This window comes from Lytechinus pictus, chromosome 3, assembly GCF_037042905.1.
Source record: "Lytechinus pictus isolate F3 Inbred chromosome 3, Lp3.0, whole genome shotgun sequence".
NCBI lineage: Eukaryota > Metazoa > Echinodermata > Echinoidea > Temnopleuroida > Toxopneustidae > Lytechinus > Lytechinus pictus.
In genome coordinates, this window is record NC_087247.1 from 16627530 (window position 1) to 16699618 (window position 72089).

Consider the following 72089-nt stretch of genomic DNA (forward strand, 5'->3'; position numbering starts at 1 on the left):
CTATGCACATCGTGGATCCAATGTTCTCGCCAGGTTCATTCTGACGGCGGCGCGAAGCGACGCAAGCCGCGTAGCGGCCTCGGCGTGGTAGCTATCGAAAATATCAATATCGACGAGCTTAGATTGCTGCTAAATGCAACACATTTTATTTAATGATTCTCCGGCCACACAGCTGTAACGGTTGCGCGAATTGCAATTGAAGCAGAAAATTAAGGCATTACTGATAACTTCAAAAAGGTCAAACTCAAGTCAAGTCAAACAAAGGAAAGGATTCAAAGTCAATCTCATTTCATACTTACAGTTTATAGATTTATTCACATCGATGATATTGATAAAATTATTCCATACTTTCCAATGTCTAGATCGCTACATCCTTAGAAAACTTATGCGATTGATTTTGTGAATGCGTGGAATGCATGTTGCTTCTTATGTCAATGACTGACTACGTCTACGGACCACATGCGCAGCTCCTTGCGCCGCGCCATGCCCATATCAAAATCCAAAGATTGTTCCGACTTTATCAAAGCCTCGGAAGTTACAAGGATTTAAATAATTTACATCGGTTTTCATGAGACGGGGTCCCCAACTTATATAATTTGCATGTTTTTTGTTGTTTTTTTCAGATACTCACTGAAACTATAACTCTCATTTATAAGACTTTTGTTGATGTTTATACTAATAATATCCAATCAAGATTTGTTTCTCACTATCAGTTATTGCTACATGGTATGTTCATTACAATACTTCGAGCCACTCCACACTTAGCGTGCTTTCAAGTTAGCGTGATGTGCCAACCCTGGTATTTTGCTGACTGAACGATACAGATACAGATTTGTAATGTTCTTAAATACTCACCAATGAAATAATGAAATATGCTCACCACGAGCGTGAAAAATATTTTCGTCATTCATTATGAATAATTTAATATTACGATTTTGTTCTTATTATAAAATTAATTGCGATTTAAAATATGTTTTGAAACTGAAAGTATAGCTTAATTTACAGGAAAGCAGATTTCTATTTTTACATAATACACTATGTAAAATTACAGCGTGTGTGAAAGAGAGAGGAAGGGGGGGGTCGTGGACAGTAAAAAGGGGATTTTGAGATCGTGTGTGTGGGGGATTGGTGAAGAAGTCAACATTCGAAGCGAATACATATTCATAGATGTGTCTATACTACTGATTATGATGACGGCTGAATAATCTTTCTTTACATGTATTTTTGGCGATTTTAAATTTCAAAAATGTTTTTTTGCACCATGAGTGGGAAGAGGTACAGTACGTGATTCAATAAATTGCAACACAATATAACCATAGGTGCAGTTTTGAAGTTACAGAAAATCACGAACAGATTATTAAAAATAAAAAAAAGAGTCAGAAAGATCTTCTTAATTTTATACCCCCCACCCAGTGTAAACAACATGAAGAATATTTGAGGTCACGAAATCAGCTGATTCGCACTCAAACAACAGGTTAACAGGTCATGCACGTGGCACACATTCCAAGGCCGGGAATTCGGGGAAACCCGTTTTCAAGCACAATGATTGGCTCAGCTCAACCCAGAAAGTGAATATTAATTCGATCACGTGCCATCGGCTTTGGGGCGTCTCGTTCACATTCCAACTCATTTCATAAATATCATCCACTCGCAGTAATTAGGCTGACATTGTTGTTAAGATAACTCTTTATAAAGCATAATTCCGATATAAAACATAAAAAGACATAAGTGAAATTGAACAATTCATCCAATTATACTGCAACTCATGTGGGCGTGAACAAACGAAATGCATAAATGCATATCCTCTAAAACGTTCACACATATCAACTTCCAATAATTCGTACTTCAAATGAATATCTGTGAATGAATTGTCAATTCCACTTTATCAGTTTAACGAAGTATTGTTATTATGTTGAATATACATGTACTTCTATCGAAACCTATCGAATCACGTACCCCTCCCGACCCAAGGTGGATTTCCCAATCGCCATAAAGATTATTCAGCCACAATCAGAGTAGACACATCCATATTAAAAAAATGAATATTAATGTCATTCGCTCCAAACATTGACTTCTTTTCGCCAATCCCCTCCCCGGCAAAGTCACAAACATCCCATCATTTTCATTTACATTGCCCATGACCACCCCCCCCCCCATTATTTTCTCTTGATCTTTTACACAAATTAATTTCAAATAATATTTTATTTCAAATCGTAATTGTTAAGCACATGTACAACAAATTCATGAAGTATTCACGATGTGATGACAAAACATTTCTCAGGACCATGACGGATGCGTTCATTATTTAATTGGCAGGCAAAAAAAAAACACTAAAGAACAGTACAAATTAAAACACCGTACGTATAACTCACATTAAAAACTGAGTCGTAATATAAAAATTATGAACAATATTAATTAAAATTATTATTTGTGAAAATTATAATAGATTCAATGAATATATATATGAAAATAAAAAACAACATTCAAATTAAATTTATTTTGGACCCCATCTAATTTTGGAAGACTCGATCAAGGATTTTGATGCCATGTGCGATTTGTATTCTGTACTGTAGCTGATGTGTGGTATCTGGCGAGTAAGACAGAAGTTGGTAAACACACCATCGCAAAATTAATCAACACTTTCAAAAGATTGATGTAGAGATCAAGACTTTGGAAATTATTGGGAAGAAATCATGGACGAAATAATCGACAAGTTTATTTTGTAAAATAAGATATACATGTACCTATTAATTGATTATATATTTGCTCCTCTGTGAACAGGCTTTTCTTTCTTCTCCATTCTTTCTATTCTTCTTTCTAAAGCGCATAGAGACATGATTTTATCATCATTATATGCGCTATATAAGCAATGTTTTATTATTATTATTATTATTATTATTATTATTTTAGGATCTGAAAAGCAAATTGTTTATATATATTATTCAGTTTTTGGTGTAGATCTAGGCCTGTTTTACAGTTGTCGGGCAAGTTCACGGTTGGCGGCTTTGCCATGAAAATTTTCAGGGTAGTCGGCGCCCGCCCACCGTGACGCGTGGTAGTGAGAACGATGCGTGGATCTACAATGGGACTTTTGTGGAATGATTTCAACTCATTTTCTATAGATGTATTTGAATTTTAGATTAGATTTATAAATAATTTTCGATATTTGCTGAATGTTACTTCCATTTTTATGACTCTTTAAAGGGTACTGTTTTGCAATAGTAAAATTTGTTACTTGGCAAGTGATGTCTAGATTGATGTGAACTTTTTTTTATTTTTCTGAATCTAGAATGTGGTAGTATTTCAGGAAACTAAACATAAAAAATGAATTTTTAGAAGTGGAAAGGAAGGCACAGAAAAATGGAGCCCTTAAAAATTTTCACCAGAATTGATTTTGGTGCCCCTGAAAGATTTTTTTCTTGACAGATCTACACTTTGATAATGAAGTGCTGGAGTAGGTTGCACTACAAATGCCTGCTTGTCATTTTTAGGTAATTTGCCTTGGTGCCCTTTGACCAGAATAAAAGTGGCCTTCATGCCCTTAAGAATGGCCTAGATGCCCCTTGAAATTTTGGGGCATCCAAGGCAACTTTGCCATAAGCTGAAAATGTCCTTTTAAAAATGGCCTTGCCCCTCTCAATTCTTAACTTAAGCCCTGGTCAATGATATTGTATTTTATGATATGAATGATGTCTTTGTGAATAATTATTATGTTGTTGTTTTCAAAGTTAGCACAGCTGCTATATTGAAGTTGTTGTTTCATCATGACTTTATTCAAGTTCAAAGACAATGATATAATATATATACATAAAGAGACCAGGTCCATCGTTTCCATTCCAAACAAATGGCAGGTCAATACATAATGCAGGCAAGACTGCCAGAGGCACTCCACTTGTTTACCTTAATGGTAATCTAATTTCATAATTCTTTTTAATTTTGTATCTTCACAGTTGCGATTCATCATGTCGGAGAGGACGAAAGTGACGAAGGCAGAACTTGAAAGAAAGAGGCTACGCCTTCAACAGATCAGAGAGGACAAGAAACGCAGAGAAGATGATAAAAAGAAAGAGGTTATGACAAGGATTATTGATTTTGTTCAGTTGAATATTTGGGAGTCATGCATGTAGCTAAGTCAGTAGATCATTAGTCTGTTATTCTGCTAACAAAGTTATAAAAGTTGATGCACCAATTAGGCCTGAGAGTAAACATTGATTGATCGACTGGTTCGAATGGCTTGCCGCCGATCACTAGTCAATTAGCAAAATTTATACTATTCGAATGTAGGTGCTGCATATTATCAAATAACGAATCACCTAGATCGCAACTCTCTTCCAATTAATCAGTCAGCCTACGGACAGTATCACAGTACTGAAACCACATTGTTCAGAATTAAGAGTGATATTCTCATGGTAATGGTAAGAAGTCACCTCATTTCTTATATTAGACCTCAGGAGCGCATTCGATTCTATTATTGATCATACTAACTTATTGTATACACTAAACATACACTTTGGCATTAAGGATGTTGTACTTGATTGGATAGAATCATATTTAACTGGCAGATGTCAACAGATCAAAATTGATGAAACTTTCTGGAATTTTCTCTCGGCCCTCTACCGTTCACTCTATGCACATTACAAATATCCATAGTAGATTTCTTAAAATATCTTGCCATTGCTATGCAGATGACACACAGTTTTATCTGTCTTTCACACCAGACTTACATTACTTGCTCAGCAGCAGAGCATCTCTCTTCTGGAAGAATGTGTTTGTTATATATGTGAATGAATGCTGCATAACAAACTGCTAAATATAAACAGTAAAACAGAATTGCTAGTTATCGGTACATCTAAACAAATGAATAAGCTGCATTTTGACGGATATCAGTTGGCAGACTTTCAGTCATAGAACCAAATTCTAATATAAGAAATGTTGGAGTATTTTTTTTAATACGAAAACACATATTACTAATGTGTGTAAATCGTCATTTCATACAACCTTAGACGTATATACTTTGATGATGAAAGCATGAAAACAATTTTCCATGCAAGTACATGTAGTTTTAGTAAGCTAGATTATTTTAACAGTGTGCTGTATGGACTCCCCTTGTCTCAAATTGGGAGTCTTCAGTGACTACAGAACACATATATTGCACGACTGATTTGTAATCAACCTAGATTTTAAGGATCACCCCTGTCTTAAAAGATCTGCACTGGCTTCCAGTTCGCCAACGAATATCATTTAAGATTTTGTTATTGGTATGGGCACTAAGTAGCCAAGCCCTTAGCTATATTTCTGAGCTTTTACAAAGAAAAGTTCACAGACACACGCGCAGTTCTCTCGATTATTTGCTCCTTCACATCCCTACTCGTACTACAAAGATAACTTTAGGAGATCATGCTTTCACCCTGCGCAGCCCCAAAATTATGGAATGGCCTGACGTATGTAATTAGATCCTCTCCGAGAGTAGAAATGTTCAAGCTTAGATTAAAAACCTATCTTTTCCATCAATGTCTATATATTCTCCTTTCTGTCTTCTAGATTTATTTTTTCAGGCATTTCAGTAGCTCTTAATTACAGCGTATAAAAATATATGCACATAGTTTCTGCGCTATACAAATCAGTATATTATTTTTATGTATACAGTGTATAAAAAAATTATTTGTACATCTTCAAAATTGATATCTTGAAGCAAATTGTTAAAAAAAAACTACTGAAATTAGTTCATGAAAAGTGACCGCATTGTAGAAAAAAAATGTTTCTATATATTCTATTGCACTGCAAGAGCTCCCCAGATGCTATACATACTACTGGAATAAATAGATTTTAAATTTTAGTTCCAATTTATGTAAAGTTGTTGAATTCCTAATGTCGAGGGGAAGTTTGATCCATAGTTGTGTGGCTGATATAAGAAATGACCTATCTCCTAGTGTTGCTTTAGTCTTGTGGGGGTACTTGCAGTGTGAGTGTATCTTGTGAGCTACAAAGATGATGGTAATGAGATCGAGATTATAACTTCAAGAGATCTGAGATATAACTTGGGCCTGACCTTTAAGACCCTTAAAGACAATCATTAGAATCTTATGTGATTCTTTGCCAGATAGGTAACCATTGTAATTCTCTTAATAATGGGGTGACCGGAGAGAATTTGGGAATACGAGAGATTAAACTTGCTCATGTGTTTTGCACTCTCTGCAATTCGCTTATTTGAGAATCGGGTAATCCATAGAGAACACTATTACAATAATCCAATTTGCTTGTGATGCAAGCATGAAGTATAGTTTTCATGCTGTCCTGGTCAACGAATTTACCAATACGTCCCAAGTTGTAGATCATGAAATTAGCAGATCTGCAAATATTGTTGATGTGTGATTCCATGCTTAAGTGGGTATAAAAGAATACGTCAAGGTTTCTGGCATTATTGGATGAGTTATGACCGAATCACCAACAATTAAGCTGTAGCTCCCAAATTTGGAAACCTGACATGGGGTACTAATGACCAGCAATTCAGTTTTCTTATGATTGAACATTAACTTATTTGGAGCATTTAGGTTCTGATATATGCCACACATTCTTCTAATAAGTTATTATTTCTTGGGTAAATTTAGGGAGAAGGATAAATACAGTGTGTGTCTTCTGCGTAGCAGTGGGATTGATATTTAAAAACTTGTGATACCGATATTAAAGACCAAGTGCTTGTGCTTGTGTACATAAGTAAACAATAAGGGGCCAAGACGTGACCCTTGCAGTACACCGTAATGCACTTTGAATACATCTGACACAGAATTATCTCGATTGACTGCTGTCTGAAAGATCAGATTTGATCCATTAAAGTGCATTAATTGCAAAATGATTTTGAAATGTTTCAACTAAACGTGAGTGGAGATATCGTGTCAAAAGCACTGCTCGTATCAACTGGAAGCAGCAATAATAAACTTACGCTTTTAGAAAAAAAACTATTTTCTCCTTCTCCGAATCATTGTTTTATGTTGTACAAATAATTGTTTGGTACACCACATACATGTTATGCTATCTGTCAGTGCATAACTTACATGTATCTAATAAGGAATCCTTGAAGTCCCAAATTATAATTGAGAAAAAGTGCACCCAAACCAAATGATGTAAATGCTCTTAAACTTTTTTAAATGCTTGGTAATTGTTCCCCATGATGTAGGGATAGACATAAGTAATACCAACATGCTTACGGACAATCTCTTTTTCAGTGAATAATGAAGAATCCTACATGCCCATGTTCCACATTCATGTTGTTAACTGTAAACTGATATGTTTCTTCAATGTAGGCTGAGAATGCTGCTAAAGCTGCTGCTGCTTCTCCAGCCGTGCCTGGCTCTGTGTTGGATAAAAAAAGACAAGAAGCCGATGATATCCTCAGAGGTCTTGATCTTCCTGAATCAGGTATCGTAGTGTGATTTTTTGTTTGTTGTTGCTGCTGAATTCTTGGGAGTGTTTCATGAAAGGACTTTTTATCTGACATTTCCTGGCAGTTGTCCTGGTAACAACACTTCTCAGCCAATCAAAATCAGTTGTCATATGTGACAACTGGTCAGACAAACATGTTGATGAAACGCTCGCCTGGTGCGTAGAGAATAGATTGCGCTGACTAATCTGTAGCCCTGACACTCCATGACTGATTTCAAGTGCAGTGTCAGTGCTGATGTTGGTGCATAGAGAATAGATTGCGCTGCCTAATCTAGCCCTGACACTCAATGACTGATTTCGAGTGCAGTGTCAGTGCCGATGTTGGTGCTTAGAGAATACATGTAGATTGTGCTGCCTAATCTAGCCCTGACACTCAATGACTGATTTCAAGTGCAGTGTCAGTGCTGATGTTGGTGCTTAGAGAATAGATTGCGCTGCCTAATCTAGCCCTGACACTCAATGACTGATTTCAAATGCAGTGTCATTGCTGATGTTGGTGCTTAGAGAATAGATTAGGCTGCCTAATCTAGCCCTGACACTCAATGACTGATTTCAAGTGCAGTGTCAGTGCTGATGTTGGTGCTTAGAGAATAGATTGCGCTGCCTAATCTAGCCCTGACACTCCATGACTGATTTCAAGTGCAGTGTCAGTGCTGATGTTGGTGCTTAGAGAATAGATTGCGCTGCCTAATCTACATGTAGTCTTAATCTCATGGCTGATTTCAGTTTTTATTTTTACATCATCACATGTTAAAAGGGGTATAATGTAAGAAATCATGGGGAAATGGAATGAAATGGAATTTGTAAAACGCTTAAGTACTTCCACACTATGATCTGTTCATCATGCAAGCCCATTGGTCTAGATAAAAACATGAATTTCAATGAATCCAGAATCATCATTTACATTGATTTCGATTTGCCAAAGTTGTCAGCAATCCTATACAGTTAACAGGGGAGCGTTTCATGAAAGGACTTGTCGGACGCTTTATCTGACGAGTCCATTTTATCCGACAGTTACCGTAGTAACAGTGGCTCTCAGCCAATCTGAATCAAGGAAAGATGTCAGATCTGACAACTTGTTGGACAAATATGTTGATGAAATGCTCCCCATGTCTCACATATGTTAGACTCTATCATATTTTTTGAAAAGTAAAAATTTGTTGGTCATTTTACCTATGGACCTCCCTCCTCCCTGACATACTCGCCAGCGTTGAAAATACCAGTCTCCATTGGTGCCTGATATAGTAGCCAGCAGTCAGCACAGCAGTCTTTATTTCCTTGCGGCATCGATTTCTTACATGTAACTGAGTGGAGTTTTTAGAATCAGGGGCGCGGCACTTCTGAAAATTGCCTATCGAGTTTCAAATTCAGATAATACAAGGGTGCTATTTCTCAAAATGCAGCGTGGCACCAGGTCTTGCTGTAACTTTATGTACATAAAAATTTTCTTTGTAAGTTCAATGCAGAACAACACCACAGATTTCTTCATTTAAAATGCATTTTTCAGCATCCCGCTTCTTAAATCTGAACTAAGCTGCTCCATGCTCTAGAAATAAAGTGCAGATTCCGCAATTTTAAGGGCAAAATTCAGATTTTCTGCAGAAATTTTGGAGTTGAAATCAAGACTTTCCTGTGGTAAGTGGTAGTGCCTTATGTATTGACTATGGTGGCTGCTTGTGAAATAAGTTTGATATGTTTGGTCAAGATACTCGTTAGCTATTAGGGTAAAATACATTTAATATTCAAAGAAATCATTTTCAAGTGAGTTTTTATCAAATAGAAAATTGAACATTATGAAAATGCTTTCTGTAAGTAACAATTCTTTTCTAATTTAACGAACTTCAATTTCCAGAAAAAGTGGCAATGACAATTAATCAGAGCTGAAATGGATTGAAATGTTCTACACTTCACTTGGTTTCATGTAATTGCTTTGTTTGGCTCTTACTAGGCCTAAATTGCTATGTCATGAAAAGTAGCTACACGTTATCTGAATTCAGATAGAATTGGAAAACTGCGCCAGATCAAAGGGAAATGAAATATGGTAAAAAGTTGTCAAAAGCTGTAGATTTCATCAATTCAAGCTTGCAGGAGATTATATTTATGATATCTCTATGTGATAGAAGTGAAAAAAATAACATGCGAAATCTGAAAAGTGGGAAAAAATCACCCAGTTTTTCTGTGTACAACTCTGTGGAATTTCGATGCTTCTAACACAACAGTACATACAGTCTCAAGGCCGGTGAAAGCATATACAAGAAAGTCTATTTTCTAAGCCCAATAACTGAAGTTGCATGTATTCTTAAGCAAAATACTCAGTTGGTATTAAAGCGATGAAAATGTATAAAGCCTGCATTTCTGTGTTAGGTAGTTTGTAAGCTTTTGTTTATTATATGATTTGTCAATTTCACTAGTGGGTCTGATCTGGGTCCTTAACTGCTCTGGCTGTGAGAAATGTCAAGTATTCCAAACTTTTCATGTGAACTATAAAACAGAGACAAATATCGAGGTTGGACATAAAGGGGGGGGGGATTCCCTGGTATTGAAATTTGTGTAACATTCAAAGGGTCTTGCCGCCCTTTCACTTGGAAAAAAAAATTGTAATTTGAATGATTATTCCAGTGAAAAATTTCTGTAACAAATCTGAGAAGTACAGTTAATGCTGCACTTTATTCAAAATCCATGTCATTTTCATCAAATTTTGCAAGAGGAAGGTGTACTTAGGTGGTGTAAACATTAAAGAGTTGGGGTTCATGTGCTTGTTTTCAAACTATCAGCACTTTTGTTAATCATACTTTGCAGCACTTCGGAGTAAAGTATCCGGAAATTGTAGTGGTATTTGGAAAGAAATTGGCCTGTGGATTATTTTCTGCTTATTAGTTTTTGTCTCCCACTAGAGGTGAAGGCGAGACCTACATGTAGGGATCCAAATGTCGTCCGTCCGTCCGTCACAAACATTATGACACATAACTCCGCAACCGTAAGTCACTTTTCAACCAAACTTGGATGGTAGATGTACTTAGGGGACCTGCATGTTATGCTGCAGTCAGAGGTCACATGGTAAGGTCAAAGGTCATTTACAGGTCAACGTTAAAGTTTACATGCAAGACTCTCCTATGACCCATAACTCTGCAACCGTAAATCACTTTTCAAAAAAACTTGGATGGAAGATGTACTTAGGGAACCTGCATGTTATGCTGCAGTCAGAGGTCACATGGTAAGGTCAAAGGTCATTTACAGGTCAACGTTAAAGTTTACATGCAAGACTCTCCTATGACACATAACTCTGCAACCGTAAATCACTTTTCAATAAAACTTGGATGGAAGATGTACTTAGGGAACCTGCATGTTATGCTGAAGTCAAAAGTCACATGGTAAGGTCAAAGGTCATTTTTTGGTCAACATTGAAGTAAGTCAATTTCAAATCAAACTTGGGTTGTAGCTGTAGGCCTACTAAGGAGACCTGCATGTTGTTGTGTTCGGAGGTCACATGGTAAGGTCAATGTCAACATTAAAGTTTACACGCAAGACTCTTACGACAAATGTTATTCCATCCCAGTTATTTAACAATGAACTTCTGATACAATTCTGTTGCGTGCCCTTGCAAGTGGGCGAGACACGACATCGCTTATGCCTTGTTTTAAAATACTACATTGGATCTGCAGTAAGAATGCAGATCATTTGAAAAATCAGCTGATACCTATAGCTGTTTAATCACCTGTTCATCCATTGTCACATCAAAGCGCAGGGGTAAAATATGTGCAGAACTACAGATCATGATGCGCACAAACATAACTGAAGAACGTCCTTAAGCGTGACTTTATTAAAGGAGAATGAAACCCTTGAAACCAGCTGAATCCATATCAAAGAGAAAAATCAAAGAAACATATTGTTGAAAGTTTGAGGAAGATTGAATGAATAATAAGAAAGTTATGAGCATTTGAATATTGAAATCACTAATGCCATGTAGATCCTCCCGTTGGCAATGCGACCAAGATCTGCGATGTCACACACGTACAACTCCCTCATTACTTTAGTACTTATTTCACTTATATTCTCACTTTTATAGAGTCTATCACAAAGTGAGGTGTTCTCTTTATGAGAGGACAAGTACAGAGGTTTCACAACATTATATCATTGATGAATCGTTTGTCATATGATTAGAATGAGCAAAAAGAGATGTTTTGGGGTATATTTTCAGTGTCCAAAAGGGGAGAGTTGTTCATCTGTGACATCATAGATCTTGGTCGCATTGCCAATGGGAGGATCTCCATAGCATTAGTGATTACGACATTCAAATGCTCATAACTCTTCTATTGCTAGTCCTATTTTACTCAAACTTTTGTTGATCTTATTCTTTGATTTTTCTGCTTTTACAAAAGCTAACTTGCTCCAAGAGTTTCATTCTCCTTTAAGGACTTTTTAATATGAAACAACCCCCTGGTAACTTATCAGCCAGAATATAACATTTTTGTCTTTCCTTTTGTTTTCCAGCCCCTTTAGCTGCAATTTCTCCTCCAGAATTGAAAGCTAAGGATACAAGTGGAGATGCCAAGCCAAAACAGAGGTACAGCTAGAAAGAAATCTTTATATAAGATTATATGCCAATGTGTTTTAGTGTCACATCGTAAAATTTATTACTGATGCATGTGAATCACAAAAATAATATAAGATTTAAGCCTGAATTGAATCAATTTTAACATTGGTGTTTGATTATTGACATCAAGCACCGGTGCATATTTTGCAAAATTGGTGCATCGCGAAAAATATGAGTGATGTTTCGTTTGGCCCACAAAAATTGACACTATTTGTCTAAATAATGTCCATTTATATAGCGCAGTTACTATGTGCATATACTCAACTGCGCTTTGATACTTGGTATCATATTATTACCCCGGTTGTAGCTGAGCCGCCATATTAATACGCGCTAAAGCGTTCAAGGAATAAATCCCACTGGGTACCCATTCACCTCACCTCGAAGGAAATTACGCCATGGCTGGGATTCGAACCCACGACCCTCTGTGTCAAAGTCCGAAGACTAATCCACTGGGCCACAACGCTCCACTACCTGTACCTGAACTGTATTTCCCAAACTTCCTAGAAACCTTTTGTTTATTTGATTAGATGCGTATTCACCATTAATTTGGATTTTATTTTGATTGTAGTTCGAGTCTTGATCGTCTGCCCAGGCTGAGATAATTTATGCACTAGCAGCAATTTAATTAATTGTATCCCCCGAACAGAGTTCGGAGGATACTATGGATTTGGCCTCGTCGCGCCGCGTCCGCCGCAGAGATTTCCTTGTGAGCGCTCTATCAGCTGCATTTCTTTTCCGATCATCTTCAAATTCGGTATGAAGGTGGAGTATGGTATAGCAAAGCCGCCTATCGATTTTGGAGTGGGCGGAGACATTGTTGCCATGGTAACAAGAGTTTTTGTCTCGCCCACCAGAGGTGAAGGCTAGACTGAGGATCCAAACGTCGTCTTGTCCGTCCGTCACAAACCTTATGACATATAACTCCACAACCGTTAGTCACTTTTCAACCAAACTTGGATAGTAGATGGACTTTGGGGATCTGCATGTTATGTTGCAGTCGGAGGTCACATGGTAAGGTCAAAGGTCATTTTCAGGTCAACGTTAAAGTTTACATGCAAGACTCTCTTATGACACCTAACTCCGCAACCATAAGTCACTTTTCAACCAAACTTGGATGGTAGATGGACTTGGGGGACCTGCATGTTATGCTGCAGTTGGAGGTCACATGGTAAGGTCAAAGGTCATTTTCAGGTCAACGTTAAAGTTTACATGCAAGACTCTCTTATGACACCTAACTCCGCAACCGTAAGTCACTTTTCAATCAAAATTGGATGGAAGATGGACTTAAGGGACCTGCATGTTAAGGCCACCGCACACCTTACGACCCGACCAGTCGCCGACTGGCTTGCGACTGGGTGAGGGGAGATGTGACGTCACAGCTCTTGTCAGCTTCGAGTCGCAGACCGGTCAGAGACAAGTCGCAAGGAAAATCGGAAGGATTTGACATGTCGAATCCTTATGACTTGATCGCAAGCTCAATCCAGCTTCCAGCCAATCACACAGCAGAGTTGCACGATGCGTATTATGATAAACAACGCGCATACGCAGTAGTAAGCGCACTTTCTCAGTTGCAATGCCCAAAAGCGCATGCGTGAGTCGCAGATCGGATCGCAAGGTGTGCGGTGTCGAGACTTATGACTGCCTTGCGATTCATCTCCCCTCTCTCAGTCGCAAGCCAGTCGCCGACCAGTCGGGTCGTAAGGTGTGCGGTGGCCTTTATGCTGCAGTCGGAAGTCCCATGGTAAGGTCAAAGGTCATTTACAGGTCAACAATAAATTTTACATGCAAGACTCTTATGACACCTAACTCCGCAACCGTATGTCACTTTTCAACCAAACGTGGATGGAAGATGGACTTAAGGGACCTGCATGTTATGCTGCAGTCGAAGGTCACATGGTAAGGTCAAAGGTCATTTACAGGTCAACAATAAATAAATTTTACATGCAAGACTCTCTTATGACACCTAACTCCGCAACCGTAAGTCACTTTTCAACCAAACGTGGATGGAAGATGGACTTAAGGGACCTGCATGTTGTGCTGCAGTCGGAGGTCACATGGTAAGGTCAAAGGTCATTTACAGGTCAACAATAAATTTTACATGCAAGACTCTCTTATGACACCTAACTCCGCAACCGTAAGTCACTTTTCAACCAAACGTGGATGGAAGATGGACTTAAGGGACCTGCATGTTATGCTGCAGTCGAAGGTCACATGGTAAGGTCAAAGGTCATTTACAGGTCAACAATAAATAAATTTTACATGCAAGACTCTCTTATGACACCTAACTCCGCAACCGTAAGTCACTTTTCAACCAAACGTGGATGGAAGATGGACTTAAGGGACCTGCATGTTGTGCTGCAGTCGGAGGTCACATGGTAAGGTCAAAGGTCATTTACAGGTCAACAATAAATTTTACATGCAAGACTCTCTTACATGTATGACACCTAACTCCGCAACCGTAAGTCACTTTTCAACCAAACTTGTATGGTAGATATTCTTGGGGGACTTGCCTGTTATACTGCAGTCAGAGGTCACATGGTAAGGTCAAAGGTCATTTTCAGGTCAACGTTAAAGTTTACATGCAAGACTCTCTTATGACACCTAACTCTACAACCGTAAGTCACTTTTCAACCAAACTTGAATGGTAGATGGACTTGGGGGACCTGCATGTTATGCTGCAGTCAGAGGTCAAAATAAATGTTCTACGATCAATCGCTAACCTTTGTGTTAGGGACCCAGGGGCCCGTAACACAAAGCTTAGCGATGATCGTACATTTTATTACGATTGATTCCATTGACTACAATGCACAATCAATCGTGAAAATCAAGCTTACAATCAATTGCTAACCTTCGTGTTACGCGGCCCTGGTCTTTTTTATTCAAATGCAAGTGAATTATGATATTTCATTTACATCAGCATAAAATATTGTTATTCTTCTAAGGCTAATATGTGATGAACATTTAAGATATCATTGAGCAATACTAGTATGAAATTTTAATGTGCAAATCATGTTGCGCAGAGATATTAGACAGGATTGGATAACGATGGGGTGACTGTGCTTATGCACCGATTGGCTCATTAGCATTTCTTTCATATTTTTTATTCAGTTTCTCTAAATGAGTGTGTATAAAGATTCACACAAGTCTCTGCACAAATCGTCTCTGATATGCATCAATAATTATTGTTTGTAATCTGCCATGCGTGACACTTTGCTAATTTGTGGTCTCGAATTAAAGAAGAGATTTCACTCTTACCATAAGTGTACAAAAATTTATTCAAATTCATAATTGTGAATTCTTTCTCTGAATACGGGTTTCCTTCTTTGTGGAACACACTGTATGTCATCAAATTTGATTGCTCAAAGTCAATGATTGTTTCATTTTGACACAGTGTTAGTCCGGCTCACAAAACTACCAAGCTCACCGTATCTAAGATTACCCAAGCTGGATTCCCACCAAAGGAAATGGTATCATACTCCAAAGAAACACAAACTCCAACTGAAACTCCAGAGGATGAGGGTGAGTTGATTATCTGTCAGATTTTATTAAAGGTGAAGTGAACTGACCAACACTACGTGTGGTCTCTCTGTGATATGTAGTCTTAAAGTATCTCTTTTGAGATAGCTATTTATAATTCAGAGAGTGAATTAGCCAATAATTGTATTATCCTCCATGAATTAAATCCTGTATGCTGATTGGTTTGATTGGTTTGTATCAGAAGAGTGAGATACAAAAGAAAACATGGGTAATCAACAGCACAAAGAAAACATTCTTTCGCAAACTTTGTTGTGAACAATGGGTAGATGTGTATTAAAGCAAATGTCCTAATAATGCATACAATTTCTTTTTTTCTAAATTTCAAACACATTACAATGAATCTTTTTTTACTTACTAAGAAAAGTGAGAAAAATGAAATAAAGAAACCATGAGTAACATCTGACTTGCTAAAAAAATCAAACTGAAAAATAAACTGTCTAAAAAGTTTTGTTGCTACCCTGTAAAAGAAAATGAAAAGAAATATAAGGCAATTCGAAACAATATTTCATCAGAACTTAGAAAAGCAAAGAAGGTGTATTTTTATCAAAAATTTAATGATTGTAGAACTAATCTTAAGCAAACATGGCAATTGATTAAAGATGTAATTCGTAAACAAAAGTCTATTTTACCACAACATTTTAAACATGAAGGAAACACTTTAAGTGATGCTGAGGTAATATCTAACACTTTTAATAAATATTTCAATAACATTGGACCAAAATTGGCATCTTCAATCAAAAATAGTAATTACAGTGATAACTATTTTTCTTTTTTGAGTCCTCCACTTAAAGACTGTTTATTCTTGAAGCCTACTAATGAGGATGAAATTATCAATCTTGTGGATGGGATGACATTAGTCCAGATGTTGTTAAGTATGTTAGATATGCAAAAGCAAAACCCCTAACTCATATAGTTAATCTTTCATTTAACACAGGGATAGTACCTTTACAACTAAAAATATCAAAAATCATTCCAATATTTAAAAAGGGGGATAAAGAAATAATTGGTAATTATCGCCCTATATCACTCCTTTCTTGCTTTTCAAAGATTGTTGAGAAAATATTTTACAATAGGTTATATGATTTTTTAGCAAAACATTATGTATTACATAATGATCAGTTTGGATTTAGAAGACATATTTCTACAGATTCTGCTTTGATATCTGTTCATGATAAAATTGTTAATGCTTTTTATTCAAACCAGTTTATTTTTGGTGTTTTTATGGACCTAAGTAAGGCCTTCGATACTAACAAATTTTCTATACATATTGAGAAAATGGCTAATTATGGTGTAAGAGGGATAGCATTGAAATGGATCAAAAGTTATTTTTTAATAGATATCAGTTTACAGAATATAATGGATGTTATAGGGGCATCGACGGCCTGGCCGTCGATTAATTTAAGCCCTGGTGTTGAATTGGCATCATAACTTGAAAGTTTATGGATCTACACACGTAGTTCATGAAGCATAGACATAACGGTAATCAAGTATGTTTTCACATGTCTTAGGTCATGTGATCATGGTCAATGGACATCGTATTTTATTATCACATAAGAGTGTTTTCTTTTTGACGAAGAGTGACAGTCCAATGTCTTGTACCAAGTTTATTTCTGCATTTTGCTTTTTTTGCTGACCCTTAGATATAATTTTTAACTCTATATCTTTCATTTTGTACATACTTGGATTTGAGAATGTGAGTACATACATGTACCTCCATGCCTGCCCCTAACATGTAGTAGACCATTGTCAAAGCAGAGTACACAAAAGGTACATTTTTTTGTGGCATTACATCTCAGTGCTAGCAGCTGGGACCTGCTATATTTCAGTGATGTGTTTCTGGTCAACCAATTCACATTTATTCACTGTATCCTTCTGATGTACCATGATAATCCTCAGCATATCATAGGAACTCATAGAATGCATGCATGCAATTATTCAGGTGAAATTTAGACCATATTTGGTGAATTCTTGCCAATTGGTTTTCATTTTTTAAGCACTGTGCGCTGCGCTGCCTTCACCTGTGCGCGATGTCGACCCCAAAGTTAAAAATTTGGCCTGTTTGCTGCAACTAATAGATGGCGCACCATATTGTAAATCCACCAAATTGTAAGATTAAAAATCGGCAATCAGAATTTCTCCTTTGGCCTACCTGTTTCTTCTGTTTCTTCTTAGATTAATGGATAGCGGCAAAATCCTAACCAGTTCTGAACACATTTTTTATCAGAATTAGCCAGATTCATTTGCAGAGTTGCAGCAGAATTGTTCTAGTTGGGTCAATATATTTTTTGAGAACTCACTGTATGAAAATGGGGTTCTGACACAAAATAACAAGGAGTTATGATACCAGCGAACTCAATTCCTGCGTGCACTATGAGGTGGGCCCTATAACACATGACATTAGAATTGATTGTATTGCTAATCGTACACAATAACCGGTGCAATTAGCTATGGGACTCAGCCGAGCAATCAATCACTAGCCGTTCTGTTACATTACCTCCGGGTCCAAGTGTTTACATGCGTTCGAACTTTACTTACCGAGCTGAATGAAAGTACAACTTAGGCATAGAAATTTTCCTTTTCCTCTTTATCGTCTGTATTTTACTCAACTGACATACGATTACCGTGATCAGTGATGAAATGAAGCTTACAAAAAGCTACATTTCACTGGTCAATTAGCTAATACTGCGCTGCAAAACCAAATTCTCCTCAAAATGTCTGATACCAGATTACAAGCATTTGCAGATCAGTTCGTTATCAATTGCGCAATATTGGCTTCATAAGAATATATCTCACTCGCTCAGCAACAGAGAAACTGGTACATTCACTGTCAGTGGTTTCAGGAAACCCTCTAGTTAACTTTGAGCATTTTCGAGGTCAACTCAAAACAAAATCAGCTGATAATTGCACCTCTCCACTTCGCCTGATCCAAGTTAATCAAGAATCTTAAATCTTTGGAAATGGTATTAGGGCTGGCTGCTCAACAGGTGCCGCAGTAGCGGGGGGGGGGGGGGGCTGGGGGGCTTCAGCCCCCCCACTTTTTCCAAAACCGTGTACAAAAACGTAAAAATGACCTGACCATATGATTGTGATTTTTTTGCATGGTCAGCCCCCCCCCCCCTCTTTGAAAACTGTTCCATGGCCCCTTCTCATTTTGTGATGGAGAAGTACAGTAGAGAATCGAGCATTACTGATACATTGGAGACACTGGGCTGGAACTCCTAAGAGGATAGAAGGAAAAAATTGAAGCCTCATTAGCTTCTTTAAGATGATACATTGAGAACTCCTAAATCTACAAAAACACGCCTCAAAGAAAGAAATATGATTGAGATGCCGTCACGATGAAGAGCTCAAGGTAAACTCTACCTTGATATCAACAACCATTTAGCGAACTCCTTTCCCAAAACAATCACCCATTGGAACAATCTCACAAAAGAAAGTGTCTTTTCAAAAAGCACTGAAACCTTCAAAATCAAACTACAAAGGCCCTCCCGAGACCCTAATCCCCCAAATTATAAGCAGGGTGCGACATAAGCGCTTGCCCGATTGCCCGAGGCAAGTAAAAGTTAGAGTCGGGCAAGTGTTTTGAAGCAAAGACAAAAACTGCTTGCCCGAATCGGGCAAGCAAAATTCTCCTTAGGAAATTATATTTTAGAAAGATTCCCCATATTTAACCATCAAAATAAAGAAAAGAAAAAGAGACAAAAAAAGCAATATCATTAATTTCTTCTTTCGAATTGCAAAATTTGCGCCATATTCTGCAATAAACACACAGCTCAGAGACGTACACACACACACACACAGAATCAATGGCAGTCTAGCATACCTAGCTAGCTAGCGCATAGTCCACGCAGCCGGTGCATACGAGTACGGTGCTGCACGAACGAAGTTTGCTCAGGAAGAAATCTCCCACAGAACTGTCAAAATTCACATTTCTTACCAATGAAAATTCTTGTAGTGTCCATATTTCCTAAAAATTGGGGGTAGCTCTGTCCTTTGTAAGCAGTAAAAGGATAAATTTTCACTTCTGTTATGCTTAAAAAAGATCGGGTTTCGAATGATCGTCTGTATCGCACACACTGAAATACATTGTTTGACAGTCCCACATATGCATTTGTGTGTATGTTGATAAACGTGGTTTCTTTCGTAACCATTTTTTTTAGCCAAGGAAATTGATAAATTTTCTTCTTTATTTATGACTGGATAGTTTGAGCTTTCTTCCTCTATTTTCTTTCTTTCTGCCTATCTTTCCTTCTTTTGAATCTCTCTGTATTTCTTTAAATTTCCTTCCTTCTTTTGTTCATTTTTTCTGTTACTATAGCTGTCTTTGTTTTTGTCATTCTTTTCTTTCTTCCTTCCATCCAACCTTTGTTTACCTATTTCTATAATCCTTCCTTCATTTTCCCATTCCTTTCATTCTTTCTTATTGTCTTCCTTCCGTCCATCCATTCTTTACCTTTTCTTCCTGTCTTTTTTCTTCCTCACTTTCTTCATCCCTTTCATTCTTTCTTTTCTTTCTTTTTCTTTCCTTCATTCCTTCCTTTTTTGGGTCTTTCATTCTTTCTTTCTCCTTTCTTTCCTTCTTTCTTTCTTTCTTTCTGTTTTCTTTATTTTTGTCTTTTGTTCTTTTGATCTTTCTTTTTTCCATCCATCCTTTCTTTTCTTCCTTATTTTTTCTTTCTGCCTTCCTTCATCTCTTTCCTTCATTCCTTCCTTCATTTCTTTCTGTCTTTCGTTGTATCTATCTTTTCTTTTTTTCTTTTTTTTTCCTTCCTTCCATCTATCCTTATACCTTTTCTTTCTTCCTTTCTTCCTTTCCTTTCTCTCATTTTCTTTCTTTCTCTTTTCCTTCCTTCCATCAATCCTTTTCTTTTTCTCTTTTCTTCCTTTCTTTCTTTTTACCTTTTTTCTTTCTTTTTCTTTTTTTATTCGTTCCTTTCTTCCTTCCTTTCTCTTCCCCTCAGTTTTTTTTCTATTTTTTTTCTTTCCTTCCTTCTTTCTTTCCTTCTTTCTTTCTGATTTTCTTTTCTTTGTCTTTTGTTCTTTTGATCTTTTTTTTTTTCCATCTATCCTTTCTTTTCTTCCTTATTTTTTCTTTCTGCCTTCCTTCATCTCTTTCCTTCATTCCTTTCTTCATTTCTTTCTGTCTTTCGTTGTATTTCTCTTTTCTTTTTTTCTTTTTTCCTTCCTTCCATCTATCCTTATACCTTTTCTTTCTTCCTTTCCTTTTCTTTCTTTCCCTTTTCCTTCCTTTTTGTTTACCCTTTTTCTTTCTTTTTTTCCTTTTATTAATTCCTTTCTTTCCTTCCTTTCTCTTCCTCTCATTTTTTTTAATTTTTTTTCTTTTTTTTTCTTTCCATCCTCCTTTCCCTTCTTTCTTCCTTTCTTTCTTTCTTTCCATCTTACTCTTCCCCGCAGCCATTCTCTCTCTTTCTTTATTTATTTCTTCATCCTTTCTGTCTTTCTTCTTACTTTTTTTCTTTCATTCTCTCACCCTTTCTTATTTTTTTTCTCTGGTTATTTTCAGTGATTTCCCCTTTTTTAGTGTGTGTCCTAGTCCCCTCCAAAATATATGGAAAATATATGAGATTAGGAAATTAATTAAAGAGCATATTTACCATATATTTTGTCATGATGTTCAAGATAAAAATCATTAAAAAAAAGAAATACAACTACAAGGTACATCAGTAGTCATGTTGAAAAATGTATTTTTAAAGCCGTCAGTGGTATGGTATGTAAAACTATAAGGCTATAACTTGTTTTGAAGCAATAAAACTTTGTTTTGAAGGATTTTTTCGGGCAAGTGAAATCTATATTCGGGCAAGTATTTTCCAACTATTTGAAAATTTACTTGCCCGACTGGGTAAGTGCTTCAAAAAAGTTATGTAGCACCCTGATAAGTAATACCACCACTCTTGTCAGCCCTGAGTAACACTTCCTGGTGAAGGTCTTCAGGGTAAGAGACTACAAGATACAAAGTATTGTGTACTAGCTATAAAAGTAACATTTTATTTGATAAAACTGTAAAAGCATTTTTGTGTTTTTTTTTGTAGATGATGAGCCTAAAACTGAGTCAGTGGAAGCAGAGCAATCCGTTCAGGAAGCACCAAAACCTGAAGAGAAAGTTGAGGAAGAAAAACCAGAAGGTATTTACATTTATATTATATTGGATGGCTCAGAATGGAATACCAGAAATCGCAGATGAGTGGAATATTGGCCCTAATGAGTCAAATATTTTTGGTATTCCATGAAATAAAGCCATCCAATATAATTATTATCGTCTATCCCCCCCAAAAAAAAAAAAGAGGGAGAAATGTGATTTAACAATTTATATCACTTATTATAAGCATCATCATTTCATAAGATAAAATTTGGTCATTGACATGCAACTTAGATGTAGTATGACGTAATTGAGTGTCATTGTGCTCTATGCTGCGCATCGATTGCTTTCATTGTTCTACGTGTTGTATATTTCAAGCATTTGCACATGTGCACTAGCCTGAATACAGTGTCGTATTCAATGGCAAATTTTGTACAGTGGCCTATGGGATATTCGTCGGATTCCGGTCTAGGGATACACTCTGGTATTGAACAGGCAATTGATGCAGACCAAAATACGCGTTTGTAATGTATTGCTAAAACACTCTCTGTCTTCTTCAAAGGCCCACACACACTTTACGATGCCTCTGTGACCTGATTTGGGGATAAAACCTAGTAAAATTTGGCAAATATTTAGAAATGGTACATCTTGCTGTGTAAATTTATTAGTCATTGTGCAAATACTTATGTTCAAATCTGTGACTATGCTACCATTCTTATTAGAATGAAAGCAAATTGAATATTCAGTCATAGTGACATAGCAATCACATGATTTGCTACGATTCGAAACCAATTCGCCCTGTACTGCAAAATAAAGGCTCCCAATCATCCAAAAATTCTTATACAGTGTGTTTCAAATAAAGGGTTATCCATTATAGACGGGCCGCCTCCCATGCTCATTTGTTTTTGCTGTTCATATTTAACATATGATTAAAGACAAACTCTCGGCCTTTTCAATGATGCCTTTTTTTGTAGGCATAAATGTAAAGCATAATTGAATAAATTACAAATGAAAGTGTCAGGTACAAAATCTGTTTTTTCAAGTTTTGTCAAATGATGAAAGACAGAGTGGATGCTTTCAAAGGAGCCGTGCATCATTTTACGCAATCCTATTTAATGCTCTGGGACAGCAGGGACAGCATTCACTCAATCTTTCATTTTCTTAAAGCTTGGAAAAATTGACTCGGTACCTGCCATCTTAATTTGCAATTTACTCAATTATGCTTCACATTCATGATTCAAGAAAGGTATCATTGGAAAGGTTGAGAGTTCATCTTTAAAGGAGAATGAAACCCTTGAAACCAGCTGAATCCATATCAAAGAGAAAAATCAAAGAAACATATTGTTGAAAGTTTGAGGAAGATTGAATGAATAATAAGAAAGTTATGAGCATTTGAATATTGAGATCACTAATGCCATGTAGATCTTCCTATTGGCAATGTGACCAAGATCTGTGATGTCACACACGTACAACTCCCTCATTACTTTAGTACTTATTTCACTTATAATCTCACTTTTATAGAGTCTATCACAAGGTGAGGTGTTCTCTTTAAGAGAGGACAAGTACAGAGGTTTCATAACATTATATCATTGATGAATCGTTTGTCATATGATTAGAATGAGCAAAAAGAGATGTTTTGGGGTATATTTTCAGTGTCCAAAAGGGGAGAGTTGTTCATCTGTGACATCATAGATCTTGGTCGCATTGCCAATGGGAGGATCTCCATAGCATTAGTGATCTCGACATTCAAATGCTCATAACTCTTCTATTGCTGGTCCTATTTTACTCAAACTTTTGTTGATCTTATTCTTTGATTTTTCTGCTTTCACAAAAGCTAACTTGCTCCAAGAGTTTCATTCTCCTTTAACCATATGTTACATATGAACAGCAAAAACAAATGAACATAGCACATGGCCCCTCTAAAAATGGATTAACTTTTATTTGAAACACTCAATGGCGGACCGTGACCCGGAGGAGACAAAGCATTGGAGGGGCACAGCATTGTTCACAAACAATACAGTGCCCCTCCAATCATTGTCTCCTCCGGGTCACAGTCCGCCACTGAACACACTGTATTGCTATTCTTACAGTTCATTTGAACCTCAAGTAATAAGATGCTTTTCATTCACATTTTCTGAAATTAAGCAAAATGTGATTTGTTCCAATCTTGGCTGGCTGCTTTACCAGTTTTCAGTTTCTTTATGGCTGCTTTTTTCACTCAGCATTACTTCTGGTTCCAATACCTCTGGTGGATGATCATCAGGAAAGTGCCAAAGGTGATTCGAGCTATAGAGTTGAATGCCATACTCTGTCCACCTTTCTTTGATCTTTTCGATTTCAGAGAGCATGTCACTGTTCTCATCCTTGATACCAAGGCTTGGTTGGGGAGGTCTTATGCTACTCATTTGCTTTATCAGCTGGTAGGTGTGTTTGGTGTTTCCAGACTTGAAAAATAGCTCTGCTTCATCACTCAAATTCGCCAACTATTTCGCTTGGCTTTATTGCATGCTTTCTAAACAGATTTGCATAGATTTCTTTATTCCTTGCCTTGGAAGTCATTTATCTTGGCATGACATCTTTGTTCAAGCAAGTCTTTGCATTCTGGGTCTTCTATCCATGGCTTTGATATTTTTTTTTTGCTGAAGTGAGTGCATCTGCCCAAACTAGCCATGTAGTATCCTTGCCTTCTAGGTGATCTCTGACGCTGGATCTTTCAGCTGCATCAGATTTAGTTTGGGCTTCTTTGCAAGCTGTTTTATCTTGTTCCAGCTGCTACCTTTAAGTTTCATCCAAACTAATTGGTGGTCAAAACCACAGTCAGCACTTTCTAATGTGCGGCTATCTTTGCATTTTTTCTGTCACAAAGCCTGATGGCAATGAAATCAATTTTGTTTTTCCATCGACCTCCAGGGAGCACCAGGTGTAAAGCTGGTTCTTTCTATGTTGAAAGCGTTCATAGCGATTAGCTTATTGTCACCAATCCAGTTTAGGGGTGTATCCCCACGATAATTGCGTTCTCCAACACCAAACTGTTTGCAATTTACCCCAATTTGAGCCTTAAAGTCATTCATTACTACCCATTCAAAAGTTCAAAATCTCTGTTCTCCTAATTTTCTGTGAACAATAAGCTCATTATGACACTACATGTACATCTTTAACCTTCACACATGGTACCGGGGAAGGTGAAAGGGAGTAGAATTTCATGAAATAACATTTCTCTATTTTTTATTCCATATTACATTCTCTACAAGATATTTCATGATGAGGTTTTGATACAGTTCTGTTGTATGGCAAATATTTATTTTCACAAGTGGGCAATGCCTTGTCTTGTCTGGGGTGGTTGCAAGATTGTAAGTGTACGACAGAAGGAAAGTTAATGGATTTCCAGACCAGGGGGATGTTTCACAAAGATTTAAGTATGACTTAGAGCCGCACTTAAATACCGAGTTGCGTACGGTATGAAAGGCTTGACTGCATTGGTCAGATCATGTCACGAGGACGCGCACTAATGCATATCTATCAATAAGATCGCGCGTTGCATGTCATGTACGCGTCGGCATTTAAGTGCGACTTAAGTCATACTTAAATCTTTGTGAAACACCCCCCAGGAGAAGAAACCTGGATAAAGCAAATGAAATATTTTTCTGCATTTTATTGATATCATTGACATTTACACAGTGAGTGACATGTGATTTTATTTTTCTCAGTTCCTAAGGAATATACTGAAGAAGAGAAGGCCCAGCTGGAAAGTACAGAAGCTTATCAAGTTTTTGTTGATCACTCTGTGCGCCTGATGGAAAGAGCTCTGTCAGAGAATGTTGATATATTCACAGATTATGAAGGCAAGGGAGACGGTGATGGTGAAGGGTAGGTTAATCGTAGATTTGTTTGCTGCCCATTGTCCTTGCTGTATTAACTATTATTAAGTTAAAGGGGGAAGTTAACCCTGACAAAAAGTTTATTGTAAAAATAACTTTAAAATGATTTTAAAAAATAGAATTATAAATTTATTAGATTTTTAAAAATTTGTGATGTGATATGCAAGTTGCTTCCCTATATAAAGTGCAAAAAGTCCATGAAATGAAAATTTAAAAAATTGAAATTACATGTAGTTTTCATTGTCTCGCCTGCATAGCAGAGCGAGGCTATAGGCGCCGCTTTTCCGACGGCGGCGTCGTTAACATTGAAATCTTAACCAAGGTAAAGTTTTTGAAATGTCATCTTAACTTAGAAAGTAAATGGACCTTGTTCATGAAACTTGAATACCCTGTGCGCGTTTCAGGAACATGGCCAAGATCAAATGCATTGAAGGGTTAATGACCTCTGGCAGTGTTGGGAGTATTTGTTGAATTGGCATCATAACTTAAAAAAATTATGGATCTAGCTCATGAAACTTTGAAATAAGGGTAATCAAGTATGAATGATTGTTTTGCATATGTCTTAGGTATGTACATGATCACAATCAAAGGTCATTTTGGGTGAAATGGACATAATATTTTATTATCATATTAGTGTTTTCTTCTGTGAATAATAATAATAATTATTATTATTCAGCTGTTTTATCAAAGGTAGCACTGCTGCTATATCAAATTGCGTAATGCAGGTGAGACTGCCTGAGGTGTTCCACTTGTTGTCTACCTGCATAGCAGAGTGAGACTATAGGCGCCGCTTTTCCGACGGCAGCGTCAACACCAAATCTTAACCGAAGGTTATGACAGCAAAACTTAGAAAGTATATGGACCTAGTTCATGAAACTTGGGGGAATCAACATCAAAATCTTAACCAAAGGTTAAGTTTTTGAAATGTCATCATAACTTGGAAAATATATGGACCTAGTTCAAGAAACTTGGACATAAGGTTAATCAAGTATTACTGAACATCCTGCCTGAGTTTTGAGTCACATGACCAAGGTCAAAGGTCATTTAGGGTCAATGAACTTTGGCCAAATTGGGGGTATTTGTTGAATTACCATCATAACTTTAAAAGTTTATGGATCTGATTCTTGAAACTTGGACATAAGAGTAATCAAGTATCACTACACATCCTTTGCGAGTTTCAGGTCACATGATCAAGGTGATAGGTCATTTAAGGTCAATGAACTTTTGCCAAGTTGGGGGTATTTGTTGAATTACTGTCATAAATTTGATAGTTTATTGGTCTAGTTCATACAACCTGGACATAAGAGTAATTAAGTATCACTGAACATCATGTGCGAATTTCAGGTCACATGACCAAGGTCAAAGGTCAATGAACTTTGGCCATGTTGGGGGTATCTGTTGAATTACCATCATAACTTTGAATGTTTATGGATCTGATTCATGAAACTTAAACATAAGAATAATCAAGTATCACTGAATATCCTGTGCAAGTTTCAGGTCACATGACTAAGGTCAAAGGTCATTTAAGGTCAATGAACTTTGGCCGTGTTGGGGGTATTTGTTGAATTACCATCCTAACTCTGAAAATTTATGGATCTAGTTCATAAAACTTGGGATATAAGAGTAATCATGTATCACTGAACATCCCCTGTGAGTTTTAGGTCACAAGACCAAGGTAAAAGGTCAGTTAAGGTCAATAAACTGAGGCCATGTTAGGGTAATTGTTGAATTGCCATCATAACTTTGAAAGTTTATGGATAGAGTGAATGAAATGTGGACATGGGTGTAGTTGACAAGTCTTAAGTCACCGTTCAAATGTCACTTATGGTCAATGAACGTGGTATTATGTCATTGTATGAATGGTGTTTTTGTGAATGATTATTTTATGGTAGTTTTCAAAGTTAGCACTGCTGCTATATTAAATCGCGTAATGCAGGCGAGACTGCCAGAGGCGTTTCACTTGTTTTAATAATGAATCGCATGATGCAGGTGAGACTGCCTGAGACATTCCACTTGTTTTTTAAAGCTGATTATAATTTTCAGGTTCTGATTACCATATTTTTGTCACATGATTTGCACTTGTTTGATTAAACAGTGACAAAGATGCAGGAGCTAAGTTGTCTTTGAATCGTTCCTTCTCTGATGAACGTTGGTCACGTCATAGGGTTGTCACATGTCTGGATTGGTCCAATCAGGTGAGATGCATTTTCACTCGCTCACATAATAAACAATTGACAAATATCCATGGTCAGTTTGAGCACTTCGCATGCACCACTTGTGTTCATTATCATGAAGAGACCTACTTTTTCACTTGCAGATCAACAGCTCTTTCTTAGATAGAGTGTGTTTAAGAGAGAATAGCTAAATTGTATACATATTTGACTGAATAATGAATCCCAAGTGAAGGGAAGAATAAGAATGAATCAGTCGGACTAGCAGTGAGATCCATAGAAAAGTGTAGTGTTTAATAGTCTATAATCACTTATAGTTGGAGAGAAATATGGTCGACATGACAGCAATATTATTAATCAATCTCGAAGGAATAACATGCATCATGATTTACATCACAATAAGGGCACAATGATTATGAAATGCCTAAATTTTGTATGCTGTCCAGCTTGAAAATATGATACAGTCACATTGACTGATCTATAAGGAGCTGATATAAAATTAATCTTATCAGATATTGATTCTTGAATTTAACTGCTATTCATTATCATTGTCCTTTTTTTTTCCTTTCAATAGTATCCGGAGCTGCTGGTAGCTTCTTATAATAACAATGAAGAATCTCCACATGAGCCAGATGGTGTAGCTTTGATATGGAATATGAAATACAAGAAACAAACACCAGAATACATCTTTCATTGTCAGGTATTTCTCTTTAATGAATTGAAATTATGCGTGACTATTATTCATGTAATGTGAACATAGATATAATTTGAGTTCATCAGTTTCAACTTTCTCCACTACAGTATTTAGCAATGATTCAGAAAGCTTGTCATGTGGATGGATGGACAGATGGATAGATAGACGGATAGAGGAATGGATGAACAAACGAATGAGTGATTTAATCGATTTAATAATTATTAATTATTAAATTATATTAATAATTATCCACCTAAAATGCATAATTACTATATTTACATAAATGATCTTCCTTTCTTTTCTAGTCTGCAGTTATGTCAGCTGGCTTTGCTAATTTTCATCCTAACATGGTGATCGGAGGTACATACTCTGGTCAGATTGTATTATGGGACAATAGAAGCTCAAAGAGAACTCCAGTACAAAGAACTCCATTATCAGCAGCTGCACACACAGTAAGTAGGAGTTGCCAGTGTGATGGTGCTGTGGCCTAGTGGTCTAAAGTGCATGACTAGATCTGGGGTTCAGTCTCTGGCCACGACACTCATGCCCTTGAACATGGCATTTGATATACTACTTCTGCTACTACTCCTATCCTCATTCGTGCCCTGTGGCACATAAGGCCTCCATGCTTTCTTTAGCATAACCTCTGGCCTCATTAGTGTTTCTCCCCATGTTGTGTTTAGTCTACCGGTACCCCTTTTACGTTTTCCCTCTGGTTTCCGTATTAGAGCAGTGTAACAATGATGGTTATCTTGCTGTCTTAGGACATTTGATATACAGTTCTCTTATATACATTAAAATTAATGGAAATGCCACGGGCATTATTGCTACCATTGTTTGCTATGGGTCAATTAGAAATAAGAAAGAAAAATTAAAGTTAAACACTGTTTATTTGAATCCTGTGGATTATCACTGTGTAAGGGTTCAATATTGAAAATTGAATCAGGAAGTCTTGCATAAATGAGTGGTTATTGTGAATATTTTTTTTTGTCACAAGGTCAAAGTTCACAGCAGTCACTCTTTGAAGTTAAAGAAGTTTAATAGGTGTGTTACATATTCTTATATGTTGCCATCGTAATGGTATATTATAGGAAAAAGACACATTTTGCGTATGAGTCGAAACTTGTGTTGCCATGGTAACGATATATTATGGGGAAAATATGGTAAAAATCTTGCAGTTCAAACTACTTCCTCAGTTTTTGACCAATTCTCATGAAATTTGGCACACACATTGGTCTTGAGTAGAAATGTGCAAGACATATATTTTGTGTGTGTCAGAAATTATGTTACCATGGTAGCGAAATTTGTTTTTAAATCTTACGGTTTGAATTCTCTAATTTTCAACCAATTCTCATGAAATTCGACGCACACATTGGTTTTGAGGTAAAGATGTTCTGGACATATTTTCCATATGTCGGAAAATTATATGTCAAAAAATATGCAAAAATCTTGCGGTTTTAATTACTTCATTAGTTTTTAGCCAATTCTTATTATATTTACCTCACACATTGGTTATTGGGTAAAAAATAGGCCAGAAATATTTTTTGCATTGTGTTGGAAACCGTTGCCATGGTAATGGCAAACGGCAGGGGTATTAATCACCTTCAGTGATGGTTCTAGTTAAAGTGAGTTAAAGGCAAAATCAAACACTTAAAGCATACGTGCCAACCAGCTGGTGCCAACTATTCTGATTTTGGCGGAATTATACTGATTTTTTTTTATCTGACGCTGTATGATGCGACTAATACATAAACAGCTGAATCACATGGCTACCGTAATGCTGTATAATGGGAATAACACCTAAACCCCTGAAGCACACAGCTACCATAAAGCTAATGCTGGGTAGATGCACTGGTGTGTGTGCAAAAAACGTAAATGCACTGACTGCACTGCTGTACCTATCACCAATGTAATTTTCTATGTGGTGTACTCTCCATGCTTTCATGGGCAAATTTTGGATCAAATTGCCTTGGAAATCATGTTTATTGGTTTCTTGTAAAATATGATTGATCATGGAGTGTTGTGTGGAATTACTTGACAGTTGTGATTTTTTTTCTCTGTGCACCGTGATTTTGTAATTGAAAGCAGTTGGGATTGGCGCTGGAATTGCATTGGATTTTCCGAAATCGAGAAGGCAAGTTTAACTTAGATTTGTTACAGCACTGAACTGAAGTGCGCCTGCTCCAGATCTATACAATTTAAAAAAAATTGAACTAGGTACTTGATTTCTTGAATATTTGTTAAATTTTTGAGGAAGAAAGGAGATTATCAGCCTTCAATCTCAAGTTGAGCCCAAATCTGCTTACTTCATTTGCCTAAACTCTCGGCGCCCAAGTTACTGCACCTTGGCCTCGCCTTCTCACCGGCGCTCTGTAACGCAAGTGCCGTGTCAAGTGTGGGCACGGCACATGCAGCCAGTAGTTTCGGTTCTGTGTTTGTCATGGCTGAATATCTGCTTTTCTTACCAACTATACAAAAATTAGGTAATTCAATTCAAGATTTATTTCTATGTATTCCTGTTAAATAACAAACGGTATATACATGTACATAAATATAAACTGAATTCAATTTTAAGTTCATGGTCATTTTGCAGGGACGGACATGTTAGATTTTTGTAGATTAGGCCTAGATACTAAAAACTAAATTACACACAGTTTGAGTACATATAAGATGAAATTACCAAATGGAATGAATGGAAATTTCCATATGGAATGTTATGAATCCTTGACAAGGAAAGAGTGAAAATTGAATTTTTAACAAGAAAATTAAAAATTCCCTCTATCAATCTTGTATTGTTGTTCAGTATTCTCAGTTTCCCTAGAACGCGACCCCCCCCCCCCCGCAACGTGTGAGTGAAAACAACTCCCTTGCTACACGAGTAACAAACCATTTTGCACATGTCGCCGTAATGTGAAGACGAAGTATACTGTTATCTCTCATCGCTCTGTCGTGGAAAATAACTGAAAATGCCAAAAAGTTGTTGTTCTGTGTCAGAACCAGTTGAGCAAACTCATTTGCTTTATTTCCTTTTTTCTGTTACAATATTACAAGGTCAAGGTTACACAATATTATCAAACATGTAGTCTAGACTGCCTATTCATAATCTATTATTTAAATCATTGAGATATTAATTTTGATTACCATAAAAATGATTTGCAGCAATAGACTAATAAGATTAATTTGCAAATTATAAAAATACATAGACATAACAAATTTACAGTGGCTGTGAGAAGTGACCAACGAGGTCACCAGGCATAGCAGCCCCAGCCCGCGGCGCCGGTAGTGCAGGGTTTCGCTTGATCGAGAGCCGCTGCCAGGCGTGCAGCACTAGCTGCAACATCACGACAATGCCCCCTGCTTGCTATGCCACGAACAGGTTCAGCGCGAAGTTATTGCTACACGTTAGAAATTTATTACTCACCATACAGCGTGCGCGTGCAATACAATCGTAACCTGCAAAGCTGAGTGCTGAATGAATATGTCTACTGCCCTCCTTTGATGAAGGCACATACATGTACATTTTTCAATAATCTTCTTTTTTTGGAAAATATTAGGACAACTGCGGAAAATCCTAAAAAATAAAAAAAAGTTGAAATTTTCTGCCAAAAGCGGAAAGGTTTGGAGGTCTGATGTTTAGATGGGAATGTTATAAATGTGGCATACATGTACATGTACATGTATGTTCTTTAAATTATACTTGTCAAGTTGGTAATAACTCAACTCTGACTGGCAACCATCTCAACATTTCCCTTGCTTCAAGTTTGATGCTGGAGCTCAAACATGAAACCCCAATACTACCATCATACTTGATATCAGAAAATGATCCCTGTGACCTTTGACCTTGTGACCCCAAACCTATTTAGATCATTGTCACCCGAGTACACCTGAGCAAGCCGAGGTTATTGTTGGTCCCTTTAAACAGTTTGTTAACCATCGTGAAAACAAGATATTTTCAGATGTATAATCACCTCTGATCTTTGACCTCTGAATTGCCTTTGAACTTTAACCATGTGGTCCCAATTATGTTATTTTTACAGCATCCTGTGTACTGTGTTAATGTGGTTGGAACTCAGAATGCTCACAATCTAATCAGCATCTCAACCGATGGGAAGATGTGCTCCTGGAGCTTGGATATGCTCTCCCAACCTCAGGTAAATCCACACAATCAATAGCTTTTCTGAGGAAAGAAAGGTTTGAAGATTGCATGTAGTTTTGTTTATCCCCCAAGATTTGGATATTACCATTTCAATTCATTACTAGATTAAGTGAATGTGTATGACCTAGATTAGTTCAGATGTGGAGGATTTGAAATGAAAATGTGTTTAGGCAAGGCGTCAAAACCAAAATGCGTTCCATTGCGTACCTAGCCTTTGTTCTCTAACAAGGTTGTGCAAAGGAGTTCCTAAAGAATGAGTTCAAGTACCCTCATATTCTGCCTAAGACTAATTTGCATAATCTTTAAACCCTTTGGAACAAGGCAATTTATTATCTCGATCCCAATTGGCTACACTGGAAGTAGCGTCGAGATGACCGGGCAAACTCAGAGCACACACACACACATGTATTCATTATCATATCACAGAATCCAGCACATTGCATACAGCATAGCACTACACACACGTCCACTACACCACGCAAGCACATGTTTGACCCTCCCAAGTGTGTGTACTTCATTGTTTGCAAATTTTGCTGTAGTGAGAGTGATAGTGGTCGAACTTTAGCTGAGTTGATTTGTTCATCGTATAAATCTGTGATGATTTCAATGAGGTGAGGTTTGATGTTTTTACTCCATGAATTGTCACATTTATCTCAGAAAAAGGTATGCCTTTGTTTGCAATGTAAAAGAATAACCCCAGTGAATAACAAAGTTCGGCTGTTGATGTTGTACAATGATGAAATAGTTTTATTCAGTTATTTTTATCTGTCCGATGTAGCTGCAAACCTTAAGGTAATTTTAGTTGATCAAATAACCTTGATATGTGTTTGACATGAATTTTTTTCAATAATGCATAAGAAAGGGTGAAAAAACTCTTTTTTATTCGCCCGTCCTAGACGGGACGTATAATGGTATCACGCTCAGTGTTCGTCCATCTGTGAACTTTTCCTTGTAAACGCAATAACTTCAGTTTGACGTAACCTAATCTCATATAATTTGGTGTGTATGATACTGGCATGGATCCCAGGAAGCCTCTTGATTTTTAGGTCAAAAGGTCAAAGGTCAAGATCACAGTGACTTGTTTACATCTTACCCTTCTGCAGTCCTTGTAAACTTGATAACTTCAGTTTAACTTAACCTAGGCTTATATAATTTGGTTTGTAAGATACATGTACCAGGATGGATCCCAGGAAGCCCCTTGATTTTGAGGTCAAAAGGTCAAGGTCACTCTGACATTTTTTCCCCTTACCCTTCTGAAGTCTTTGTTATTGTTTAAATTAAACTAGGCTCATGTAATTTGACTGCAAAACAGTTATTATGGTTATGAACTTGCCTATCAACTAGGTTTGTTGATTCAAACCCAGCAAATTTCTTTGCTTTTATTTGCCTCTATTGTCTTGTAGGTCTTAAGAAATTATTCAAAGGGAGGGCTGGTACCAACCCCCGACCACTTGGAAGTAGGTTGAGAGTCTTTTGCACATTTCCTCCTTTATGCTAGTGTTGTCAGTTTGAGGTTTTTAAGCATCTGTGTCATACTACTAGGGTCTCTAGATCTGTAGTCTTTCGTGGTAAAGCGGGTTCTCTGCGTTGAATTCTTTCGAGGGCATCGATGTCTTTCCTCAAGTAAGGATCCCATACAATGGCTCCGTATTCCATGAGAGATCTTATAAGGGCAATGTAGGCAGTTCTCTTGCATTCTTCTGGGCAGAAGCTCAGGTTTCACCTAAGGAGTGCTAGTAGTGCACCTGCTTAACGAGTCGTGATGGCAACATGCAGGCTCCAACTCAATTTCTCGTTCAGGCTAACTCGGAGGTAAGGGTGCTCTGGTACCTGTTTAAGGATTTGACCTCGTAGCGTGTAGAAATGGGTTGACTTTGTGTTTACACTCAATATGGTGCATTTACTTGTGTTAAACATCATGCCCCATGTTTCAGACCACTCATCCAGTTTGTTGAGGCCATCTTGGAGTATCTGGTGATCTCTTTGTCTAATCTGCCGGTAGGCAATCATCAGCAAAGAGGCGTACTTGAGACGTGACGCAGGGTGGAAGGTCATTATTATAGCAGAGGAAGAGCAAAGGCCCAAGGACGGTGCCATAATCCCACTTGATTTTTTGAAACTATGTTTGTTCAATTTTTTTCCTCCAAGAACTAAAAAGATTGGATTGACAACTGATTTACTGCATTAGATATTCATTTGCTGTGACTTATTTCATAATGAGGGAGAAATATATTTCACACGTGTATGAAAAAATGACATGATTTCATTTAATAACAAAAATAAAACAAGAGTGTCACTAAGGCGAGCACACAATGCGCTCGCCTGTAATGCGGAAAATGGAGTTACTGGTCAAGCAAGAAAAGTGGAAGGTGGCGATTTCACCTTTGACCTTCTGACCTCAAAATCAATAGAATTCCTGGGATCTATGCTAGTATCATACACACCAAATTATGTAAGCCTTGGTAAAGTTAAACTTAAGTTATAGCGTTAACAACTTCAGAAGGGTAAGATGAAAACATGTCAGTGTGTCCTTGACCTTTGACCGCAAAATCAATAGGCTTCCTAGGATCCATGCTAGTATCATAGTCACTAATATATATGAGCGTAGTTATCATGTTTACAAGGAAAAGTTAACGGATAGTCAGACGGACACCGAGCATGATACCATATTATGTCCCGTAGGACGGGCGTATAAATAGATAGTGGGGATGTGATATCAGCCCATCTAATGAATATTCATGACGACAGATTATCTCTTACTCCGATGCATATGACTGTTATCACAAAATATTACTAAAGTTGAAAATTCAATAACTGAGTTTTTTGTTACCAGATTTTGATGAAATTTTCAACATTCTACTCACTGAATTTTACTGTATGTATTTAGATATAAATATTTTCAGCCTGGAGTAAGTAGGAGCTGATTTCACATACTGTGTATTGTACCTGTCTTGCTTTGTATGTTTCTACAGGATAGTATGGAACTGAAGCACAAACAGTCCAAACCTGTGGCCGTTATGAGCATGACATTCCCAAGCAATGATGTCAATAACTTTGTTGTTGGTAGTGAGGATGGTTCAGTATATACAGCCAGTAGACATGGCAGGTATGTTTTGCTTTTATTTCACATTAGGCATTGGAGTCAAACTCGATCCATCGATGCATTCGATCAGTAATACCAACAATTGGCAACTGAATACTACTAATTAAACTATAATCGAGTGTACGCCAGATGTTTATTAGTGAATTGAGACAAAAGTACATTGGTATAGTCTCTAATATTTGACAAAAATGTACAAGATAACAAATGAAATTTATGCTAAAATTCAATGACTTGTTCCTAAATAGATAACCAAAATCAGTCATCACGAGCCATTGAAAAATTGAAATTTATGCATTTTATATTACATAGCCAATGGGGCAGCTGCTCGTTTATGACATCACAAATCCAAAACTTTGAATTCTAATACTTTGTTTATCTTCTATGGATTTTCCTGAAATCTTCACCAATATTTTGTATTTTTCTGCTATTTTTACAACAATCTTTTTTTCAGGGTGAACTACCCCTATAAAGGGTTTTCAGGTGTTAATTTAGAATAAATGGAATAATTTTTATTAGAAAGATAGATAAATGATGCATCTTCCGGGCAAAGTTGCAAAGGCAGATACAATGGAACAGAAGTCTGGCAACATCACAGATTAGTGAACGATCGGCGGGACTTCTTTTAAAAGGATTTTGAGGTTCTAGCGATTTACAATTATTGGAATGATTAAAATTATTATGTTTATTGTCTCGCCTGCTTAGTAGAGCGAGACTATAGGCACCACTTTTTTAACGGCACGGCGTCGTCAACATCGAAATCTTAACCAAGGTTAAGTTTTTGAAATGTCATCATAACTTAGAAAGTATATGGACCTAGTTCATGAAACTTGGGAAACTATATGTCAAAATGTAGATGAAGGTCTGAGAATAACTTGCCAACCAATTTGTTTTGATGTAAACTGAAGTTAGCGACCAGTACAGAGCTAAAACTTTAACCCCTCCAATTCACTGGGAAAATCAGGCAAAATTGATCGCACTTTTCCTTCGGAGACCGCTAGAGGGTCGCTGAATAAATCTTGGTGAATAAGCTCGTTATCGCACAAGCTGCGGGCTGACTGTACATCAGTACCACATTGTACCTTAGAAGAGTTTACTTTAATATGGTTACCGTAAGTAACAGACTATAAACTGCACCCGTGGATAAACCGAATCACACACAAAAAAAAATCATCACATACTCTCTTTCTAAATCCTTCTTTCATTTACATGCACATTTGAGGTACCAAGAAATGAAAATTAAGTTAAAGATATCAAAGTATCAAAAGAGATTGCCGGTATACGGAAATCTGCTGTTCTTGGTCAATTCATCTACAAATGATAGGCAAGAAAGGAAAGTTCTGACAATATTGGCTACTTACACACACCCTTACTCACACATCACTGCCGTTCTTGTACATTGCAAAGTACGGTACGGCGGATACATCACATCACGATATCATCAAATTACGCTACCGTGTCTTTCCCAGTGTAGAAGAGGAAGTAACATTCACATTTCCCGCATCACAACCTCACTATCACTTTCAGAATTTGTCTAGCATTCGATGTCTTGGCATGAATTTTGGATACGGGATTACAGGAAGGTTAAAAAAACAAAGAAATTGGCAATTTTTTCAGTTGTTTTAACGGCTTCGTGCCATCTCTCGTGTGTGGTGGTATCTTAAGAAAAGCAAATAGGAAAGAAAAATAAGCTGGCGTGCGCGTGGGCCAGGCAGTAATTTCATAACGGGACATCGGGGGAGGGGGGGGGGGATAAAATGAATAGCGCCAGCTTAAGTCGCATAATACAGTAACCACAACGCAAGCTCTCTCACTCTCGCTTAGCTGTGACAAAATATTACTGAGTATGCTTGGCGTCTGTTTGAAGAAAAAATTAGCTGGCGTGCGCGTGGGCCAGGCAGTAATTTCATAACGGGACTTCGGGGAGGGGGGGATAAAATGAATAGCGCCAGCTTAAGTCGCACTATACAGTAACCACAACGCAAGCTCTCTCACTCTCATTCGGCTGTGACAAAATATTACCGAGTATGCTTGGTGTCTGTTTGAACTTTGCCAGGGAACTTTGCTGATTTGAATCAATGACTCAAGAATAAAGTTGAAATTAGTTTCATGAAGGTAGGTGTGTTTGTTAATCAAGCTTTTATGGATAATTTTTTATTAAGACCGTAATAATCGCTTCCCATTACCCACGGCTCATACCCCTCTAAACGACATTGCCCTAGGCGGCTACGCCCGGCCACCCAATGTGTTCTGAACTGGCAGACGTCTACAAAGAGGTTACGATGGGCTGCTAATTATTATTTTCTTGAGTCTTTCGCTAGCCTTGTCATCATAACAGACATCAAATATCATGTTAGCTATATAAAATAAACCAAAACCGATTTCCCTGTGATTTTAGTTTTGGTAAACCATGAAAAAGATATTGATGCCATTTTCAATAGCCTTGAATACACCCTAAAATGAGTACTGCCTTCCCTTTCCTTTAAGTGCCCTTTGAAAATTGGCCTTGCTCCTTTGAATTCTTAATTTAAGCCCTGGTATCCCTTTGAATTAATCAGCTCATTGCTTTGTTTTTCTATAGCAAAGCTGGCATAAATGAAGCTTATGAAGCTCACCAGGGACCAGTGACTGGTATTGACTGTCATCATGTACCCGGACAACTGGATTTCTCTCATCTTTTCCTCTCATCATCCTTTGATTGGACCATCAAACTTTGGAGTCTCAAGGTACATTTATGGGCAAGTCCAAAATATTGTGCACCTTATGTATAGGACATTCAGAGATTTTCAACTTCTGACAAATATTTAAAAGCATTTGGATTTTGCTTTGTTAGTTGAGTATGATGGGTACATGTACCTATGAAAAGAATAATAATAGGTTTGAGGACCTTCCTTGGATTAAATATTTTATCAAGAAAAATGTACCATATTGGTTATGGGACCACAAAAAGTATTTTTCAACACACAGTTCAAGTTAAAAATTCTTTGATAATATTTGAATGATGAACTTGTGTTTGGCTGTGAAGAAAGGTACAATATTGAACTATATTTCAGTAAAGTTTCAGTTAAAAAGAAGAAAACTCATTTTGTTTATGTAAATTTTACGTATGGGACAAAGCATACCTTCCGTATTTGGTATTAGGCCCCTAGACTGCCAGCATGGATTGATATTTGACACTTTAATCAATTCTGTTATGTCTAGAGTGAAGGCAGATGCCAAACTCTCTTGTCTGTGTGGTAAAGCTAGCCACAGTGCATAGTGAATCTAGTCTCACTACTTCAGACTATGCACTATGAAAATTGTGAAAACATAATATCTGTGCCTGCAGACTAATATTCCTCAATGACCAGGTATGCTCATGAATGTAATTACAAGGAAATACGTAAGAAATTCCCAAGACAACAAAATACACAAGGAATTAATTTTGATAATTTAGTAAGAGTGAATATGTTAAGAATGTTGAAAAGAGTATTGAGAGAAAAAGGACATTTTGGCCTTCATGAAGATGAAATAAACTATTTAACTTATTTTTGCATTTCTCATTCACTTTGTAGGTAATGTCCCATATGTAAGCACTTTTAATTAGTTATGAAATATAATACTAATTTAATTTTAACACCTGGTTTTGTTTTTAAGAAGTCAAAGTAGATAAATTAGAACTTATAAAATATGAGAGGTCAATGTTTGACATTTAAAGAAAAAACAAAAAACATGTAATCAATTCTTATGTGTGGGACAGACCCAGTGACACAGCAACACTTAGCAGTATTGCTATTGGGAAGGTCCATTCGATACGTGCATACAATTGATGTACGCGCACAATCAGGTCGACATGTCAACGAAACCATGAACCAACACAATACACTCAGGAATTAATAGCAAAATAGAGGTAAACTAACTGATAATGAACAATACTAGATCCAAATAAAAGAAACACAAGAATATACAAACAATGGAATAATAATGTACCACATTTTAAAAATAAAAATGTCACTGAATTATTGAATTAATTTCTTTAAATCTGTAGTAAACAGGATTGAATTCTTTTATTAAATAAACCAATCTGCTAATTTCACCCCGATTTAGCCAAACTCATTTTGTGACCACTCTTAAGGACCACCTCTCACTGAGGGGCAGCAAAATTTAGCAGGAGAATGGTAATACAATGCATCAGACTATGTATTTTTGTCTCGCCCACCAGAGGTGAAGGCGAGACTTAGGTATTCAAATGTCATCCGTACGTCCGTGAGTCACAAACATTATGACACATACATGTAACCCAAAGGTCATTTTCAGGTCAACGTTAAAGTTTGCATGCAAGACCCTCTTATGACACATAACTCTGCAATCATAAGTCACTTTTCAAGTAAACTTAGAAGGTAGATGGATTTGGGGTACCTGCATGTTATGCGGCAGTCGGAGGTCACATGGTAAGGTCAAAGGTCATTTTCAGGTCAACGTTAAAGTTTACATGCAAGACCCTCTTATGACACATAACTCTGCAATCATAAGTCACTTTTCAAGTAAACTTCGGAGGTAGATGTACTTACTGGACCTGCATGTTATGCGGCAGTCGGAGGTCACATGGTAAGGTCAAAGGTCATTTTCAGGTCAACGTTAAAGTTTACATGCAAGACTCTCTTATGACACCTACATGTAACTCTGCAACAGTAAGTCACTTTTCAACCAAACTTGGATGGTAGATGGATTTGGGGTACCTGCATGTTATGCTGCAGTCGCAGGTAACATGGTATGGTCAGAGGTCATTTTCAGGTCAACGTTAAAGTTTACATGCAAGACTCTCTTATGACACCTAACTCTGCAACCGTAAGTCACTTTTCAACCAAACCTGGATGGTAGATGGACTCGGGGGACCTGCATGTTATGCTGCAGTGAGAGGTCACATGTTAAGGTCAAAGTTCATTTTCAGGTCAACGTTGAAGTTAACATGCAAGACTCTCTTTCTCCGCAACCATAAATCACTTTTCAACCACACTTGGATGGTAGATGGACTTGGGGGACCTGCATGCTAGGGTCATTGTCGCCATGATAATTGTATTTTTTGTCAAATTTCTGTGTGAGCTCTATATATCGCAATGACGGATGACGCGGTGGGTTCGGGGGATACATGTGCTCGACTGCGCGACCCGCAGAGCATCTCTCGTTTTGTCATGTTTTTTCTTTTATATACTGGCTCCCACGCGCCACTCTGCAAGGCTCGGTACGCCACAAGTGGCGCACGCACCACCATTTGAGAATCCCTGGTCTAGTTCATAAAACGTGGACATATGAGTAATCAAGTATCACTGAACATCCTGTGCGAATTTCAAGGTCACATGACCAAGGTCAAAGGTCAAAATCTGAGTGGAGTGGACCTTCCAATAAGCAATACTGCAAATTGTTGCTGCCCTCTACGTTCATTGGCCAGACCTTAGAGGGTCTATGTCCATAAAGGTACTAGATAAAATAATAAATGAGCTAATTTAAGATTAATATTTATGAACTGTCCCTACTAAAGTGTTTTGAAATTATGCAAATGAAAGCACCCATTTTGTATAAATTTGTATAATTTACATATTGCTTTACTGGAAATTGATTCTTTAACTCTTTGGCTGCAATACCATTGTGATTGTTTTACATGAGGTCAAGATGAATTTTTTGATATTTGAGGGGACATTACCTTGGACTTGGCCTTATTCATTATCTTATATACTAGGGTGAGTAATTTATTCTAGTGGTTTATGGTATGAAAATATTACATAATATCAATTGTTATTTATTCAAGTGTAAAATGATTTGATCATGGAAGATTGTTCTCAGGTCCAAATACATTCTGTTTATTTCATAAATTGTAGGAAGGGAGCTACATGCACAGTCATCTTCTTTGTTTCATACATGAACAATGTTACCATTTGCATATTTTGATTGAATGCACTACAGAAATCGAGTCCAGTGTACTCCTTTGAGGATAATAGTGACTATGTGTATGATGTAGAGTGGTCTCCATCTCACCCAGCCCTCTTTGCTGCTGTGGACGGAATGGGAAGAGTAGATCTATGGAATCTTAACAATGATACAGAGGTAGGTAAATGTTTTAAACCTAGTTTAACTGGGTTATTTCAGACCAGTATATATAAGGTGGGGGTCAATTTGACCCCTCCCCTTAGGTCTGGCTGCTGTACAATCTCCACAAAAATTTGCATAGAGCTGGATGTAAACTACAAGTCTGTGTTACAATATATGAGGACCTGCAACAAATAACAAATGTATTAAATTAGATTGTTTTCTTCTTGTTTTATTACAAGGTTTATAGCAAAATGAAAATGCTAGTTCATTACGATTAACTTGCACGACGAATAAAAGTACACAAGTTTTCCTGCGCGTGCTACATCTCCCTATGTATGCACCATCCCAAGATCATCGTGCAAATTGGCGTCCATTTCCTCCTTTACTCTCCCCTGCCGCAGTGACCACATGTAGCTAAGTACACTCCCAAAATTGCATTTATAACTTGTTCGTTTGACATTTTAATCTTTGCATTTCTTTCTTTCGGTTATGCATGTAGATTGATTTATTTCTTATCCCATTGCGCAGAGCCTTTCGTGAAATTCTTTCACGGTTTTATTCCAATATTCTTGTGAGTTTGAACCGTACAGACTACGTTCCCCCGCAGACGGGTTGCCTCCGCTTCCCTCCCCTGCAGCTCCGCGCTCTTCTGCGTGCCGCGGGCATTGGTCCAACGCTTATTTTAATCTTTATAATTCTTGACTTGCTTCTTTTCGCTTCGTCTTGAATTTATTTAAATTTATTCCACCTCTCCACAGTTTAGGTTTCGCTGGACAGGTCGTCCTTCATTCTTCTCAAACTTCTTTCAACTTTGATGTTCTTGTTTCGAGTTGGTTGATTGTTCCTTTTGTTTTCAATCAACCCTTTGTTCCTATTGTTCTTGATTGATTAATTGATTAATTATTTCTTAATTGATTTTAATCAATTAATCCCTTTGTTTAAAAAAAAAATTTTAGACTTATTGTCTTGAAAATTTCCTCTAAATTTTTTTTCAGGAAGCCGTCCTGTTCTGTTAATTAGCATTCTTTGTTTTTGCTAATTTTTGTTTCGGTTTTCCACTTAAGGAAAGTAAGTTTTTGTCTCACCTACGAAGCAGAGTGAGACTATGAGCTCCGCTTTTCTGACAGCTACGGCGTCAACACCAAATCTTAACCAAAGGTTAAGTTTTTGAAATAACAGCATAACTTAGAAAGTATATGGACCTAGTTCATGAAACTTGGCAATAAGGTTGATCAAGTACTACTGAACATCCTGTCTGAGTTTCAAGTCACATGACCAAGGTCAGAGGTCATTTAGGGTCAATGAACTTTGGCCAAGTTGGGGGTATTTGTTGAAACTTGGCAATAAGGTTGATCAAGTACTACTGAACATCCTGTCTGAGTTTCAAGTCACATGACTAAGGTCAAAGGTCATTTGAGGTCAATGAACTTCGACCATGTTGGGGGAATCAATATCAAAATCTTAAACTAAGGTTAAGTTTTTGAAATGTCATCATAACTTAAAAAATATATGGACCTAGCTCATGAAACTTGGGTATAAGAGTAATCAAGTATTATTGAACATCCTGTCTGAGTTTCAAGTCACATGACCAAGGTCAGAGGTCATTTAGGGTCAATGAACTTTGGCCAAGTTGGGGGTATTTGTTGAATTACCATCATAACTATGAAAGTTTATGGATATGATTCATGAAACTTGGACATAAGAGTAATCAAGTATCACTTAACATCCTGTGCAAGTTTTAGGTCACATGACCAAGATCAAAGGTCAATGAACTTTGGCCATGTTGGGGGTATCTGTTAAATTACCATCATAACTTTTAAAGTTTATGGATCTGATTCATGAAACTTGGACATCAGAGTAATCAAGCATCGTTGAACATCCTGTGCGAGTTTCAGGTCACATGACGAAGGTCAAAGGTCATTTAAGGTCAATAAACTTTGGCCATGTGGGGGTATTTATTGAATTATCATCATAACTCTTTAATTGTATTGGTCTAGTTCTGCGCTTCTCAACCGGTGGGCCGTGGGCCGCGAAGCTCTCTCAGGTGGGCCGCGAGAAGCTCCAGAAGAAGAAAAAAGGGGGGAAAAACTATAGTATATTTCACATGTACTATTTCATGTCCAAAAATGTTACAGGCACGCTTAGATTAGGCATGTTGCAATATACATGCACATTCATTGTATGATGGTTTCAATCTTACTTTAATGTGAACCTCATGCAAAACCAAAAGCAATGTGCTGAAGTATTGTCAAATGAGGCGCTTACACCACCAAAGCTTCACACCTTAACACAAAACATCCGAAGAGTGCAAACTACAGGAGTACATGTATTTCGAGAGGAAAAAAGCTGGATTGAATTCACAGCAAAACACTGGCGTACAGTTAAAGAGTTAAGAAAGGAAAGAAAAGGGATAAGGGTGAAATATGAAATATTTTCTGAACATGTCAAAATCTTTTTCACAAAAACTTGGTTTTTGTAATAAAAATGTCAATTTTTTTGCTCACTCGCAACATTCGATACGCCATATAAGCCCCCTTAAATTGTTGGCTCATGACGCCACTGCAGCTGCAGAAGATCATAAATTTACGTAACAATATCTTCATTAAAATAATTGTGCATCTTCGAGGCGAGACATGTAGTCATATCGCTTTCTCAAGAGTTAATGTGGTCCTCGAGTGAAAAACGGTTGAGAAGCACAGGTCTAGTTCATAAAACTTGGACATAGGAGTAATCAAGTATCACTGAACATCCTGTGCAAGTTTCAGGTCACATGACCAAGGTCAATGGACTTTGGCCATTTTTGGGGTATTTGTTGAATAACCATAACTCTGAAAGTGTATGGATCTAGTTCATAAAACTTGGACATAAGATTAATCAAGTATAACTGAACATCTCATGCGAGTTTCAGGTCACATGACCAAAGTCAAAGGTCATTTAACCCTAAAAAGACTGGGGGGGGGGCTGATTCAGCCCCCCCCTTGACATTTTTCGTGATAAATCTGTAACGCGAAAAGCTGGGGCCGCGCCGTTTCATGACTTTTTTCTTTCAAGTCTTGCGCAACTTTTGAGACCAAATTTGCGACGCCCGGGTACGTGGTTCCGAAATTACGCAAGATTTTGTAAGTGCATGTCGACCCAAAATTGCTCAAAAACGTGAATTTGTGTACAAATCCAATGCAAATTGTGTTTTTAGCCAAAATTCATAAATGTATCATTATTTTCAATTTTACTAATCAAACTCAATTAATTTCATCATGTTTATGGTCAACATAAAGTTGCGGACGATTTCCATTGAAAAAACAATAAAAAACAAAAAGTAAAAAAACAGAAATACATAAGAAATTTGAAAAACCATGAAATACATAAGAAAAGAATTGTGATATTGAATTTTTTTTAAAGTACATTTGATCAGAATCCTTCAAAGAGTCTGTGAATAAAAAATTAGCAGTTTAGAGGCCTTATTGAGTTAATTAGAGCAAATCTTTGATTTTACGCATAAATTAGCATAATTAATGAATTATGAGATTTTTCGGAAAATTTGATCCTACAGTCTTGGAGATTATGCCATGGGTAATGCACGTGCCAATTTTCGTCGCGATCGCGCGGTCGACGGCCGAGATCATAGGGGGGGGCTGAATCAGCCCCCCCCCAGTCTTCTTAGGCATCGAAAATAGCCCAGTCTATTTAGGGTTAAGTTATTGAACTTTGGCCATTATGGAGGTAATTATTAGATTGCTGTCATAACTTTCAAAGTTGATAGATATAATCGCTAGAGGGTATTCATTTGTCTCGCAATATACTATGGTCAACAAGGAAATTCGTGATCACTCTCGCAAAAAGTGTTCACTGGCTTTCTAGGAAATTCGTGATCACTCTCGCAAAAAGTGTTCACTGGCTTTCTAGGAAATTCGTGATCACTCTCGCAAAAAGTGTTCACTAGCTTACAAGTTCACGAGCTTTCGAGTGCCGCTGCAACTCTTTATCAAGTGACGAAAATTATCTGATGACGTACTCTATTTATACTAATCTCCAGGACCGTACGCACGAACGCGAGAACAATAGGTGGGCATTGATCCGTTGCGTCGGTATGCGGTGCGGCCGGTAATCCGTATATGCAAATAAGCCGGGGGTATATGCAAATACGCCGTGGGTCGGCGATATGCAAATTAGACAAAATTGGCGGGCTCGCTAGTTTCCCGTGGGCGGGGGCTGATATAGTTTATAAAATGTGGATATAGGGGTAATCAAGTATCACTGACAAGTCTTAGGTCGCATGATCAAGGTCAAATGTCATCTATTGTCAATGAACGTAGTATTGTATCATTATATGAATGGTGTTTTTTGTGAATAATTATTTTATAGTTGTTTTCAAAGTCAGCACTGCTGCTACAATGAATCGCGCGATGCAGGTGAGACTGCCAGAGGTGCTCCACTTGTACTTCTTTCTTTCAGATCAGCTGATGGTCTCCGGATACTTGTTCTTTTTTTCGACTTCTTGTCAAAAAAAAAAAATATTTTTTTTTTTTCTTAGCTGATCCTGCTCTTCGTCTTGGACTGAGACTTATTTCTGTTTTGAAAAAAAAATACACATTAAAAAAAAAATTGTTTTTTTCTTTCAGGTGCTCTTTCCTTCCTTGCAGGAATTTAGCAAGAGTGTCCTTCCTTGTTGTGTCTTCTCAATGAACCCCCCCCAAAAAAAAAATATATATATGTATGTATAATAATTTTTGTAATTATTATTGTCTTCTTTTTTTTGTATATTATCTCAGATGTTTGATCGAATTAAAGCTGTCGAACACCGGTTTTCAAAATAATCGATATGACTCGGGCTTACTTAATTTATATGAAATTTATTCATCGATCACAAAAAATGCTTTTATGTCATTTCTTCATCAATTTCAATTCTATATCAATTTATGTCACCAATATAATTCACTACAGTGTCAACTGGGCTGAAATTAAAATTGTTTTAAATTTCGTTGCGAGATGTCGGATGATCTCCACATCATTGATGTGCTAGTCTCAGGGCTGATTTTCTTCGTTCGAAATTGAAAACAAATTAACATTGAATTTCAAAATACAATATGCCTTTGAAAACTTGATTGAATATCAAATGCAATAATTTAATTCTGAAAGGCCTACTGCAGGCAGAGCTGCTCTTACGTAATATCACAGGTGTTGTTTATGGTCTAATCCTCGGGCTTGCGTCTGCGGAGGAGAAACGTTACATTAAGAGGGATTATCGGGCGATTCAGGGTTGATAGTGCTTGTGAAATATGAAATATCTTGGTTCCTCCATTGAGAATTTTGTTATCGGGGTTTAGGACCATAGCAAAGCCATGAGCTGGTGCGGTGAATCTGCAACGAGGGTTTGACGTAATGATTTGGTTACCATGCGCGACCAAAGAAACACATAAAAAGGATCTCTTTTTCAAGATTGGGCACGTTACGTACGTAACGTAATAAGGGTGTCAAAAACACTAAAATACTGAAAAAAGGGTGTATATTTCATGGGGAAAGGGATGTCTTTAGGGTCCGATTTGCGGGAGGTTTGGGAGGTGGGTGGTACTAAAACCCAATGTAAAAAGTTAAAGCCGATGTACGTACGGTGATTTGATTTTATACCTGCAAGTAAGTAATTAGTTGTCAAATCTCTGGAAGTGTTTAACTTGATATTTCATCCCAACTTCATGGAATCAAATCAAATACAAAGTTAATTGCAAACCTACTCATCACGCCATTAGTTGCTTTGATGCAATTGTAACCTCAAATGTGCAGTTGACAAAATGGCACAATGGATATGCTTTTAGCAGTGGTTTTACCGGCAATTAAACGTTTTGACTTGGCCCAAGTACTGATATTTTTGTTGTTGTTCTCTGTTAAAGGTCCCCACTGCCAGTGTCACGTTGGATGGCCAACCAGCTGCTAATAGAGTCAAATGGGGACATCAAGGAAACCAGATTGCTGTTGGGGATGCTGAAGGAAAAATATGGATATATGATGTCGGAGAGGTAAGCAAGCTCATTGTACTTTAGTGTTCATACAGTATGTCCCCTTTTTATAAAGTGACAGTAGTGTAGAAAAATGCACACATGTACAGGGTGCGACAAAACTGCTTGCCCAACATTCCCAATGCCAATAGGATGGATATTGAAGCCAGCTAATAGGGCATCTGCCTACCCAGACCCTTGTGGCATTTGTCAGTTAAATTGTATGTTCAAAGGGTAAATAAGATAGAAATGGTGTGCTATTTTCAGTGTCACGTAGTCCACACTGCTGCTAAATCAAAGTTGGCAATTTCCCAGGAAATTTAGGTATTTTCTGCCAAGGTGAGAAATCCTGGGAAAGTCTTGTGATTGTTTTGAAAAGATGTACGGGGGAATGTTAGAATGTGCAGTATATTTTGTAGTATTTCCCTGTATTTCCAATTATTTCACATTTTTCTCAAAACCTATCAAGGCGGTATTTACCGGTAATTAGCACCAGTATTTCCCATTATAGCCATTTCTGTGCTAAATTTAATTAAATGAAATGCAGGTGAGACTGCCAGGTGCGTTGCACTTATCAAGCATAAGCTGGGCGGTTTGTCTCATCATATTTGAACAGTGAAATTTATTGCTGAACTCTGTCTTATCATATCTGTACAGGGCATGATGATATGTGTTACATGTAATTTTATACTTTATGTGCTGGAGTGTTGCACTTGATCAGCTTAATGCTAGGTTCATACCACTGATCAGATCAGCTTGATCAAGCCTGATCACCTATTTTCCCTTCCCAATCCAGACTAAATCGTTGATCACGTTGACCACAACCATATGTTACCAAGTCTCTTCAAGATTATTTTAAAATGAATAATTTGTACCACTCATATCAAACTAGAAATTGTAACAGTTATCACCCTTTTTTACCATGTACAGCTTTAACTAGATGGTCTTTTTTTATTTTGGACCACTCTTTTGGAACTCATTACCTAATTCTGTTATATCATCTCAATCTCTAAATCAGTTTAAACGTGCATGTCTCCAAAACAAAATGCTTCTAAACACGGCTGTCCCTTTATTGTAATGATTTGCTTTCACCCCGTCCCCCTCTCTTTCTCTCTCTTTCATGGACTTATTTGTAATGATTTTATGATTATATCGTTATTGTTCATTTTACATGTATTTAAATGTTTTATTGTTATTACAATGGGGTCAATTTATACAAGCAGTTGTGCTTTCTTTGACCCCTCCACATGTAATATACAGTTAACAACAGAATTATTCATACATACCCCTACTGAAATTTCAATGTTTCATGTTTTTCTGGAAAACGACAGGTGGACACAGAATAATTTACTGTCAATAACTGGGATATATTCATTTGATTTGCTAGTTCATTACGATTAACTTGCACGCTGAATAAAAGTACACAATTTTTCCTGCGTGTGCGCAGCATCTCCCTACGCATGCACTATCCCAAGATCATCACGCAAATTGGCGTCCATTTCCTCTTTTACTTTCGCCTGCCGCCGTGATCAGACGATAGCTAAGTACACTCCCATTTTGCATTTATAAAGTGTCCTTTTTGGCATATTTATCTTTGCATTTACTTCTTATTTCAATCCTTTGCCTTTCGGCTTCCCAGTTTAAGGAAAGTAAGTTTTTTTTTGCTCCCTGGGTTAGGTATACTGATGCAAACAGCGTGTGGCAGTGTTTCTATGTTGAAGCGCTGAGTGAGAGATCGAGAGTGTGGTGAGTTGATCCAGTCAACTGAGTGAGAACGAAGCAAAAATACAGAGTTTTACGGCACTGGGACTTCTTTATTTTTGGTACAAATCCATTTCTTTGTAGAATACGATACCACATTATTGTCTGGAAAGTGTCATGGAACATGCAAAGGACAGAGTTACATGTACTGTCAGCCCTGGACCCCGACCAAAAGGACTTTGCGCTCGTCATGTGCGCTTCGCGCACATCAGTTTAGTTCACAAACAAATTTTCAGGCCAAAGAGCAATTTGCCACTGGCATCCCTGTCACTTGAGCTTCTTAATTTTGTTTTCAGATTCATGTTTAAGAAGTTGGTCCCGTTTGTTAATTACCTGAGTTATAAATTTTATTATTAATAATTTCTGAAAGGGACCTTGTTTTGTCACCTGACTTGCCCACCCAACCCTCCGCCCCCTCTCTGTCAGCGATCAAGTCAGCTGGTGATGATGTTCTTACTGACACTAGGCCGAGGGCCCACGATACTAAAAGTATTGCTACTTCTTGGGCTCTTTTCAATGGAATCGTCATAGACGACATCTTGAGGGCTGCCTTTTGGCGCTCTCCTAATTCCTTCACTTCCTTTTTACTTTAAGGACATTCCTCTGGCTTAGGCCTTATTTGCCTCCTCTGTCTTTACGGCAGCGGCCTTCGTGTCTCCATCTCCCTTTTTTTTGCGCACTTTTCTTTAGTCTAGACATGCCTCCCTTCACGTTGATTCCGTGTTGGTCTAACAAATCAAATGAATATATCCCAGTTATTGACAGTAAATTATGAAAATACTCACCATTATTTTCTTATTTATGAGATAACTGGATATATTCATTTGAACCCTCCCACCTACCCCTCGCCTTGCGTGGCAACATGTCTTGCGTGCAGGCTCATGAGAAGAAGGACGCCTATTTGCGTGTTGATCTTGGGATAGTGCGTGCGTAGGGAGATGCTGCACGCGCGCAGGAAAATTGTGTACTTTTATTCGTCGTGCAAGTTAATCGTAATGAACTAGCAAATCAAATGAATATATCCAATTATCTCGTAAATAAGAAAATAATGGTATTTTCATATTTTGGCAGTAGTTGGATACCTTTACTTGAAAGGTAAAAATTCTGAATGGGTTTTGTATAACTTCATTTGCATAACAAAGAGCACACTGCTTTATTTGTATTTGACTTGCTCAAAATTATTCATACCCTTTGTTAATAAAACTATAAAGGCATTGTTTAATACTGTTTCACTTTAAACAAATCTGAACTGCATGGTCCTAAATGGTATCAGTGTATTTGGTAAGTTGCAGAAATTAAGCCCTGACTAAAATGTCCTTCAAAAACATCATTAGATGCTTCAAAAGAGTGAAAATAGACAAGTGGCCATAATGGCCCAGAACCACCATACTAAATTCCCCCATAGACTACTGTGTTTGAAAAAAATGCGCTGACAGCACCCTAGTCCTCAGGGTTTTCCACAGGTTTCCAATAGGAATCGGGTCTGGGATCTGGCTTGGCCATCTAGCACCTCCACATGGTTATCCTTGAACCATTTTTTGACTGCATTTGCAGTATGTTTAGGATCATTGTCCTGTTAGAATATCCAGTTGGGGTCAAGATGAATATTTTCTGCAGAATGCCTGATGTTGTCTTCCAGAATTTGGACGTACTGCTCCTTCTTCATGATGCTTTCTACTTTTCCAAGATTGCCAAGCCCCACCTGCAGAGAAACAGCCCCAAAGCATGATGCTCCCACCACCAAACTTCAAGGTTGACACAGTGTTATTTGGGTTGAATGCCTCGCCTTTCTTGCGCCAAACAAAGGAAACATCTTTGTGGCCCAAAAGTTCCATCTTTGTCTCATCTGACGATAGAACTGATGACCAGAAATATTTATCCTTGTCTCAGTGCTGTGTGGCATATGCAAGTCGAGCTTTACAATGCTTCTGATCCCGGAGAGGGGTCTTCCTTGGGCGACAGCCGTGTAGTCCTTCCTTTTGCAGTGTTTGGCACATGATCTGCAGTGAAACCATGGTGCCCAACTCACCCAAGTTGTCCTCAGGAACCTTCACTGTTGTTCTGGGATTGCAAAGGCATACTTTCCTGGCCAGACAAGGAGATATCTTCAACTGCCGTCCACGCTTGCCAATGTTTTACACTGTACTGAACTTCTTGTACTTTTGGACAATGGACTGTACAGTGGGTACCGGTACTCTGAAGAGTTTGGAAATGGCTTTATAGCCTTTCCCATCTTTGTGGGCATTCATGATGCTCATATGGAGGTCATTGCCGAGTTCCTTAGTTTTCGCCATGATCATAACAGCTGAGGAAGATTCCATATTGCACTTGATTTTATACTCTAGAACATTGGCATTCCAGAAATCACCACCTTGGAAATTATTCAGACAGGCCTACACATCTTTGCATGTGAAAAGAAAATGCAGAAACATGCAGAAGGTCTGGAGCATGTGCATATCAGATGGATATGGCCAAATGCCATGCTTTAACAAAGGGTATGAATAATTTGAGCTAGTCAAAATACAAATACAGTAATTTGCTTTTTGTTATGCATATTAGGTTATATAAAACCCATTTACAATTTTTACCTTTCAAGTAAAGGTATCCAACTACGGCCAAAATATTCTGTGTCCACCTGTCGTTTTCCAGAAAAAACATGAAAAATTAAATTTTCAGTAGGGGTATGAATAATTCTGTTAACTGTATCTCTTAATGTCAATGATTTGTATATATGTATATTTTTAATCGTGGACATAAATTGATTTAAATTCAAATTCAACTTTTGCTTGGTCGATATTCAAACTCTGCTTGACCGCACAGAGAAACTAAAATTGTTCTCTGCAAGATCTTTACTCGAGCAGATTGGAATTGGTTAGAAAAAGCCTTTCATTGCAGGCAAAAGCTCATTTTTCTGATTGATTTGAAGATGTATCCAGGGGAAAAGTGGATGTATCTAGTTATCTTGTATAAAATAAAGTAAGATTTTTGGTTGCTGAACTTTTAATAGTCTTATCGTACCTAAACAAAGCTTGGTGATGGCACTAACAATAGGAGTTACATGTAACTCTATATAGTTTTAGACTACAAATGTTCTTTTTTCTGCAGAGTCTTGCAATGCCACGCAACGATGAATGGTCCAAGTTTGTACGTACCCTAGCTGACATCAGAGCAAATACACAGACTGATACGGATGAAGAAGCATCAAGATAAATTTATGCTGTTGGTTGTTGCTTCACTTAAGGACGTTCCACAGTTAAAGTGAAATCCATGTCATTTTCACCAAACTTTGCACATAGATACTTTAGAACCTTAATATTCGAAATATGCACAAATTAACATAGGTCCATGTGCTTGATTTTTTGCTATAGAACTTCAAAGTTCACCCAAATTGATGTTCTTAAGAATTGCGCATTCAAAAGAATTTGGCATTTTTAGACCGCCCAAGATTACTACAATGAGTTTAAACCTGTATTACTCAGTCAAAATACATGGAAAAGTCATCAGATATCGCAAGAGAGTTAATAATTGTATCGTTAGAATGGAGAATATATTTATAGTGCTATTTGTTTGCAATTTTAAGTTTAACAGCACTGTCAGTTCTTAAAAATGGCGTAAAAGATAACAAAATCCCAATCTAAAAAATGTGAAATGTCAGTAACAAACTACAAAAGTACAATAAATGCTGCACTTTATTCAAAATCCATGTCATTTTCACCAAAATTTGTAGAGTTGTAGAGGAAGGTATACCTAAGAGGAACAAACATTAAACAATAGGGGTTCATGTGCTTGTTTTTAAACTATCAGTATTTTTATTAGAGCAAATGTGCTTTTTAAAACACCAAAAATGCGCCGAATGCTTTGTATCTATGTGAAGAAAAAATCAAAACCACTCTACCATTTATTCAAACTCGGGGTAATTTTCGTGATTCTTGGCAGCACTGCAGAGTAAAGTATTTTGAAATTGTAGAGAATCTTTTTTTGAATGGTCCATGGAATAATTCCATTTTTTAGCTTCATGAAATAACGCATCAGATCTGCAGTTAAAGTGCAGAAGATGAGAAAAATCAGCACATACCCGCAGCTAATTAATCACCTGTTCATCCATTGTGACGTCAGCGCGCAGAGTGTAAACTATGCGCAGATCATAATGCGCACAAACATAACTGTGGAACGTCCTTAAAACAATACTGGAGGGCAAGTATCAGATTCCAGGGCCTCTTTAGACTCAAAAGCCCGTATTCTGAACTTTGCTTTTTTTTAAATTCTGGTCTAAAGTTGGGGTTTAACTATGGATAGCCAATAGAGACAGGTTTGTTTCAGAGTACAAGTTCAGTTTCAGTATAGCTAAAAAGTGACTGTTATAGGTCTACCCCTTCAAAGAATCTAACACAAATCAACTTTGAGCGGCCAATCTGGGAAAATGTGGTTGAAATGTTTTGTAACCCCCCTCCCCCCCTTATTGGTTAAAGCTGGATCTGCACCTGTTTATATTAAAAGGTGAAGGTAATTTGTAACTTTATGTGACTTTGCTTCAGGCAAAGTTCAATTTTGATGTAATTGCTAAATGCTGGAAACTTGCCGGTTAAAACTTTCATAAAAAAAAATTGATTTATATTTTATCAATTTCAAAATGATTATAGCTTGCAAAAGCTTATACATTTAATTCCATCAGACCAATGGAGTACCGGGTTTTAAAGCAAGAAAATGATTGATACAGTATTAAAACAATGTGTCAAATAACACAGAAGGTCAATTCTTTTAATGATAAAGGATGTGAAGTGGCATGGCAAGTTCAGTTCTTGAAAGTAGGTCATAAGTGATACATGTAATATGTATTGTTTTCTACATGTAACTTGTAAGCAAAGGTTATTTGTGTTGAAAACTCAAAATAATGCAAGGAAATATTGAAGTTCTTTGATATGGTTTTACATGATTTTCAGATGGTAAATTTTTAGACAAAAACAATCAAGAAATTTGAGAGGATACATAACGTATAAAACAGACACAAAACATTAGATAATCATCTTGTGTAATTTTATTGCGAAAATTACTTGTATAATTATGTTGCATTGTCTGTCTCTTCTCTCTTTCTCTCACTCTCTCTTTGTCCTCCTGTTCTCTTTCTCATCACTCTTTATTTAGAAATTTGCCTAGTTTCAGTTTTCTTCTAGAGACGCAAGAGACTTCCTATTTTGATTTGAATTTGAGGAGATATCAAAAAAACTTTGTGTATTAATCAGCTCCGTAAAAGTCCAACTCTGAAAACGCGCCTGATAGCACTCTGTGCGTTTTATTACCAAAGTGTCATTGGTATGCAAAGTAGGAAGGACGATTCTATCTAGCTAGCTCGCGCCCGCTAAATTTACTTGCAGCATTGACGCTCTACTTGAATATCAACGTGGATATGAAATTTAATTCCAGTTTTTTAAAAGTTGTTCGGGCAGGAGAAAGAGTATTTTAAAGTAGAAATATATTGCAAATCCTAAAAATGGAGAATTATATATCAAATTAAAGGAGAAAATAAAAAGAACACGATGGTGTACATCATTTATCATGGAGACCGATGAAACTCAGTTAATTGATAGATTAAATTTCTCTCTCTGAATGCTTAAAACACGCTGAATTACATCCGCGAAATTGGGGATTTTTCGATGACGTGTATGAGTGTACGAGAGACGCGATTGGCTCTCCCACGTCAAGCTCCACTTGCATGCAAAACCTGTTGCGAGGGTACGTTTTCTCCACACTGTCACTGAATACTTCGATCACGTAAAATCCCCGGGTGTCGTAATTTTGGCAAAATAATGAGATTGAAATTCAATCTAAGAGAACAAGCGAGTATCTATTCCAGCCACGTGAAGTTCATCAAAAGTGCATATCTTCTGCTGCTATTTGCGAGTTGATTTGCCTTCAGAAATGATTAAGTTGGGATATTTTTACTTATTTGTAAACTACAGTTATATCATCATTTTCCTTCTCATTAAGAGTAAATTTTGTTGATAGAGGTAAGAGACTCTGTCTGGATGTGGTCATGCTGGAATTCATTTTCATGGATTTGACCCAAGGTGCAGCTAGCAGCCGCATGAGTTGGTAGCAAATCTGCATTCAGGTTGAATTGTCCTATTCTACTCATCATCACCGGCGTTATTCCCCTAATTTACCTCCATCCACGTCACTCTGTTGTTCACTAGAGCTAGAAACTTCATCATCATTCTTTTCATCTTCAAAATCATCAATTTGAAAATCCAAATCTAGATAAACTTCTGTGTTTTCTTTCATTTCGTGATCGAAGTATTCAGTGACAGTGTGGGGAAAACGTACCCTCACAACAGGTTTTGCACACAAGTGGAGCTTGACGTGGGAAAGCCAATCACGTCTCTCGTACAGACATACACGTCATCAAATTCGAGTCAATTCAGAGACAGATGCGAGGCATATTTTGGAGAGGCATTTTAGCTCTTTTTAATTGGCGATTTCCACCTAATGTATTATTTTCGTTATTTTTGAATGACCAAATGATAATCCCCACATCATTACCATTCCACTTATAATAAGGCCATATTTATAATCAATATATTTCTCCTTTAAGCGGCAGAAAATACATCTTAAGTAAGAGACACTGGGCCTGGGTGGAAGATATTAAATCTCAAGCAGGAGAACGGGAGATTTTGCGAAAAGGGGCTTTTGGCAGGAGATCTCCTGCCTAAAGCAGGAGAGTTGGAGTCTCTGATAGTCCATTGTTTAATGGCCTTTTGATTTCAATTTCATTCTCTGTTTGATAATTTTAATTAGATTTTTCTCAGGTGAATTCCCTAAAGGCTTTTTAGTAATTAATCCAAATCTATTTGTGGAGCATTGTGGCCCAGTGGATTAATCTCCGGACTTTAAAACAGAGGGTCGTGGGTTAGAATCCCAGCCATGGCGTAATTTCCTTCGGCAAGAAATTTATCCACATTGTGCTGCACTCAACCCAGGTGAGGTGAATGGGTACCTGGCAGGAATTCATTCCTTGAAATGCGTGTGCGCTGTAATCTTAGTAATTACGGCTGCCAAGCTACAGCTTGGGTAATAATATCTAAGTCCTTTGGAAGTGCATAGAGACATTTTTCATAATTGTGATATATGCGCTATACAAGAACTGTGTATTATTATTATTATCATTATTGTATGTAACCTGTAGCATTAATAACAAGTCTTTTTAGAAAATTGGCCTTCATTATTTTATATCATTCCTAAACTTGTCTTGAACAGTAGTTTTATTACCATGTGGTTTTGTTTAAAAGCTCTTGGGGGGGGGGGGGAGCGCTTCCATTGACGAGTGGATACCAGGCGCGACCATGGGGTTTGGAAAAGCACCCTATACAAGTATTTTCCATATTCTGAAAATTCACTCCATAACACGTATTGGCATATGAAAACCTACCCCTAACAAGTGTTGGAAACAAAACGGTTCCCTCGACAAGTATTTCCTTAATTGACCCCTAAACAAGTAGTGATATTTTTATTGTTATGTCACGGATGTGATCACGAACGTTGGTTTACCTTAACTTACATTGGATTCAGTACCGCCCATCACCTCGCTCAAATCGGACTCTAAACACGTAGTGTTGGGGGAAAAAAGTGCATCCTTTCTAAAGCATTTTTAGTCTTTTTTTAAACCCTCGCAAATTTGACCGTAAACACATAGCTCTCTTAGCAAAATATATACATGTACCCTTTTTTCAGCATTTTAGTGTTTTTGACACCCTTATTATGTTACGCACGTCACATGCCCAATCTTGAAAAAGGGATCCTTTTTACGCATTTCTTTGGTCTCCTGGTATCCACTCGTCAGTGGAAGTGGCCCCCACGGGCTCAAAGCAACATTTGCGTGATCATTTCATTTAAGATAATGATGATTAGACTTGATAATGAAATAACTATTCCAAACTTAATAACACTACTGCAGTGGCAGTATGTTTAAAAGTAAAGTAGAATTTGCTCACTGTTGGTAGAGACTATAGGCGCCGCTTTTCCGATGGCAAAGGTGGTGGCATCATCAAATTTAAACCAAAGGTTAAGTTTTGAAATGTCATTATAACTGGGCCTAGTTCATGAAACTTGGACTTAATAGTTATCAAGTATTACTGAACATCCTGTCAGAGTTTAAGGTCACATTACCAAGGTCAAAGGTCATTTAGGGTCTATGAACTTAGACCATGTTGGGGTATTTTTAGATTTCCATCATAATTTTGAAAGTTTATGGATCTGGTTCATGAAACTTGGACATAAGTATCACTGAACATCGTTTGTGAGTTTCAGGTCACATGACAAGTTCAAAGATTATTAAGGGTCAATGAACTTATATTATGTTGGGAGAATCAAAACAAAATCTTAACCAAGGTTAAGTTTTTTAAATGTCATAACTCTGAAAGTATATGAATCTAGTTCATGAAACCTGGACATAGAAAAATCAAGCATCAGTGAATATCTTGCGTGAGTTCAGGTAACATGACCAAAGTCAATGAACATTGGCCGTATTGGGGATATTTGTTGAACTGCTATCATAACTTAGAAAGTATATGGGCCTCGTTCATTAAATTTGTACATAATAGTTATCAAGTTTTACTGAACAACCTGCCAGGGATTGAGGTAACATGACCAAGGTCAAAGGTCATTTAGGGTCAATGAACTTAGACCATGTTGGGAGAATCAACATCAAAATCTTACGTAGGGTTTTACTTTTTGAAATTTCATCATAACATAAGAAAGTATATGAACCTGGTTCATAAAACTTGGACATAAGGGTAATCAAGTATCACTGACCATCTTGTACAAGTCTTTGGTCACGTGATCAAGGTCAAATGTCATTTAGAGCCAATGAACATAGTATTTATCATCATATGAATGTCGTTTTTTGTGAATCATTATTCTATAGTCGTTTTCAAAGTCAGCACTGCTACTATATCACGTAATGCAGGCAAGACTGCTAGAGGCGCTCCACTTGTTATCTTGTATTACTAGTATGCATAAAGACAAACTTAATAATGGTTTGTACATCAAGCATATGATGGGATTAATAACTTACATTCATTTACCTATTTATTTATTTTGTATATAGGAAGTACATGACATATTCCAAATACACATATTGTTTTTGGTTAAATGTTGGAAAAAAATCTTAATGAAGAATAAAAAAGTGTATCGATTAATATTTATTTGATGGCTAAAATTTTCTCATTTTAAGGAAAGAATACCAGAAGGACAGTTTTATTGAAGTAAGAACATGACACACTTTACCATAATGCATATTTCAAACTGTAGAAACTTGTGTCACACAATTTTTTTAATTCTATCTTATGTGACCAGCCACTCCAAAACCAACAAAAAACTCACCTAAACTGAATTTTGACATTTGTATAGAATTTAAAGGCACATCCTATGATTTAAAATGGTATGTAACTTGTCTAAACTTTTATTTATTTAAAACGGTTTAATTCAACAAGGGTGTCTATAGCGGCTGAAAAGCCAAATTGCATAACCCTTTACAATCATTTACATAAAAATACAATCAATATCAAACAAAAAACAATTCAATTTACACAAATTGCTAAATGATAACACGTACTTGATTGAATGCAGAATAAATTCAGCAAGAACCTTTGAAAAATAAGGAAAAAACATGGTTTGAAGTTCTGGGTTCACTCAAGCAAGAGATATGCTCACTGTGCAATTTTGGTGAAATTTTCAAGCAGTCCAGGAGAAATTGTGTAATAAGCACTCTTTCTTATCCTCTCCTTATTCAACTCTAACTTTGACAGTATAGAGAACAAGAATTACTCTTTTTTATTAACAGTTTTTCCCATTTTTGTTTTTCGAAGACCAAAGTACTTGTTTGGCTATTTTCAGAGAACCTTCCCTGATGACTTAAACCTCAGTCACATTTGCTCTACGGTGGCCGTACAGTGAGTAAAAAACAGCTGTTATATTCATTTTTATTCAAACCACCTATACATAGCAGGTACCAAAAATGTTAAAGGAGAATGAAACCCTCGAAACCAGCTGAATCCATATCAAAGAGAAAAATCAAAGAAACATATTGTTGAAAATTTGAGGAAGATTGAATGAATAATAAGAAAGTTATGAGCATTCGAATATTGAGATCACTAGTGCCATGTAGATCCTCCCAACGGCAATGCGACCAAGATCTGTGATATCACACACGTACAACTCCCTCATTACTTTAGTACTTATTTCACTTATATTCTCACTTTTATAGAGTCTATCACAAGGTGAGGTGTTCTCTTTATGAGATGACAAGTACAGAGGTTTCACAACATTATATCATTGATGAATCGTTTGTCATATGATTAGAATGAGCAAAAAGAGATGTTTTGGGGTATATTTTCAGTGTCCAAATGGGAGAGTTGTACGTGTGTGACATCACAGATCTTGGTCGCATTGCCAATGGGAGGATCTCCATAGCATTATTGATCTCGACATTCAAATGCTCATAACTCTTTTATTGCTAGTCCTATTTTACTCAAAGTTTTGTTGATCTTATTCTTTGATTTTTCTGCTTTCACAAAAGCTAACTTGCTCCAAGAGTTTCATTCTCCTTTAAACTGCTGGTTTGGACTTGCCGTACAGCCGCTGTATTCAAATATGACTGAGGTTTCATTGTTGGTTTGGGTGTTGCTAGTTACATATGATTATGCAGGAAGGAAGTAGAATTCAGTCTTACATACAATTTACCGTACGTATAACTTCCTATTTCCTGATGTAGCAATGTATTGTAATTAAAATAGTTTTAGATTGATATCTTCTAATTAAATGAACAAAAAGCATTCTTTTTTTTTCTTTCAAAAAACAATTCTTGCTAAACGATGACAAGAAATATGTAATATCTGTAATCAAAGCTATAGCTCTTAGTTTTTATTAAAAAATCATGAGAGAAAAAATGATGGAATGTGATAATTTTATTTCTGGTTTAGGATACAATAGAATTGTTTACTTAATTGATAGCCTTTGTTATACTAGAAAAATCACATTAAGTTTAGAATATCTAACATTACGTAATATGGCAATCGTCTAGATTTAATTGTGGAATTTCCAGTCATGTTGTAAGAGACTGTGGTAATAATTGTTCATTGGTAATATTGATATTCAAAGATTACTAAATGAAATTCTTATTTTGAAATGGCTGAGAAGCACTGTATAATACTGTGTGGCAATGTTCAGTAATATATGTTATATGGTGTTAAGAGAGACTCTGTTGTTTATTGTAGTCATATAGTGCATGCTGACTTGAAATTAAAATCATGTAATTGTGTCTAATAAAACAATGTGGAAGTGTATAAGTCTGTTTATTTAAATACATTGTGCTTGTGATTTAGTTTAATTGTTAATGGTAAGTTCACCCTGACAAACATTTACTGTAAATAAAGCAGAAAAATGAAAAATATTGCCGAAGGTTTGAGATAAATCCTTCAACGAATTGAAAAGTTATTATAATTTTAATTATTTGATTTGTGACGTCATATGCGAGCAGCATTCCTACATAGCGAAAAAAAAAAAATCAATAAAATGTCATTGTTTTACTATACCTTTTGTATATCAATAGACAAATCATTTCACACCCAGTCACGGAAAGAAAAAAAAAAATCGTTCGGAACCATAAAAAATGAAAATCATGCATTTTTTATGGGGCAGCTGCTCGTTTGTGATGTCACAAATCCAAAACTTAAAATTGTAATAACAATCTTACACGGATTTTCCTCAAATCTTCACCAATGTTTTTTTTTCTGCTATTTTTACACCAAACTTTTCTTCAGGGTGAACTTCCTCTTTAACACTCGAATTTTAACTTTGAAAATAATGAGGAATAAACTTGTGTTCCTCTCCAAGTCCACTAAAAAAAATTCTCCATGTTAAGAGCAAATGTCTGAGAGAATCAGGCAGATTGTTAAAAAATCGGAAGATGGGGGTCGGCAGATTTCTTTCATTTCTGAGGTTTAAGTACATAGAGGGTATGTACTACGAAAATGAGGTTAAATTTTCTGATCATTATTCCAATCATAGTTACCCCCCCTAAAATTAGCCCTTTTGGGGTATCTGCAAGACCTTGGATTTGTCAATTTATAGTAATTTTCTCGACTCTGTAAACAATATTTAATTTGATGCCATTTTAATGAAATATTTAGGGTTTAAGATTTCACATCTCCCCTTTGCGAAAATGTTAACAAAATTTAAAACAAAGGCTAGCAAATGAGTATAATTACTTGCAATCAACCCATTAAAGAATTTGAAAAGCAACTTTAACCAAGCAAATGTCCTCAAGTATATATATATATATATATATATTATACAGATATATTATACAGATATTGCCTACCTAGAGTTTGAATATAACATTACCTCTCCCCGACTGTTATATTATAGTCTATTTGGATTCGCCATCAGAGATTGCATTCATCATCTGGCTCCACTGGCGTAAATCCTTTCGTCGCACCTATTGTTCAGGGGGAGATGATCTATTGTTCCACCCCCCCCCCCCACTTGAATAGCATGACGTCACGGATTTACGCCCGTGTCTGGCTCTCTGTTTAACCCGAAATTCTTGGCGCAGGTCTGATCCATCTACGTCATGATATGATTTTTTTGAAAATTTATCAAATGCGTTCTTCATGCAACCGACGCGTTAAGACTAGCCCATACATCAAATAAACTACCTGATTACGTAATTACCTTGTAAGCATGCGAGTGACGTCACCTTAGTGAATATAATGCCGCAATTGACAATACAACGCAGTTATATTCACTGAGGTGACATCAAAACCTAGAATATAACGAATGCGATCCTCGCAGCTATGGTCACGTGATGGCGTATTGACCTATCACTGATTAGACATAACTCTGACCATTCGTGCAGTTTTGCATTATAAACTGTGCAGATAGGCACATAGGTGTGTTTTAGCTTCTTCCCTTTATAAAATGTTCATCTGGTGTAGAATCTTGTGCCAAAGGTTCATCTTGTGTAGAATTTTATGATGATTTCAAATATATCAGCCTTTAACAGCTTATGGCCATTTTGGCCACTTATGACCTTCAAAAATGACCAATAACATCAGTTCAATTTATCAAAAAATACTTCAATGTTACCAGAATCGTTACAAGGGTGTGCTGTGACACCGAACATTGGTGTATTAATCCTTTAATTTAAACGACAACAGTTTTGACCTATGAGGGTCATTTGCAGTTTTGCATAATAAACTGTGCAAATAGGCAGGAATTGGAGATCTTCAGCTTATTATATCTTCTTCCTTTATAATATACGAATTCATTTAAGGTCTATCTTGTGTAGAATTTTATACTGATTCGAACTAAATCAGTCTTTTTGACCCTATTTATAGCTTATGGTCATTTTGACCACTTTTTGGCCCCAAAATGACCAATAACATCATTTCAATTTACATTGTATCCCAAAATGTTGCAAAATCGTTACAAGGATGTGCTGTGACACCTAACACTGGTGTATGAATCCTTAAAATTGAGCATCCCCATAGTATTTTGACTACCTTGTCATTTTGGCCACTTTGACCCCTGCCCAATGTGTATTTTAATTCAGCCTATAGCGAACATGGTGAGGAGACATTCAGGATTGCGTTTATAATAGCATCAATTAATGTTGAATGTGGAAAGTTTGAACGCTTTTGGATGGAAATCAATGCACTGATTCCACATAGCCCAGTGTTATTGGGCCTAATGATTGGACTCTACGGTCATTTTGACCACCTATAATGAACAGTGACCACACATGCATCGAGGATTCAAAAAAGGGCTCAAATGTTGGTCCGTATCATTATCAGCATGAGCTACAAATTATCGGTGAAGAGTGTTGATAAATGTGATAAAACCCTTTACATCGAGCATACATAAGATTATTTGACCACGCACTGTGGTTATTTCCATGGTTTTAGCCACCTTGACCATATTGTAAATGTTTATGGAAACTTCAATGGGGCAGCAATTTCAGGAATGAAACATTTTAGCATCATTTGATGTTAGGACATATTTCTAAACTTTCTGAAGTAGATTACTGCATGATTCCAAATATATCAGTCTTAATGACCATTTATGAGCTAGTGGTCATTTTGGTCGTGACAATGATCAATGACATTTGCATGTATCTGTGATATCCCTGACTAGAAAGTAATGAAAAGTCTGAATGCAAAGACTATCACAAAGAACTGCACACATAATAGCCACGATTGTGTAACAGTGACGTTGTAATTGGAAACACACAAGTAAAGTTATGAAACTTATATTTCAAGCCTAGAACTGAGTTATTCAGTCGCGTGAACTATGAAGTAGCATGTCTGAGGAATGACTGATTATGATTTGGACTGATCGAAGCTTAGATGTTAAAGTATCAAAAAGGATTCGAATGTTGTCGATCGCTCTGTATTGTTGATAAGATGTATAATATCAATGTATTATATATAATTTCACTGATTGTGAAATCAGTGACAAATAACTTGTTGATTTCATTATAATATTACTAATAGTATACATAATCAAATATTGAATCATAATATTTTGTCACTGATTATGATTGATATAATACATCTTACAAAAATACAGAGCAACAACATTGGAATCCTTTTGATACATGCAATTGTAATTGGTAATTGTAGGGACCAAAATGACCACAGTAGGCTACGAGTTAATAAATAGTCATTAAGACTGATATATTATTGTATTAATCTATTTTTTTACTTCAAAAAAATTTCTCATTCCTGAATTTGCTGCCCACTATATTTGAAGTTTCCATGAACATTTGCCTAAAAGTGCAGTGGTCAAACAACCTTATGTATACTCGATGTGAAGGTTTTTATCACCTTTACCGCTTGATTATTGGTGTCGTAGCTCACGCTGATAATGATATTAAGCATATCGAATCCTATGGGACACTAACTGCGCGTGCTTTCCGCGCGTGTCTACCACTCTATGGAAATACCATTGGAAATTTCATGTTTTGTTAACAATTTTGTCATTCCTGAAAAAAGTTCCCACTTTTATCCGTAGTTCCAATGATATAATGCTGATGATATCATATTATTTCCATTAAATAATTGAAATTTTTGCAAAGATGTTAATTACATTCGCGTTTTGGGGTAAAAAACATCCCTTTCATATCAAAAATAGGATGAAACTCAACATAAAATCCTACTTTATGTCACCACGAACGATTTCCCACTCAATCCAATTTTGCTTGATGGTATCTTACAGCTTAGTTCCCACGAGTCGGTGCAGTTTTCTCTAAGCTTTACGATGATGCAAGAATGATGTTCATTGGTCAAACTTCGCGTTCGCGTTTTAGCTTTAAATAAACATGTGTCAGACCACAAGCCAATGGCAAAAGTTGTCATATTCGGGCCGGGCGCGTACTGTACCTAGTGCAGCTAGCAGGCAGGGGCCCCCAGGGCCACGGCCGCCGTGCCGCGCCCTTATGAGGCGCCGAATGTACCAATATTATATAGAACAATTATTTGTTATATAATCATTATTTATTGAATAATAACTATTATTTATATATAATTTACATTTTATTTGTAAATAACTACTATTATATAAAATATCATTTCTAATTATTTATATATAATTCCAAGTAATACTTCATTATTTGTAAATAATAATAGTTCGACATTCCATTATTTATAAATAATGATTATTTGTTTTTCATTATTTATAAATAATGATTATTTGTTTTTCATTATTTACAAATAATGATTATTTGTTTTTCATTATTTATAAATAATGATTATTTGTTTTTCATTATTTATAAATAATGATTATTTGTTTTTCATTATTTATAAATAATGATTATTTGTTTTTCATTATTTACAAATAATGATTATTTGTTTTTCATTATTTATAAATAATGATTATTTGTTTTTCATTATTTATAAATAATTTGTTGAGTTTTCCATTATTTATAAATAATGATTATTTGTTAAATAATGAAAACGTCTACTTCATTATTTATAAATAATTTTTTCGAGTGCACCATTATTCTCATTATTTATAAATAATCATTATTTAATGTTCGAGTTTTCCATTATTTATAAATAAAGATTATTTGTTAAATAATGAAATATCTACTTCATTATTTATAAATAATAATTTTGTTTCAATATCCCATTATTTATAAATAATCATTATTTATAAACAATTTTTACAGTTTGCCATTACATATACAAATAATCATTATTTATTAAATAATGCCATTATTTATTAAATAATGCCATTATTTATTAAATAATGGAATGTCGAACTATTATTATTTACAAATAATGAAGTATTACTTGGAATTATATATAAATAATTAGAAATGATATTTTATATAATAGTAGTTATTTACAAATAAAATGTAAATTATATATAAATAATAGTTATTATTTAATAAATAATGATTATATAACAAATAATTGTTCTATATAATATTGGTACATTCGGCGCCTCATACGCCCTAGTACAAATGGCTGCGCTTGTGCGACTGTGCGTGCGCCGCTGAGCATTGGCGCGCGCAAGGGGTCCAAAAGGCGTAAAAGGACTTGATATGCAACATTTGAGACCTTTTAAAATCAATGAACAGGGGCGTCGATCCATTTTTCAAATTGGGGGGGGGGGGCAAAATCATGAACAACGTTCCGAAGGCGCTCGATCGTACAACCCCCACGCACACACATAGGCATATATATATATATATATATATGACTCAGATACAGACACGTATCTCACCAACAAATTAATGCGAGCGCGAAGCGCGAGCTGAAATTTTTTATGTACTGACCTTAAAACAGGAAAAGCGTACATGTTAAGGACTGTTTGTAGTAACTCATGAGGAGGATACTTATCTCACAAAACAGATATAATGCGAGTGCCGAGAGCGAGCTGAAATTGATATATATTCTGACCTGAAAGCTTGATACTGTAAGCATTTTTTATACCAATGATTAAGATTGGTATCTAAAAGAACAATAGATGCGAGCGCGAAGCTCGAGCTGAAAATTTTGATATTTCGATCTGAAAAAATGAGTTTAATGGACGTTTTTGATGAAAAAAAAACAAGATATATATCCAACAAAAGATTATTGCAAATCGAAGTGGGAGTTCTTTTGAGGTTTAGAACTGAAAACGGGACATTCTATTCACGTATTTAATCATGAAAAGTATGGGTTTTTGCTACAGAAATGATGCGAGCGCGAAGCGCGAGCTGAAAAATTTTATATTCCAATCTCAAAAGCGGACATTTTGAGCACGATTTGAAATAAAGGACAATTTGTGTATCTCAATCTCGCTTGCTGAACATTACAATCTTATTTTATTTTTGCACATCCGGAATTATTGGGGGGCAAAACGATATGTTTGCCCCCCCCCAATAGTTTCATTGGTGGGGCGATCGCCCCCCCTTGCCCCCCCCCCCCCTCCCCCCAGGATCGACGCCTCTGTCAATGAATGTGTGGTCACTAGTCATTATTGAGGAAAAAGTTATCAAAATGACCACAGGGTCCAATAATAAGGCCAATAACACTGGTTTATATGGAATTGCATTGATTGCATCATTGCATTGATTTCACCCAAAAAGATTTTAAATTATTCCCATTTAATTGATGCTAATATTAACGCAATCCTGAATTCATTGTCTCCTCACCATGTTCACTATAGGCTAAATTAGTATACACATTGGGCAGGGGGCAATGTGGCCAAAATGACCAATGTGATCAAAATACTATTGGGATGCTCAATTTAAAGGATTAATACACCAGTGTTAGGTGTCACGATTGTAACGATTCCACTAACATTCAAAGTATTTAACAGAGAGGGTATCGGTCATTTTGGGGGCCAGAAAGTGGCCAATGACCATTAGCTGTTTAAAAGGGTAATAGAGAGTGATATATTTGGAATCAACTCAAAATTCTACGCAAGATTGACCTATAAATTCATTCCCATTTTATAAGGGAAAAAGACAAAACACGCTGAAGACCTCAAATTCATACTTATTTGCACAGTTTATCATGCAAAACTGCGTGAATCATGATGGTCAGTTACGTCTAAAGTACCCAAAATGATCCTCATAGATCAAAACTGATGGAATAAGTTACATGAGGTCAAAATACTTTTAGAGATGTTCAATTTAAAGGATTAATACACCAATGTTAGGTGTCACAGCGCACCCTTGTAATGATTCTGGTAACATTGAAGTATTTTTGGATAAATTGATCTGTTATTGGTCATTTTCATGGCAATACTGTAAGTGGTCAAAATTACCATAAGCTGTTAAAGACTGATATATTTGGAATCAGTATAAAATTCTTCACAAGGCTTTAAATGTAATCACATTTTATAACACACGCTCAAATTCATACCTATTTGCACAGTTTATAATGCAAAAACTGCGCGAATGGTCAGTTATGTCTTGGGTAAATTTAAGCTTTATATTTCAAGTTGTTTGTAGGAAAATTATGAGGGGGATATGGATCGCAATTTATTTTTCAATAAGAAAGAGCTGATATTTTTCATTATTATTGCTTTGTGTTTTGACATAGGACCAGGCCATTTTAAGGACATTTTGTCATCATATGAAAATGATGACCATCTTCCTATTCTTCTTTCTAAGCACGAGATGAAACTTGTTGATATTCCATTTTGAAAAAGGGACAATTTAATTATTGAATTAATATCTTATTAATTGACTAAATAAGCCTATGAGAACGCAAAATATGTTTATATTTTGGCCTTAAAACTGGTTTTTAAGCACTTTTGTAATTATGAATAGGATGCATGAGTTGATATATTATCAATGGGAGCGCAAATCTCGAGCCGAAATTTTTGATACTGTCATGAAATGGAAATTTTAGGTTTGCTTATTAAGCAAACTTAATTCTTAATAAAAATTAATATTGAGATATACATAACTCTACAATGAAAATGCGAGCGTGCAGCGCAATAGCTGACACTTTTGACAATATACCTGAACAGGGATATTTCGAGAACTTTATGGAATACATGAAAATATAGTTACCTGACAAATCAAATTTAATGAGCGCGCAGCGCGAGCAGAAAATATCAATATTCAGACCATAAAACTGACATTTTTACACTTCTTAAAAATCGATTTGTAAATCAAACAAAACAATTAAAGTTCTATTTCCGAGCTGAACTATGTTTTTTATATTGACTTCAAAACTTGATATTTTAAGCTCCATATTGAGCAAGATATGTGTATCACGTAATAGGCAATGCGAGCGCGAAGCGCGAGTGAAAATCTTATATAGTGACATGATTTTTTTTCAAAGTCTTTCCCTCGTCTTCTTTTTTTTTTACTCGTCTTCCTCCTCTTATCTGTTTAAAAAAAATTTCATCTCTTTTCCCTTTTTCCCCTTTCTTTCCCTATTTTTCTTTTTCCATCCTCAGGCAATGGGGGGGGGGCGGGCCCCTCGCCCCTGGATCTTCCTATGGTCTATGTTTGAATTAAAATGAAGTAAAAATATTGAGTGATGGATGTCTCATGGGTTTATTTTAGGGGGACCCACTCACTCCATAGTTTTCATTATGTGTTTCGATCCAATAATTCAATTTTTGAAGGTTATCTCGATTCAGAATGTCGCTCTCTTTCTCTTACATCTGGAAAGTTCAACGAATTGGAGTTCATCTCATCATACCGAGGTTGTTTTACGTTACTGCTAAGAAAGCACGAATGCCTGTGAGCAAGCAACCAGGGGACCAACGGCTTCAGGTCCTCTCCGAGGGACCTGGTAATGAGGATAAATGCCTTACCAAAGGGCACTAGCGCACCACTTGGGAATCGAACCCGGGTCACCAGAATCCGAAACCCCCGCTCAAATGTCTCGGGTCTGTAATAACCAAAACTCTTCAGACGTTCATGCGTATATTTCAAATAAACTTGAAACTCGTTTGAAAAATATAGATGATTCTCTGATACGTAACGAATATAAACTAAAGGTTTACTCTCGATACTTGTTGCCATCACTACGCTTTGATCTTACCGTAAATGATATTACCTACTCTCACTGTCTAGCTTTGGATTCAGTTTCAAACTTTTATCTTAAGAAATGTGGTATGCCCCCTCAGCAACATTGGCTTTTGTGCCAAATGGTCTAAACATTCCGAATATCTCAGATGTATACTGTCATACACTTTCATACGTAACTATGAGAGAACAGGGCGATGAAAATGTAAATTAGTGTTTGGATACTCGACTAGAACGAAAGAAGAAGTGGGTTAGGAAGAAATGAACTATTGTTAAATCTGATACTGTATATTCTCAAATCGAACAAAATAACTTGAAAGGGAAGAAAACTGAAGCGAAAAGACTGCTCACTCAAGAAGTGAGTGAGATTTGGCATTCACGTGTAAAGAATTTACTCGTTCAATGTCGGTTTCTGGATCTCCTGTCAACAGAAGACAATTGTGTCATCTGGAAAAGTATAATGTATAACTTACCTGTACGAGTGCTAAAATTTCTCATAATTCTGGAACCGACACAACCAACACTAGAACTAATTTGGTTAGATGGGGCAAATCTGTTACAAACAGATGTAAACATTGTAGAGTTTCTGGAAACATTTAATCATGTCTTGAATAGCTGCCCTACCTTCCTCTCACAAGGCCGCGATACATGGCGCCATAACAATATTTTGAAATACTTTGTACGTCTGGCTACAGAAAGCACAATTGATAAACCCGAACTGCAAATCGTTCACGACATCCCGCCGAACATGAATGGTTATTCTTCGGCCTCGACCATCCCCATGTCATGCACCAACCGCGTAGCCAGGATTTCATTTTGGAGGGGGCGGTAAATGCACGCGAAGCGTGCCAACACTTACAGAGCGCGCGAAGCGCATTCCCTATAGGGGGTGGGTGCAGGGAGGGGGAGTTTCATCAAAATTAATGCAGATATCTCTAATACCCCATCGGCTCTAATTCAATTGATTTTCTAAGATTATTGAACTTCATTACAAGGAAAATAGTGCACAAAAAGTTGAAACTTCTGTGATTTATTGGAATTATATAAAAAAGGATGCCTAATTTCTTTGACTTATCCTGAAGCGCTTCATTTTGAATTATAAAGAAACTTAAGTGTCATTTAAAATTTCAAACAGAGGGTGCAAAATAGGACAGGAGATGAATGTGCAGGGAAATGACATGAAGTTTAATAGACTTTGATTTAAAAAAATTGTACTTTATTATTTAATACGACACGAATTTTATACCTTCCTCTTTTTAAATTAGGAACCTGTTTGCCCAAAATTATGGTTGTTTAGTAATGACCTGAAAAGCGGGAGAAGTTGTCTATATTTTACCCGCCAGGAGCCGACCCGACCAGAAGTTGCGCGATCAATTAAAAAAAAGATAACTTCACATACATCGGCCTAACCTTGCTCTAATTCCATGCCCTAATGTATACATTTGAACTTTAACTGGCAAGAAACACATATAGCTGAGGTGGAAAAACAGGGTTAGAGAAAGGGTGGGGGAAACAATGGAGAACTTCAATATTGACATTTAACGGCGCGCCCAGCGCGGAAGCAAAATTCATGTATAAATTTAGAGCAAGAGTGAAGGAGTTTCTCTTTTGAGAAAAAAAAAATAAAAAAAAAAAACACAAGGCTAGCTTTCTTCCCTTTCCTCCCTTCCCTTTTCCTTGTCTCCTCTCTTTTTTCCCTTCTTTTTTTTCTTTTTGGGGACGTTTTTTTTTCGGGGAGGGGGGACCGCCCCCCTGGCTACGCGCCTGTCATGCACCCAAACGAATTTAAGATCAGATCTTTGTATCTTAAATGAACGTAGCAAAAGTTTATTAATTTTAGAACTAATCGTTCCTTTTGAACTTCCAATTGACAGAGCGCACCAATACAAAACAGAAAAGTACACTGCCTTGATTGCCGACATTGAGAATAATGGCTACCGAGTGGATTTTCTAGCCATTGGAATTGGTTCAAGGGGTTTTCTTTCCAAAGAAAACACCCAACGAATGAAATCTTTCTTTTCTTTTGTTGAGGCCAGACGTACAAAATATTCTTCGATTAGGAATGATTTGAGTAAAATGGAGGTTGTTTCATCTTTCTCAATATATTGCGCAAACGATGAATCCATCTGGGGGGACTACAATCTTTTGGAGCAATAACTCATATCGTTCACTATTTCCGATCTCTCCCCCTCCCTCTCCTCTCCCCCACTCTCTCTCTTCTTTTTTTAATACCCCCTCTTTTCTCTTCTCGTTCCATCTCTTTTTCCTCTTTCTCTTTCTTTTCTATTAATTAATTCATACATTAATATTACCATACATTAATTATGGCATTTTGGCATGGGGTTGTGCGATCCAAACACAATTACAAAGAATACTGTTGCTGCAGAAGAAGGCTCTTAGAATAATTTTTCAAACCCAATTCAGATCACACACAGATATACCATTCTTCCAAAATAATATTCTTAAAGTGAGTGATTTATATCTTTTCCAACTCGCCCAATTTATGTATAAACTAAACAAAGATGATCTCCCAACAATTTTTTCTAATATGTTCTGTAAAAACTCCTCTA

The 72089-nt window shown here is 36.7% G+C and overlaps 1 protein-coding gene across 1 annotated transcript; it reads left to right on the plus strand.

Annotated features, from left to right (window-relative positions):
• Window positions 1-3911: 3911 nt before the first annotated feature.
• On the plus strand, window positions 3912-54168 carry LOC129257720 (cytoplasmic dynein 1 intermediate chain 2-like). The gene is made up of 15 exons (XM_054896113.2): window positions 3912-4070; window positions 7302-7416; window positions 11932-12004; window positions 15426-15553; window positions 21622-21714; window positions 25376-25535; window positions 27642-27741; window positions 28292-28417; window positions 28717-28863; window positions 32449-32562; window positions 35540-35673; window positions 38249-38393; window positions 41608-41748; window positions 47619-47744; window positions 52590-54168. Exons 1-15 carry the CDS (start codon window positions 3963-3965, stop codon window positions 52692-52694), a joined length of 1815 nt encoding a protein of 604 aa, XP_054752088.1. The 5' UTR covers window positions 3912-3962; the 3' UTR covers window positions 52695-54168.
• The last annotated feature ends 17921 nt before the right edge of the window (window positions 54169-72089 follow it).

Bases quoted from the DNA above. Each gene is read 5' to 3' on its own strand.
- LOC129257720 (XM_054896113.2), top strand. From the start codon at position 3,963: ATGTCGGAGAGGACGAAAGTGACGAAGGCAGAACTTGAAAGAAAGAGG. The intron at 32,563-35,539 runs GTAAATCCACAC...ATGTTTCTACAG, and splicing joins ATATGCTCTCCCAACCTCAG to GATAGTATGGAACTGAAGCA. The intron at 47,745-52,589 runs GTAAGCAAGCTC...TTTTTTCTGCAG, and splicing joins GGATATATGATGTCGGAGAG to AGTCTTGCAATGCCACGCAA.